At 47.0% G+C, this 72,089-nt stretch overlaps 1 protein-coding gene across 3 annotated transcripts; it reads left to right on the top strand.

The window, feature by feature from the left end:
* The first annotated feature begins 32,101 nt into the window (after positions 1-32,101).
* LOC142583246 (uncharacterized) lies at positions 32,102-68,332 on the top strand. Of its 3 annotated transcripts, none has more exons than XM_075693637.1 (9): positions 32,103-32,615; positions 34,911-34,994; positions 36,755-37,287; positions 40,082-40,394; positions 43,812-43,885; positions 44,644-44,738; positions 49,272-49,537; positions 57,871-58,010; positions 68,107-68,332. In XM_075693637.1, exons 1-9 carry the CDS (start codon positions 32,501-32,503, stop codon positions 68,269-68,271), a joined length of 1,785 nt encoding a protein of 594 aa, XP_075549752.1. In that variant the 5' UTR covers positions 32,103-32,500; the 3' UTR covers positions 68,272-68,332. The 3 variants fall into 3 exon arrangements, with proteins under 3 accessions (XP_075549753.1, XP_075549752.1, XP_075549751.1); XM_075693636.1 differs by having other exon boundaries at positions 40,052-40,394; XM_075693638.1 differs by lacking the exon at positions 34,911-34,994 and having other exon boundaries at positions 32,102-32,615; positions 40,052-40,394.
* Positions 68,333-72,089: the final 3,757 nt, after the last annotated feature.

Genomic DNA, 72,089 nt, shown 5'->3' with positions numbered 1-72,089 from the left:
TGCTTAACATCCTACTCAGCTCCATTCCTTATCATAAAAATGTAAGCACGTACGTTTACGTTGATGATAAGCGTTTTTTGCATCAGCAAGTGATATTCAGTCACTGTACGAATGCTTACAGGAATACTTATGTCAGCTAGAAGCATGGCTGGACAGTATTCGCTTGTCCCTTAATGTAAATAAGAATGCCGTTCTTGTCTTACCCCTACAAGACCCAGTTACTATATCCCTTTCATGCCGTCATTCCACTATCCCACAAGTGGAAAAGGTCAAGTACCTTGGAATTATTTATGATGGAAATCTTGATTGGCGTCAGCATATTGAATATATAACTTCAAAAGCTTCTCGTGCAATGGGGATATTACTAAGGATAAGCAATTATCGATGGGGCATGCGCAGAGACACACTCATAATGATTTACCTCATGTATATCCGACCTATACTGGAGTTCGGCTGTGTGTTATTCTCTGGCGCCGCGGCTTACAAGCTACGCCGACTAGTTCTGCTGGAACGGGACGCGCTTCGCTTATGTCTGGGGCTATCAAAGTTTGTAGCCAACGCTGTACTCTACAAGGAATCACGATTACCTTCCCTTGAAATGAGACTTAAAAGACTTACCGTTCAAACATTTATAAGGCTCTATGAATCCCCACTAAGGAGATCCCAGCCCATCTTTATCAAACAACGAGTCCAATTTTTTGGAGCCAGATGGCCACGGTTTCACACGCCACAAGTCATTGTATCGCAATCGTTATTGAATCCGTTAGACGTAAATGTAAATGATATAATCACGGAAAACAGCATCTCAAATTCACTAGTTATTACTTATGATGACCTATACCCAAATAATGCAAAGCAGCTTCCCTCGCATATTCTTAACGGCTTACTCCAGGATCATTTGAATGAATTCCACACTAACGTAATTATAGCAACGGATGCTTCGCAGAGTGAAGAAAAGGCAGGAGTTGGAATTTTTTCATCATCATTGGACTGGTCTTTTTCTAGTCGGCTTCCTGACTTCCCTCCAATATACCTAGAGGAATTCCTAGCTGTTGTCCTAGCTTTACGAAACTACAATATTCCAGGACAACCGCGGTAATAATCACAGATTCTTTGTCGCTGTGCACCTCACTTACTGCTTCCGGCGAGTCACACATATTGAAAACTTTGTACTCACTGGCTCCAAGTCATTTGAGAAGTTTACGATTAATATGGGTACCTGGGCACAAAGGCATATTTATGAATGAGGTGGCAGACAGCTTGGCCAAGGCTTCTATCAGCGGCCCAGTGCTTACCCTTCTTCCAACGATGGGTTTTATCACGTCCGCCTGGTTCAGAAGATGCATCCTTTTAACATTACAATCAAACCTTAAATAATCCTTGGAACTGCACCACTTACAATTCCCTTGGAGCAGGAAGTTTTGCAAAACAAGACAAACGGAAGTCACATTAACGAGACTACGTTGTCGAGTCCCATCTCTAAATTTTTACGTGCACCGATCTGGTCTGGCAATATCCCCATTGTGCCATTTTTGCAACGCATTAGAGACGATTGAGCACTACTTACTGGAATGCCGGCGTTTCTCCTCCGTGAGCAAAATGACATTAGAAATTACAGTGCGACAGCTTGGCCTGCCATTGAACACTCCGGTGCTACTGTCTTTCGGAGCGTCTGTGCTTGGGCACTCTCACAGGAATGTGTGCTTCGCCTTAGAAAGATTTATTATTGAATCAAACCGATTTCATTGATGACCGTAGTATTCTTTTCATTCCTCCTCTATTGCCTCATTTATATATTATAGCTAATTATTTTTTCCTCTTCATAGCATGACAGTCTACTGAACCATTTCGATTTTTCCTCGCCTAAATTCATGTAACAAAATTATAGATTTTTACCTCCATTTTCTGAACACATAAGCAAAGTCTGCCCGACTCTTAGCCAATCCCCGCGAGTGGTTAAGCGCTAAACTCATCAAAGACATCATCATCATCATCATCATCACCTTGTTTCGGTGCTCGATCGGTTGTGCTACCACTCGCCGCTCTATGGTTCTAGTCGCGAACGCTTTCTGTTCAATGTGCTTCGCGACATTTGGTGGAATGTGCTGGACTTTTTGTAATCCTGGAACTCCAAAGCCGGACGATCCTTGTCACATTTCCCATGCCTGAGGAGACTGGTCCTATCGAACCACCTCAGGCACCACCTCCGGTCGTCGGTCCTGGTGCGCCACGCCAACGGGATCCTCCCATATTCAATGGCACTGACGATCTTGACGTAGAGGACTGGCGGTCATCGTACAACCGAGTGAGTGCCCACAACAAATGGACTGAAGCTGACAAGCTTGGTTACGTACCATTCTACCTTACCGGGGTCACCCATCTTTGGTTCTGAAACCATGAGGCTGACTTTTCCACTTGGACAGCATTCCAAAGGGCACTTGAAGAAGTCTTCCGTCGCCCTGCTGTGCGCAAACTTCTGGCTGAACAACAGCTTCGGTGTCGTGCCCAACAAAAGGGCGAAACTTTTACCAGCTACGTTGAAGATGTAGTTGCCATTTGCCGGCGTATCAACCCAGATATCACCGAAGATGACAAGATCAAGCACATCTTGAAAGGCATAGAAGATGAGGCCTTCAAAATGCTCTTGGCGAAAAATCCTCAGACGGTCAACGACCTCATAACGCTTTGCCAGTGCTATGAAGAGCTACGACAACAGCGCGCCAAGCTCTGGCTCCTGACGTCGCGCTTTCAGCTCTGAGTGAGGGTGTCAATGCTACTCCTTGCAGTTCAGCAATCTTCTACCAAATCAAGCAATTTTTACGAGACGAAGTGGCACGCCAACTCTGTCTTCTGCCTGTCAGTCCAGCGTACAAGTGGCCCTTGTCTCCCGATCTCCGTCAGGTGATACAAGAACAAGTCGCTGACGCCGTACCACTTGCTCATCAACCGCCTCTTACGCCTATTCCACTTACGTACGCTGCCGTTGCCGCGAATCCAAAGCCTCCGTCTGCAGCTATTCTATCTAGACTTATCAGCGTCTTTCCCTCACCTCCGCAAGCAGCTGCAGCATATGTACCTACAAGAAGCTATCGCTGAGCCAGTTGGAGACATGCTCCAGCGCGGCGTCATATAACCTTCGCACAGTCCCTGCGCTTCTCCTGTAGTGCTGGTCAAAAAGAAAGATGGCACAATTCGCTTTTCTGTGGAGTACCGGCGACCCAATAGAATCACCCACGAGGACATTTATCCACTACTCCGTATTCGCGACGCGCTAGAGGCCTCCAAGGCACCGAATTCTTCTCATCTTTACACTTACGATCCGGGTACTGGCAAGTTCCAGTGGCTGAGTCAGACCGTCCAAAAACAGCCTTCATCACACCTGACGATTTATTTGAATTCAGTGATGTCATTTAGCCTGTGTAACGCGCCTGCCACATTTGAAAGAATGATGGACAACATCTTGCGCGGGCTCAAATGGCAGATATTCCTGTGTTATCTAGACAATATCGTTATCCTTTCACCGGACTTTCCTTTCCACTTCGACTTGAACGCGTCCTCAAGTGCATCGGCGATGCTGGCCTGCAGCTTAACTTAAAGAAGTGCTGCTTCGCTTCCCGGCACCTGGTCATCCTCGACGATTTCGTGTTGAAAGAAGGTGTACTCCCTGATGCGCCGGAACTACAAGTTGTTGCCCAGTTTCCGCGACCAACAACCTTGAAATAACTGCGCAGCTTCATTGGGTTAGCGTCATACTTCCGCCGCTTCATCCGCAATTTCGCCATCATAATAGCACCTTTAACGCAGCTTCTTCGGTATGGCCACAACCTTTCGACCTGGTCATCGGACTGCGATGCCGCATTCACAAAGCTTCGTCGTCTCTTGACGTCACCACCAATCCTGCGCCATTTCGACCCAAGCGCTCCCACTGAAACGCACACGGATGCCAGTGGCGTCGGCCTTGGTGGCGTTCTCGCTCAGAGAAAGGCTGGCTTCGATGAGTACGTTGTCGCGTTCGCCAGTCGTGCGCTTACTAAACCTGAATCGAACTATTCTGCAACAGAAAAATAATGCATAGCTAAATTCCGTCCGTATCTCTATGGCCGTCCACTTGACGTGTTAACTGGTCACCGTTCGCTGTGCAGGCTGTCGTTCTTAAAAGAACCAACCGGTCGTCTTGCTCGATGGGCCCTTCGACTGCGGGAGTATGAAATTCCAGTGCTGTACCGAGTGCCTTGTCTCGTTCGCCACTAACAGATGAGGTTAGCTCCCCGAAGGCCTCATTGTCCAAGTCTTCCCTTGCTGCCACAGACATTCTCCTTGAGCAGAAAAAAGACCCCTGGTCCATGCTGAGTTTCTTGTTCACCCCATCGACACCCACTACCAATCACGCATTACGTCACCAAGCACATCACTTCTCCATTCGCAACGGGCTCTTGTACCGTCGTCATTTCCTCACGGACGGCCGCAAATGGTTGCTTGTCATCCCTCGGCATTTGCGTTCGGATATTTGCGCAGCGTTCCACGATGACCCCCAGTGCGCGCATGCAGATGTACTAAAGATATACGCGCGTCTACGCCTTCGTTACTACTGGCGGGGGAGCATCGCTTTATCCATCATTATGTCCGCTCCTGTCTCGATTGCCAACGCCGCAAAGATCCCACTCGCCGTTGAACCGCTCCATTGTAGCCTTTGCCTTGCCCAGCACGTGCTTTTGCTTGAGTAGGCATCGACATTCATGGACCTCTGCCAACCACACCAGACGGAAATCGCTGGGTAATCGTGGCCATAGACCATCTTACGCCCTATGCGGAAACTTGCTCTTTGTCCATGCATCGCTTCTGCACGTGACGTCACCTGGTTTCTGCTGGGCTACATCATCCCATCACCACGGAGCTCCCAGGGAATTACTCAGGGATAGAGGCCGCGTCTTCTTCTCCGACGTCATCGAGACTCTCCTCAAAGAATGCCGCATGTAATAAGACATGTAATGAGGAGGGAAGATAACCGATGGTCATTAAAGGTTACGGAATGAATTCCAAGGGAAGGGAAGCGTAGCAGGGGGCGGCAGAAAATTAGGTGGACGGATGAGATTAGGAAGTTTGCAGGGACGACGTGGCCACAATTAGTACATGACCGGGGTAATTGGAGACGTATGGGAGAGCCCTTTGCCCTGCAGTGGGCGTAACCAGGCTGATGATGATGATGATGATGATTATTATTATTATTATGATGATGATGATGATGATGATGATGATGATGATGATGATGATGATGATGATGATGATGATGATGATGATGATGATGATGATGATGATGTCAATGATCACAGAATAGTTCTTTCGGATCAGGGTGCAGAGTGATGTAAAACGGTACGTGAAATCACGTGATGTATGCCAAAAGACGGTGGCTAAGGGACGTGCAAGAAAGGACAGGGGGTGGACGATAAAGCCAACCAAATGCGAGATAGGGTACAAGGTCATGAAATTTTGGGGGCACAAATTGGGAATGGAATAAGTCGAGCCCAAGGAGGATACCCTAGACAAGAACAAGCAGTGGGCAGGCTAAGACAAAGAAGCAAGTACAATCGTTTTTTGGGACTTACAGGAATTAATAGAGAATTTATCCCAAAGTACGCTGAAGCAAACTCCCGAAAAGAGGATCCATTTCTTATGTAAGAGGAATGCGGCGCAGAAAGGAAGATGAGGACGATGTGCAAGTATCGGTCTGAACGGCACGAGCCCTCGAGGCGCGTCACCCGAACTGTGGTCGAGGAAGAAGCGGCGCCGAGCTGGCATTATGGACGTGGCTCTGGGCCAAGAAGGTTGTAGCGTCAGCATCGCACTGGCAACGGGAGCCACGGAGGTTCGGTCAAGTCCATGACAGAGGCGGTCCAGCGTGTGGCCGTCGACCTCGCCAACGTTCGAGTGAGGCTCCTTCGACCCGCTGCAGCCCCTCACGGCAGTGCCGGACTCTCCAGGGAGGATCCCCCTTCAGAGGCAGACTAGCATGTACGATACTCCCCGGGGCGTCTCGTTGTCACTCGAAGAAGATGTAGCGACGGAACCCAAAGTTAGGCCTAACCGGTGAGGCAGGGGTGCCACGTCACCGACAGAGTTCGGGACACCGGTGTCAGAGACGGACATTACGACTGGCCAACACCAAGGCAGCAACATTTACGCAGTCGGCGAGAACACCGCCTATGATGGAGATTCGACACGCGTCAGACTCGGAAGAAACGTGCGACGACAAAAGTCTGTAAGAAAACGCTCGTTTCTGATAGATCGTCGCCCGAGCCCCTCAGGGCGACGATCGGCTCAGCCGCGTCTGTAGCGTGTGCCCGTAGCGGAAGCTCGTTCAGTCTCGTCTGGGAGCGAAACAGAGCGCAGCCAGGAGAAGGCCCAGAGTACAAGGAAGGCGTTTATTAGACGACCACCTTGGCGTTTACGATAACTGTTACACCCATATCGGCGCGGGGCCCGTGAGCCGAAGCTCCCGCAAGTCAAGGGTGACACTCAGTATCATAAAACGCGGTAACACGCCGTTATACGGGAGGATGGCACCCAACGACCGTGCTACGAGGGCCACATTCCTTCAGCTCGCAGTAGCCTCCGAGGGCGACTCCGCGCAGAGCGACCGCGCAAGTCAAGTGAGTCGCGCCTCTTTGACGTAGCCTCCAGAACAGGAGCAGCGAATAGGTACGCAACCGCCTCGGGTCTAGGACCTTCGGCAAGACCGGCCAACCCAAGGGCTGACCGAGAGAATCGGAAGTCTGTACACACCGTTCCGCTGTCCGACAGCTTCTCCCCGCGTTGCCGCTCCTCGGTCAGCTTGAGCTGCCAGGAGAGAGGGAACGCGGGTTTCCACCCAAACACACCAATCGGGTGAGCCCCTGGACCGTTCGGGGCCGACAGCAGCAAGTTTCTTACGGTCCCGCTGCTGTTCGGCGCCCTCGGAGGAATGAGAGAGAGGGAAAACGGTAGACCGCGCGCGCGAAGTTCGAAAGCGGCCACGCGGCGATGCGGCTCCTATGTCCAAAACGTGCTGCCCTATGGCGCCACAACGAAATGGACAACGCAGTCCCCACAAGTTTCACTTTGAGTCAACTGAGTTTTGAGTTCTTGAGTTTTTATTGTAATTAAAATATGTTTGCTCTGCTGCTCTGCGTCTCCCAACCCCATCTTTATTAACATCCGCACGCCCCGAGATCGCTGACAGACGACAACGGATAATGCCTTGCACCGCACTTTTGGATTGAAGATGGATTGCCTTCGCAGTGTTCTTCCATGACAGACTGAAATTTAGTCCGCTCAACTCTTTGCATCGTATCCTGTATCTTAGAAGGAGACAATCCTCTAATCATAACGTACGTTGGGATATGGTCGCTTCCGTGCGGCTCTATCGCCGCAAACCACCCAGCACGTCTGACAAGGCTTCGTGAGACAAAACCAAGACAGCCGCTGTATGTGGAGCTACGTAGAAACCTAGGGTTTTCATCATTCATCAGCCGAAGTTCATTACGGGAGGCGAAAGATATCAGAGTTTTGCCACTCAAGTTGATCTTCGAACTTCCACAGAATCTATTATGGGCGTTGAAATCTCGAATATTCACCCACGGATCGGGAGTTGAGGACAGGATGTCTCGTAGTCTTTTGGGACCAAATCGACTTGGCAGAGGTAGGTAGGTGCCAACATTAGTCAAGGTAAAACACTTTTTTTTTGCTGTTCGGCATATATATTAATTATCGTCATTAGGTGGCACAGGTTGATGAATGTGAGTGAGCTCATGGCGAATAAACATCATCATCATCATCAGCCGGGTTACGCCCACTGCAGGGCAAAGGCCTCTCCCATACTTCTCGAACAACCCCGGTCATGTACTATTTGTGGCCATGTCGTCCCTGCAAACTTCTTAATCTCATCCGCCCACCTAGCTTTCTGCCGCCCCCTGCTACGCTTCCCTTCCCTTGGAATCCACTCCGTAACCCTTAATGACCATCGGTTAACTTCCCTCCTCATTACATGTCCTGCCCATGCCCCCACTTCTTTTTCTTGATTTCAACTAAGATGTCATTAACTCGCGTTTGTTCCCTAACCCAATCTGTTCTTTTCTTATCCTTTAACGTTACACCTATCATTCTTCTTTCCATAGCTCGTTGCGTCGTCCTCAATTTGGGTAGAACCCTTTTCGTAAGCCCCCAGGTTTCTGCCCCGTAGGTGAGTACTGGTAAGACACAGCTGATATACACTTTTCTCTTGAGGGATAATGGCAACCTGCTGTTCATGATCTGAGAATGCCTGCCAAACGCACCCCAGCCAATTCTTATTCTTCTGATTATTTCCGTCTCATGATCCGGATCTGCCGTCACTACCTGCCCTAAGTAGATGTATTCCCTTACCACTTCCAGTGCCTCGCTACCTATTGTAAATTGCTGTTCCCTTCCGAGACTGTTAAACATTACTTTAGTAATGTTTGACAGTCTCGGAACCAAAACCTTACTGTTGTCGACTCATATCTAGAAAGCCTGATCGTGTTCGATAAATTCGGCTCTCAAATGATGATAATGGGAAACATTGGCATAAACGAAGCGACGGAACTCCGAAATTGTCGCTCCGAGTCCGTGGGCATTCCACTGAAAAATAGCTGCTTTTCGGTCCTCATCCCTGAAATATAGTGGCTGAGAAACCATGATCTACTCAAGGGTTGCCCGCACCGGACTCAGAGCGTCCAGTACTTGAAGCGCACTTTTGGCAGACGGTGTGTGCATGTTGTTTAGCAACACGCGAATGGCATTCATTAAAGGCCTATGAAGAGCTACAACTTGCTCATCAGTTTTCCGCGACTCCTCGGATGCAGCACCTTGCTGTACTAGGGGCGGCTTCTGCTGTGACTCTTCTACCGGTCGTGCACGCGCAAGTAGTGGCCATTCCTTTGTAGAGAGAGTTCTGGCAGTTTTGTCCCTTCGAAAATCGGTGCTTAGCATGCTGGAAACTTCCGCTGATGGTGCTGCTTGACGAGTCGACTTTTCTTGGAAAGCTGATATTTTACGCCGTGAGGACCTTCGATGGTGACGTCCTCTTCGCCGGACTTTCTCAGCGGCCTCTTTTTGGGTAGAGATGTCTCTCACCATTTGTTTGAAAATGGAGATCTCTTTCTTGATCTGGGGACAGTCTTTAGAAGAGACGCAGTGATCACCTTGACAGTTAGCACACTTCAACGTGGTTGCGCTGCAGTCGTCTTCCTAGTGGGGTTTGGCGCAACTGCGGAAATCCGGCAACCTTCACATGGGCAATCTTCTGAAAGTTGAAGCATTGTATTGGTCTTGGAATAAATAGTCGAACCTGGTGGCGAAAGTGGCCAACCTACATGTTGGAGGGAAGACAGTCACCTTTGAACGTTATCCTCGCACAACGTGTGTTACCGAGGCGAGCAACGTTCACAATGACGTTGTGTTCACTTGATAGTTTTATCAGAACTGGGAGGTCTGCATTAGGTATCTTATTGTCAATGTCATAGATGACTGCTGCTATTGTGGCACCATTCGCTACACGATGGATCGAACCTTGATGTTACCCAGCTGCGTTACATGTCGTAGTGTGTTCAGTGGGCTTCGGTTCATCTCATCGATCGCCAGGATGTTTCTCCTAGTGTTTATCCTGACATCCTTGATCTCGTTTGGCACGCTGTTTTCTAGATACACGGAAAGTGTTTGCCAGTGGAGGACGCGTAGGTTGCCAGTAGCGTTATGTGGCACTAGCAAGATGGAGTGAGGTGATCGTTGAGGCGCAATTTTCACGATGGTCGCACTTTACGCCGAAGATGCCTTCATAATTCTTCATTCGGCCTTTAGGTACCGGACAGGTCAAAAAGCTGTCTTCCGAGGACTCGTCACCTGATGCGGAGTACTGCTCCGAGTCCTCGCTGTCGCTTGATGTATTTTCTCGCTTCCTCGAAGCGATGTCCGCGGGTGGACGGGAACTGGGAGGGTCCCCGGGCTGTTTTGCATCCATCACCTCAATTTAGGGGGCGCTTGACCCCACAAGTGCAGTGAGAAGTCCATAAAATCACAGACGGTCGAGACGTGTTCCACAGGAAAAGCACTTCGTCTTCCTTCTCCAGCGCAATGTAGAAATTCATAGTGCAGTATGAGCTAGCTGCAAGTACAGTGTCACTCGCAAATATGCACGGCATGAATCGCGCACCACACCTAATTGTCACTCGCAAAAAATGAGTCGTAACAGTATTTCCGGCAGGGGAGGAAGGTCCCGACAGGCAGGAGTCAGCAGCTACTGTCCAGAGAAATGGCCATTTTAGCTGTGATATTCTGTCTTATGCGATGGATCCATCGCTCGCAGTAGGTCGATTCCTGGGGGTGCCGAGCTGGAGCCATCTAACCGAGGTTGTATAACTCGTGAATCGGGTGCTTCTCCATTTGGTCCAGGCCTGGTAATGTTGGATTTACAAGTTGAACTCCTGGCTCCATGTTTTTTTTTTCGTCATGCAGTCACCCCGGCACGGTGCTGGATCCACAACCACTAAGCAAGTGAGCACAAGGCCACTCCCCCTTAAAACACATCATGCTTTTTCACACACACACAAAAGTAATCGTTGCTGCTTCCCAGTCTCTTCGCTTGCCCTTGCCCCTCCCCCCCCTCCGCCGTTCAACCCTTCACAACATTAAAAACAGCCATTCCCTAAAGGTTCAAGGAAGTGATAGAAAGAAATACGACAACAATCAACTGCCTAAACACGCGAAACTTAAAAAAAACGTCATGAAAAACAATATTCGAACAGAAAAACCATGCCGAGTGGCCAGTACCAATTGAGGCTATCAAGCATCCAGGACAAAGATTCACTCACTGATGCTAATCACTACTTCCAGTACCCAATTTTATCCCTAAAATTTCCACGGGCATTGTACTGTACTGAGACCAAACGGACAATGGTTAGGAGAGGACATATATCACTTCAACCATTATAAATTGAAACTCGCGACAACCCACGCACTTCCTACTGTTCCTCCTACTGTTCCTAAGTACCTTATAGCTACCCCTATCAAAAATCAGAACAAAAATGTCTTCTATTCCAAACACACCGTAATATATGTTAATAAGGTCGACCGATTCGTTACAGGGAGATTCGATTGACTTTTGTTTAACCTCGTAGCCTCGTAGTCGGGACGAGGATTCCGTTAACAAGTTGTACATCATTTCGGCCATCGGCCATTTACCAAGTACGTTCCGCGTTAGCGTCTCCAAACTCTCGATAGTCCGAACCAAGGCAATGGCACCGTCTATGAGAGCCCGAGTTTCCTTTCCCGGCGAATCCGGCACGCTCTCTTTCTTAACTACGCTCTATTCAGAAGACCTCCCTTGACTACTCTCGCCTGCATTGCCACCGGAGATGCGTCCCTCTCGCCTGGCTTCACGTGCCGTGTACCATATGCGATGCAATATTGATTTTACTATTCATTTCTTTGAAATCTTGTGCGGCCCCTGTGTGGGGTTTCCGAAGGCCAGCGCTTCTTGTCTTTGTGCCTCGGAGCTTTGCGTTTAACCGCCGCTGTGAGAGATGTTGACGGTTCTGCCAGAGTCGAGCATTTTTCCTTTCGTCTGCTTCTTCCCCGTGCCTTCGAAACTATCGCATTTCTTCTTGGCAAACTTATTGGAAAAAACGTATGGGGTATTTGAGCGAGGCATCCTGCGATGCAGCTGCCTACATTTCCAAGGTGCCAAACGGGCCCTGCATGCATATCTGCACCACTGAAGACAGGTGCACCGATTACATAGACGTACTTACCGAAGAGGGAGAAAACCCTTGCCCCCTATTGTCAGAAGTAACGGGACAAACGATGTGGTATTTGCCCCTTCCCCCACCGCCCCCTCACTTTAAAAGTGGGCGCTTTTGGCTGGCAGCTGGATGTTCCAATAAAACAACTGCTTAGGCAAAATTTTATTTGTTAATGCATTAGGCACGTAAGTATTGCTTTCCTTTATCACGTAGTGATAATTTTTTTGCACTAAAAAGAGCAGCGCCCGACAGATCTTTGAACCATTCGTAAGGTTCACTTTTCATGAAATGTTTCATATGTATGCTTAGAAGCTGCTGAGGATCTCATTTTATTCTCTCGTGGCTTCTCTTAAAACAGCACCATAAACTTCCGTCCTTTACTCGCATCATTCTACAAAAGAGGCCTCAGCTGTAGGCAGCCCTTACCTTCGGTGACCGCACTTGCTTGCTCGCTGCCTTTGGTTTCATTTGCTTTGCTTTCCTGCCTAATGTTGCGTTTCGCCTGCGACACGTGGTTTTGCCGGCGCGACTGCGGCGGGGCGGCAGACATTTTGGCCCGATCGTCGTCGCCGCAACACTCATCGCCAGGTGTTTCCAGGCGCGTCTGCGGCGATGCGACCGCCTAGGGATCCTCCTCGCATTCCAGTCATTGTGCCCGAAACAGGCGATGCCAAAGCAGGGATCTCATTCCAGTTATTGGGCCCGAAACAGGCGATGCCAAAGCAGGGATCTCGTTCCAGTCATTGTGCCCGAAACAGGCGATGCCAAAGCAGGGATCTCATTCCAGTTATTGGGCCCGAAACAGGCGATGCCAAAGCAGGGATCTCGTTCCAGTCATTGTGTCCGACCGGCAGCGCCACGACAGGGTGCTACGAGATCGTGCGCAGCGCCACGACGGGGTGCTACGAGATCGTGCGCAGCGCCACGACAGGGTGCTACGAGATCGTGCGCAGCGCCTCGACATGGTGCTACGGCATCGCTACGACAGTGTGCGTCACCATTAGCCCATTGTACATTCACGTGCTCGTCTTTTGAGGGGTTCCTTCTTGCCCTCAACTGCGAGAGTATAAAAACAGCTGCCCCCGGACGCCAAAAGGAGGGCTCCGATTTCTTCTGTTGAGTGAAGTGCTCTCCCGTCTCTCTACTACGGTCAAACCTGACCGCCAACTCTTTGCGATGTTAAAATAAACAAGTTGTTTCGTTGTTACCAGTCGACTCATGCTTTGCCGGGACCTTCGGATGCTTCCAGTTGTACCCCAGGCCGCCAGGCCAACGCTACCCTTGGGGCTTGCGACCCAGGTACAACCACGGGCGTCAGCGCCGAGTTCCCAACAGATCGTACAAGCAGTAAGATCCAAACATCTGGTGGCAGCGGTGGGATCGCCTACGACTTCAAACAACGGTCTGCCAGCGGCGAGATCGCGACAACGGAGGCCAGCAGCGAAGAGATGCAGTTGACTGTATGCTGAGCAGCTCAACGACGATCCGGGAGCAGTGCAACGAGCACTGTGTGACGACTGGTTGCCTGCAGCGGAACGACTGCGCGGAATTCCTGCCTGCGAGGTTTGGTGAGTGCGGGACTTTCTTCTTCTGAGCTTTGCCAGGCTTTTTGTTAGTGTCAGAAACAGAGCTGGTAATTGTGGTTGTCGTTGCTGCCGGGTTAGTTTGCGGCAAGACAATAGTAAGCAGTAGAGAAAGCAGCATTCAGAGCAGCCATGGATTTGAAGTCGTTGCGCAAACCGAAATTGTTGGAGCTTGCAAGAGAGTTGGGTCTGGATGTCTCGGACAAACTCAGAAAACCAGAACTGCTAAAGGCTATTCTTGAGTTAGAGGCTGAGGATGACGAGCTGTCGGAATGCCTTGAGACTATTGAAGAGAGGGAGACTGCAAAAGAAAAAGAAGAGCGTGAACGTAAAGAACAGAAAGAGCGAGAGCAACAAGAGCGTGACCGTCAACACGCTTTGGAAATGAAGCGTCTTGAGGTAGAAATGGAACGCGCTCGTAATGGAAGTCAGGCACACGGTGCAGGAGAACGAGTATTGTTCAAAATGACTGACCTGATGCGGCCGTTTAAGCTTGGAGAGGACATTGGTTTGTTCCTGGTTAACTTTGAGCGAACGTGCGAGAAGCAGGGGTTCTCTCGGGAAACGTGGCCACAGCGCTTGCTCACTTTGTTACCCGGCGAGGCGGCCGACGTAGTCGCTCGCTTGGATAGAGAGGAAGCAGAGGATTTCGACAAAGTGAAATCGAGTCTGCTAAAAAAGTACCGGCTGTCTGCGGAGGCGTTCCGTCGGAAGTTTCGGGAAAATGAGAAAGGCAAAAGTGAGTCATATACAGAGTTTGCGTATAGGCTTATGTCGAACATGCAGGAGTGGCTCAAAGAAGAGAAAGCGTTTGGTGACCACGATAAAGTTCTGCAGTGTTTCGGGCTAGAACAGTTTTATAGTCGGTTACCGGAGAACGTGCGATACTGGGTCTTGGATAGGCCAGACGTTTGTACGGTGGCTAAAGCCGCTGAGCTAGCCGAGGAGTTTGTGACGCGTCGGGCTCGCGGAGCTAAGGACGGTCAAAAGGGTGAATTTGGCTCGAAGTTTGAGAGGCCGAAGTTCACGCCCATGAGATTAAAGGGGGACACGCGTAGTGCGGATGCGAGCGAAAGCAGTCCGACCAAACGTAAAGAGACGGCGGCAGCCAAACGCAGAAAGCGGTTCGAGATGAGGCGAGCGCGCTTGTGTTATACGTGCCAGAAGCCGGGTCACTTTTCGGCGCAGTGTCCGGAAACAACACCAAAAGTTGTGTTTTTTTCAATAGGCAGCACTGACGAGAACATGAAGCTTCTCGAGCCTTACATGCGAGACCTCCTCGTGAACGGGAAAGAGTGCCGAGTGCTTCGCGATTCCGCAGCTACGATGGATGTAGTTCACCCATCTTACGTAGAACCCCATATGTTCACGGGCGAGTGCGCGTGGATCAAGCAAGCCGTGGAAGCTCATAGCGTGTGTCTGCCAGTAGCAAAAGTGCTTATTGAAGGACCTTTCGGAGCGCTTGAGACAGAGGCGGCAGTGTCATCTATGCTGCCACCCCAGTACCCGTACCTATTTTCAAACAGGTCCGATCACCTCCTGCGCGAGAAGGGGCTTTTGTTTGGTGAAGCTAGTGTTCAGGCCTTAACCAGATCGAAGGTTCGGGAGCTCGCTGCAAAGGCGGTAGTTGCGGGGCCGACGTTATCAAACAACGAAAAAGGGTCAGAGGCGCAGCAAGCTGATATTCCGAGCACGCCCGAACTGAATAAACTTGAGTCTGTAACGTTAAAGGCGCCAGATACTGGAGAGGAAATGCCCGACACGGGAAAGTTAGAAGAGCTATCTACTGATTTGCTCATCGCGCCTACGTCAGACGGACTTGATAGGTTGCTAAAAGTCAGCCGGTCGGCTTTGATAGCCGAGCAAAAAAAGGATGGCAGCCTGGAAAACGTGCGCTGCAATGTCAAAGAAGGTATCGCCAGGAAAACTGCGCGTTTTGTGGAAAGAGGTGGAGTCCTGTACCGGAAGTATCTAGACCGCCGAGGAGTGGAGTTCGATCAGCTGGTCGTGCCTCAATGCTATCGTCAGGATCTGTTGCGCTTGTCACATGGGGGTTCGTGGTCCGGACACCTAGGAGTTAAGAAAACTAAGGACCGTCTCTTGCAAGAGTACTATTGGCCAGGGTGTTTTCGGGACGCAGACCATTTCGTGAGGACATGTGACACTTGTCAGCGGGTGGGCAAACCAGGGGACAAATCGAGGGCGCCGTTGAAATTGGTACCTATCATTACGGAGCCTTTTAGACGGCTCGTTATTGATACTGTGGGACCTCTGCCGGTAACAGCCACGGGGTACAGACACATTTTGACTGTGATCTGCCCAGCGACAAAGTTCCCTGAAGCAGTGCCGCTTAAAGAACTCAGCTCAGTTGAGATAGTTAATGCACTACTGTCCATATTTGCGCGAGTTGGTTTTCCTGCGGAAATCCAATCAGATCAGGGCACAGTGTTTACTAGCGCTTTGACGACAACTTTTCTCGAAAGGTGTGGGGTAAAGCTGTTACACAGCTCAGTGTACCACCCACAGTCGAATTCCGTTGAGAAGCTCCACTCCGTCATGAAGCGCGTGTTGAGAGCGTTGTGTTTTGAACATCGAACTGACTGGGAGCTGTGTCTGCCTGGGGTGATGTTTGCTTTAAGGACCGCGCCGCATGCGGCTACGGGGTTTTCGCCAGCTGAACTGGTGTACGGTCGCTCGCTTCGATCTCCGCTTCGCATGCTTCGAGAATCGTGGGAAGGTAGGGGCGACGACCCAGTCGTGGTGGAGTACGTACTTAAGCTCCTCGAACGCTTAAGAAGGGCACAGGAGTTGTCAGGTGAAGCAATGGCAAAGGCCCAGCAGAGGGCCAAGGTTTATTATGATCGGACAGCCAGGGCCCGTCGTTTTGAGGTTGGCGATGAGGTCATGATATTGCGCACATCGCTAAACAACAAACTAGACGTGCAGTGGGAGGGCCCAGCACGAATTGTTCAGAAACTGTCGGACGTTAACTACGTGGTAAGTCTGCCAGGAAAGCGGAAAGCACAGCAAGTTTACCACTGTAATCTGCTCAAACCTTATAGACAAAGGGAAGCAGTGGTGTGCATGATGGTAAACGTTCCTGAAGAGCTTCCGATCGAGCTTCCGGGACTAGGCTCAGTGACGAACAGGGAAGACACCGGTCAAGTCATTAGTGACCTTATCAGTAAAGCACCGCTGTCGCCCGAGCAGAAAACCGAACTACACCAGCTATTACAAGAGTTTCAAGGTCTGTTCTCTGAGAGGCCTGGTAGGACTTCTGTACTTACTCATGATATAGAACTTACCTCCACAGAGCCAGTACGATCCAAGGCGTATCGGGTGTCACCCCGCCAGAGCGATATTATGGAGGCTGAGGTAAAGAAAATGCTACAGCTCGGTGTTATTGAGGCAGGTGAGAGTGACTATACCTCCCCTTTGATTTTAGTTGAGGTACCGGGCAAGGAACCTCGTCCTTGCGTCGACTACCGCAGGCTTAATTCCATCACTAAGGATCAAATTTATCCGATCCCTAACATCGAGGAGCGCCTTGAGAAAGTTAGTAGCGCTCAGTTTATTTCCACCCTAGATCTTGTCAGGGGTTATTGGCAGGTTCCACTTACAGAAGAGGCTAGTAGGTATGCGGCGTTCATTTCACCAATGGGAACATTCCGTCCTAAAGTGTTGAGTTTTGGTTTGAAGAACGCGCCATACTGTTTTTCAAGTCTCATGGATAAAGTGTTGCGGGGACAGCAAGAATTCGCTTTACCGTATCTAGACGACGTAGCGATATTCTCCGCATCCTGGTCTGAGCATATGGCACACTTGCGGGCAGTGCTAACCCGCCTGCGCGAAGCGGGCTTGACAGTCAAGGCTCCTAAGTGCCAGTTAGCACAGGCCGAGGTTGTCTACCTCGGTCACGTGATTGGTCAGGGTCGTCGCCGCCCCTCTGAAATAAAAGTGGCCGCTGTGCGAGACTTTCCGCAACCGCGCACAAAGACCGATATTCGGTCGTTCTTGGGTGTCGCCGGCTACTATCAGAGGTACATCCCTAGGTACTCTGATATCGCGGCTCCCCTGACGGATGCTCTAAGAAAGACAGAGCCTCAAACAGTCGTCTGGGACGAGACAAAGGAAAGAGCTTTTAGCGCCCTAAAGAGTGCCCTAACAAGCCAGCCTGTGCTACGATCGCCAGACTATACAAAAGGGTTCATTGTTCAGTGCGATGCTAGTGAGCGAGGCATGGGCGTTGTACTGTGCCAACGGGAAAATGGAGAAGTAGAACACCCCGTCCTGTATGCTAGTCGTAAGCTGACCAGTCGTGAGCAGGCGTATAGCGCCACCGAGAAAGAGTGTGCGTGTCTCGTGTGGGCCGTTCAGAAATTGTCATGCTATCTAGCCGGCTCGAGGTTTATCATTGAGACGGATCACTGCCCTCTCCAATGGCTGCAGACCATCTCTCCCAAAAATGGCCGCCTCCTGCGCTGGAGCCTCGCTTTACAACAATATTCCTTTGAGGTGCGTTACAAAAAGGGGAGTCTCAACGGTAACGCCGATGGCTTAAGTCGAAGCCCCTAACGTAGGAATCAGCCTCAAAATTGTTTGTTACTGATGTTTTTCTTCCTGAGGCAGGATTTTTTTTAACATATTGCTTTTGTTTAGTGTTTCAAAGTGATGATATGCTTTCTAGTGCAATTTTTCAATTTGTGGACGCGTTCTGAGTGATGCTAGACTACTGTAAGGAACTAGGCAGTGGTATAAAAAGGGGAAAGAGCCTGGCAGGGCTTAGTGAGGGTTGTGCCGTGCTTGCTGACTGAGCGGTTGAGTTTTCAGCGTAGTTCTAACGCTTGCCGGGAACGAGAACAAAAATGTGAACTCTCCCGAAGTCACTTTGCAGTGTCCCGTGCGAACCTGAACGAGAGAACGAGGCCTTCTCTGTGCGCTGCGCTCAAGAAACGTCAAGGGACGCCCGACTTCGGTTATGAGCATCATCGAGCGACATCCCTCCGGACAGCGGATGCAGTCCCCCGTCCATCGGGATCTCCTTCCCCCGGCGGGGCGGTCTGTTGCGTTTCGCCTGCGACACGTGGTTTTGCCGGCGCGACTGCGGCGGGGCGGCAGACATTTTGGCCCGATCGTCGTCGCCGCAACACTCATCGCCAGGTGTTTCCAGGCGCGTCTGCGGCGATGCGACCGCCTAGGGATCCTCCTCGCATTCCAGTCATTGTGCCCGAAACAGGCGATGCCAAAGCAGGGATCTCATTCCAGTTATTGGGCCCGAAACAGGCGATGCCAAAGCAGGGATCTCGTTCCAGTCATTGTGCCCGAAACAGGCGATGCCAAAGCAGGGATCTCATTCCAGTTATTGGGCCCGAAACAGGCGATGCCAAAGCAGGGATCTCGTTCCAGTCATTGTGTCCGACCGGCAGCGCCACGACAGGGTGCTACGAGATCGTGCGCAGCGCCACGACGGGGTGCTACGAGATCGTGCGCAGCGCCACGACAGGGTGCTACGAGATCGTGCGCAGCGCCTCGACATGGTGCTACGGCATCGCTACGACAGTGTGCGTCACCATTAGCCCATTGTACATTCACGTGCTCGTCTTTTGAGGGGTTCCTTCTTGCCCTCAACTGCGAGAGTATAAAAACAGCTGCCCCCGGACGCCAAAAGGAGGGCTCCGATTTCTTCTGTTGAGTGAAGTGCTCTCCCGTCTCTCTACTACGGTCAAACCTGACCGCCAACTCTTTGCGATGTTAAAATAAACAAGTTGTTTCGTTGTTACCAGTCGACTCATGCTTTGCCGGGACCTTCGGATGCTTCCAGTTGTACCCCAGGCCGCCAGGCCAACGCTACCCTTGGGGCTTGCGACCCAGGTACAACCACGGGCGTCAGCGCCGAGTTCCCAACAGATCGTACAAGCAGTAAGATCCAAACACTAATAATGAAGTAGACATGCTTCCATGAGCTCAATGTGGAACCATGAGCAGTTCTTTTCCCCAATTTTCAGATGAATAAGCGGTCCTGAGGCGGCTTTCATGCGAAATTCTTGTGGTATCGCTTATTTTTTTTCTCTAGTCGCTGCCTGCGAGGGATATTCATGCGATCATGTCTAAATACAGAACGTAGTGATTAATAAAGTGTCGCAATTGTTTAACATAAGGACATGGCTGGTGATCGACCATCGCATCTCGAGTCGGTAAAGGAATTACACAGCTCCCGTTGTAGGCTCGAAGCTAGCACCATATTCACGTCTTAAAGAGGGAAAAGAGAAAAAAAAATGGTGGCGATCCCGTAATCGAGAGTAGATGTAAGCATGAAATGGCTACCGCCAAAACAGATTGGTTGGAGTAATTACGGCGATTACTTTCAACCACCTGCGTTGCATCGGACGCTGTCGCCCTGGTTACGCAGCGTGACGCAATCTCTCGAAGGACACGGCGCAAAACCTGCGCTGCGGAGCTTACGGACCGCTGGCGTTGACAGGAGCTCAGGAAACCCTGGTTCAGCGCTAAAAGATGATAATCAGGGGTATGGCGCACTGTATCTGTCTTTCGAAAGTCGCTATTCGCGCTTTCCAGATACGCTAGCGCCGCCGCGCGGATTTTTTCGGAAGCCGGGAGCAGGTGATGGATTTCCCGCTGACGCGGTTTCTGCAGCTGTCTTGTCGTTTTGGTACTCTTCGATACGCAAAAAAATAAGAAAGAACAGTCGACGAGCAATGAGCAACCGCATGTGCAGTGTGCTACACTGCACAAATCGTGCAATATTGGGGAAAGTAAGCCTGCACCACTTTCCAAAAGAGAAAAAAAAAAACGGAGGAAGTTGTGGGCGATCAAGATTCGCATCGGGAAGCAAGTGAGGGAAGAAATGGTCGTATGAAGCGAGCATTTCAACAAAAGCGAGTTCTTTTGGGGCCACCTTGGTGAGTGTAATTGACTGTTGCCCAATGATTTCATGTTATTTTTGTGGCGAGCTGATTGTGAATCTTTGCCTTAAAGACGAGTTGAAGCCCTTACGAAAGCGGCTGAAGAGAAACGCCGTGCCTTCGCAAAGGAACCCGCTGTGATCTCACGAAGCAAGAGCGAGGCCTAGGGTTGGCCGAAGAAAGCCCTCCACAGATTCCCAAAGTAAATTTAAGTACGCAAGTGTCACCGTTTATTAAATTTTCGGCCTGCACTCGCGCTGTTTCGGCAAATGCTCAGCGACGGTGCCTAACGCTGCGGCGCGGGCATTGCAAACTAGAGAACGTGTTCCGCAAATATTCTTAGTCGTTTTGTGCGAGAATGAAACAAGCGGTCTATGTGCAAGGAGTTCGCTGCTTTCTTTCTTTTTTGCCGTAGTGAAAGGTGCGTACCGATCAGAGGTTGAGAGCACGCGTTTCTGATTTCGTATTTTTGTTTGGTCTTAAAGGATCTCTTCTACAACAGTGTTGCAGGAAGCAAGGGCCAGGATGACGCACCTGAAGCAGTCATTGATGAAGAGTGCGCATGCGAGCTTTCCTACAGCACACGAAAACGCTAATTGTGCTGGAAACGGGGCGCGCTGGAACACCTCATCGTGTCGTTCATATATTGCAAATCGGCATTACTGAAATGTCTCTGTGTTATATGGCATCTTTAACAACCATTCCGCTACTAAGCCGGTACATGGAGCCGTGTATCTAGTCGTGAATGCACACAACGTTTATTTGACCCCTTTCAGTGACAAATTATGAACGACTGTCGGTACGTATCTGAAGCATACGTAACTTTATGCCAGTCTGCTTGATACTGCACTGAAAGCAAATCAATATGGCAGACTGACTCCTTGTGTATTTTATGATGAGTCATCACAACTACAGAGTAACTAAATATTTCACTATTGTAAAGTCATTCATGCTACGTTTCTTCAGAAAAAGGATAGCATCACCCGCTCGAATTTCATGCACACGTTATTTATGGGCCGCAAGCAATTCAAGAAAGAAGAAAAAGCTACATCGAGGTTGCTACCGACATGCCTCACGTCAAACGTCGCGTAAAACACGGAATTGCCTTCAGCAAAGCGGGACTCTGTAACAATGCATATCAATCAGCAGTAAAATGGAAATAACTTAGGTTAGCAGAATGTTCAATTTATCCTAAGCTTAATATTTGTGCTCTATTTCTAGTTACCACTGCGCAGAAAGGGCAAAAATATGTTGCGTCTATAAATGTGGACGCCGTGATTGAAGGCATTATGCAGTGGCAGGGGGGTCGGCGCGTTCTTTACATCCGAGCGCCACCGATTAACTGCTTGGTGTCAATTCTTGTGCGTCACGTATAGATTATAAAACGTAAGGAGAAATAGTGACCTTTAGGGCGCTGGTTACATTGCAGACTTGAACTTTTACAGCCTATATGCGGCGGGCCTCTCACGGTGCATGTCCGCAGGCAAAGTGACTAGATCTGGACCGCCATGCTTGTCGTCTCCCGTATTCCACACCATATTATATGGCCAGCGTTAAACGTAGCCACTTCCTCTACAACGCATCTATGCATTTACTTAGCAAGGTCAAGGATCGCGCTTATAGATACAGAGGCCCGTAGGCCGACTGCTTTTGGTGATGCCCACGCTTTCGTATCGCCTCCATCACCTCTATTCCCGCCATATTGAAACGTTCTACGCGCCACCTATAGGCGCTGGGAAGTGCGAATTGGAAACGAGAAACAAAGCTTCAGCGTTCTAGAAGTTACAGCTTCAGTGATAATGTGAACAAACATTAGGAATAACTCAAAAGCAATATTATGTCTAACTTCTTCGGGCAGTAACTAGGGTACGTAATGGGATTCTGTACAAAGCGTTGGAGGCCAGAGACTGTATTTATGAAGTTTTGACTTGTTGCCCCGATAATCTCATTTTGTTCTGACAACTATCCCCACGTAACCGCTCTGCCTTGCGGTTCAGGGTCACTTGAAGTTTGCCGACAATGGAGGCTGAAAACATTTCTTGCTAAAAAATAGCTGCTGTGAACTAAAACTATTGTAATATGAAACGGGCTCCGTCGATAACTGCATCAACGCCAGAATTCAAAATGGTAACTGACGTTCGCGCCGTTCATATCGTACGTTATTTTCAGCAAAGTACGAACCCGTCCATCATATGACAATCACTTACCAATCATATGACTCAACTGAAATAAAGCGGTGTTGTTGCTGTCGTTCCTACAAACACGATCCGTAGTTCTACACTCGAAAACTCTAATAACTTCAGAAACATTCCACGAGAAAAGTCCTAGACCTCAAAACCGACCATCGTCGATTTTCTTGAAAAAAATATTCGGCTGGATAGCTATTGTGTGAATAAGGCCTCAGGAAAGCATTTTCCTCAAAAAAAGAAATTTCATCATGTGAACGCTCTTTGAAGTTTCCGCGAAGAAACAACAGTTGGTTGGAGGTAATTTTTTATTCAAGTCTTAAATTAGGTACAATAGCGAATTTTATTTTAGAGCATTCTATAGGCGCCCTTCTTATATATGTCGTCATAACTGAATGCATTTTAGGATTTTCCGCATTTGTTTGGCTCACAAAAAAAAACTTGCATTTTCAGAAACATTTTGCATATACTGCGTTAAGTTCTCAGCTACAAAAATGCTTTGCCCTTTTTGCCTGTTGCAACAGTGTATGCTAAATATAACTTGAATTTAAGGAATATACTGTTTTATGAAAAATACCTCTAATGTTGGCAAAATTACATTTTTCCCGAGATTCAGTCCAAATTTAAGTACTAAGGCTCTCCACATAAACATGTCAGGTAGCTCAATATGGGCACTGACCTTGTGAGCTGTTGGAAATTTTTATTCGAGTACATTTTGTTTGATGTGAAATAAATGCTCAGTGTAGACAACGAATATCACCAGTAGACATTGTTTATGCGAGTAAAATTTGTTTCAAGCGAGTAAAAAGAAACGTTCGAAGTAGACAACCAATATCACCAGTAGACACTGTTTTATTCGAGTAAATTTTCTTTGAAGCGAGCAGAAAACATGTTCTATTTACACAACCAATAGGAGCAGTAGACATTACCGAACTCAGACTTCACTGCACAATGCCTACGTGTGACCAGATAGTTTTCCGGCTCACATATGCAATCCCGCTCTTTGCCGGATGAACATTGGCTGTATCGGCTATATCGCTTGAGATCAGTCAACAAATCGTAAATGGTCTATTTTCGTCTGTTAATCACTTCTCATTTTTGTGGCTATGGGCTGTCAGGTTGGCAAACGCAGCATCCAGGTTGGAGTTTTGCAGTGGCAGTTAACTGCCAACTTTGTTTCCTGCTCAGCACGGAGGCAGGAGAATTGCTTGCTTACTTCTTTTCTGCTGTTTAATACTACAACAAGGACGGCTGCTGACCGGGCCGCACACTAGTCATTGTGCCTAGTCATTGTGGCGTGATTGGCAATTAACTCGCTGACAATGAGGCAAGATCGGCCTTCTCTTCCTCTGATGAAGTACGCATTGCCTACTCGCGACCCGACACCAACTCTATGATCAAGGCACTCATGCAGGCCCTTACAGATGCACACAGAGCCTACGATGGCAACATTCACAGACGCCTATGTATTATCGACCCAAACGGCAAATTCTGTTTGCCCTCGAAGGTTACACGGAGCAAAACGTCATTGCTACACAGGATTCGGCTGGGCGTTGCTTGCACCTGTCGCTACGCGCACCTCATCGGCCAGTCGAACAGCCCTGATTGTGAACACTACCAGACGCCTGAAGTGCTGGAACGCATACTGTGCGATTGCCCAGCATATATGCCAGAGCTATGGACGTTGGAAAGTTCCCTAACCAGCGTTGGCAGGCAACAACTGTCGGAGGCCGCTACCTTCGGCCCACGGCCTGACACTGCAACTTCAATGCGAGCAACTAAAGCGCTGTTCAAGTTTGTGCTGGACACCAAACTATACGAGCGGCTCTAGCAGGGCAACTGTGTCATATACATAAGGACTCAATACTTCTCTTATTATCATCACCCATCCCAGTACTTTTCACTCCCCTTCCCTTTTCCCAATAGCAGACTAGAGCGCACTAGCTCCAGTTGACCTCTCCATCTTTCCTGTCAATAAATTCTATCTTCTTGAACTACTTCAGTGCATGAGGTGATGGCAAGAAGAGTTGCAACGGTCATTTGCATGAAATGGTGGAACAGTCGCGTTCCTCTCAAAGCGGTTGTCAGGCTGAATCTCAAACCGAGCTTTGTTCTTTTTCTTTCTATTTTGGAATTTTGTGCACCAAATACTGTAATTCCCTTTATAATACTTTTGGCCCAGCCAAACAGATCCTCTGGTGTTTGAATTTGGCCGTGATGCAGCCGCTTCAAGCTTACTCTTGCTGCCAGACGTTTCAGTGTGCCGCTGACACCATCGTATGCGCTTTTGCCGTGTGAAGTGGCGAAGAAATTTCGTTCTGCCGATAGGCTGTGGTAGCAAAGATTCAAAACGTTGTTGTTGTTGTTAAATTATGATGAAGTTTCATCAGAGAAATAGTGAACTGTTTATTTACTTCAGGTAGGTCTTGTTTGGCTACCTTAAGCACTGCACTCTTCAATGGGGGTACTGAGACTGTATCGTGCTCCAAATAGTCTGAAACAACAGTGGAAAATCGCGCAGAGACCTGTCCAGAGTTGCTTTGGGCCTTGAAAAATAGACAACTACGTGGTGTATTGTGGCTTCAGTGTTAACCCAGTGGTACAGCTGTGGTGTGCCATGAAGTGTACAACTAATTTTCCACGAAATCTAACACCATGATGGCCACGTGCTGGCATTGGTTAAATTTGTATTCTGGAAAGTAACGAGCTTGATACTTACTGCTGAAATGGGGATCTTAATTCCACATATCTGTGAACTTCTCGGAAAATTCTTCTGGTGTGAAAACAATGGTTTCAAGTCTACAGCGGACCTCACTTATCCATTGCTGTACATGTATGTTGTCTCTGCACTCGATCACATGGGCACGACGTTGCTGGAGAATGTACTAGATCAGCGTGATTTATGGCAGGGCAGGATGCTCATTCGCTGAAAATGCAATCTTGGTTACCAAGTCGACATACAGATGTAGCCAAGAGCTCTTCGGTTGTCCCCTTGGGCCACTAGAATAAATCGTTATTCTAAAATTCTGATAACGCGTGCACTGTGGCACTACCATCACCATCAGTCAAAACGACGAACGTTGAAAAGCCACACTTCAAAGCGAAAGTGTGCTTTCATTCTTCACTCATTTTCTTCAGGTTCATCAATAATAGACGCCTTTGTTGGCCCTTCAATGTGTCCTTTGTCCCTGCTAGGCAATAAGATACTGAGTTATCCCCATAGAATGTTGTGATCGATAACTTCACTTCTTCACTAACTAGGTGATCACACCTTCTTCGCCGCATAGAATCCCACTTGGAGCCTGGACTTTCATTGCGTTGCGAAGTCGTTCCGATGCACCAACAATGTAAATAACTTTTTAAGAGACCGAGATAGGGTGATTAAGGCTGGGCACTGTATTTTTTTCTCTGCTTTGTTCCTGGGAAGCCTTTCTCTTTCTTTTCAGGTCTTGCATTAAGCAGACATAATCTTTCAGGAGTAGTTCAGCGCCCTCGTGTTTGTCGCGGATAAATGGCTGGCACAGTTCCAGGCACGTAGCCGTTATTCCCTTTACTTTTTTCTCGCAATGTTTCCGTTTTTTTTTTCTTGCGTATAACTGTCGCCCGTGCTGCAGTTGTTGACGCGATTGCGTTAAGTGCCTCGTGTCGCAGAAAGACCGCTGTCGGTGTCCGGCGTCCTGCGCCAGACGTCGCTCCGACAAAGTGTTGAAAACCACACATTCCCAACCATGCAGTCCCTCCATGTGACGCAAGAAAATTACTGAACTAATTGAATTTCTCAAAGTAAAATATGTAGAAAAATGAAATACGACTGACGTACAACCTACAAATACGATAGCATCGGATTGTAATTTGAATACACGAGAAAACATAATTCTGTTAGGCGGAAACTCAAAGACAAACTCCTTTTAACCTGTTATTGTTTTCCAGCTGCCGTTTGAGGTCTATCTTTGTAGGAGCGGCGCGGCCCCCTCGGTGCCTCGCGCGCCATAAAAAAAGATAATAATAACCACAAAGCTCGCCTTCACACATAGCGTTCGTCGTCAGCGTTCCCGGTGAACAATACGGTTACTTAAGTTGCAGTTGCCGAGAAGCGTGAGAAGCACTCAGGAATGCTATCGCGTTCCACTCTTAGAGCCGAAGCCTAAGCGTCCTCCAAATTATCTCCTTTTTACCCTGTTCCCAACACTTCTTCCAAGGCCCCCCTTACTATTACAGTATTACTAGCTTCAGGCTCATTTTCACTATACCTCCGGACAGAGCGCCGAGATCTTGTTCCGACAGCACCAAATTTGTGATATTTTGAGTACTGTATAATTAGCGCTTGCAGGCTTCCCAAATTCGTTTTCCTGGAACTAGACTGAAGGTAGGGTGACCATCAACAACTGCTAGTGTGATGACCATCTACCCTCGGCAGTGTTTTTCTTGTCTGGGAAATAGGTTCGAACCACACCGTGGCCCGAGCCAAAGCTTCCACTTAACCTCCCTGCCTTTCCTCTTCATCTCTCTCTCTAAATTGAGCTTGCGCGGCGGGGCGCTTCGTTGAACGTTGAACTGAACGCATCTTCCACCCACGTAATACAAATTAAGTTCGTGTAGCAGGGAAGAAAGGACTTCCTGTCGAGAAGTGTATATTTGGGCGTGACAGCTGTTGCACGGCGATTGGGATCGTCCCTTTCGACCCACAACAAATGCCCAAGAGTTGGTCTCGGGGAGGCGGAAGAATGCGCCCTTGTTCAAGCACCGTGTAATGCAGCGGCCACGTGAAGCTATGCTGACGTCAATCTCACTTGGACAGCCAATGCGATTTGGCTTGAAGTCGTCACCGCGAAGCAAAAGAGATGACCTCCTCACTGGAAAAGACGCTGTTACGGCTGCCACCAGTAGTTACAAGGACGGGGTTTCGGTGACCTTCAACATCGTTTCCTTGGAGCTCGAACCAGGCTGACCATCGGAGACGACTCGGCAGGGAAGGCGAGGTGATGTAAAAGCAATAAAAGAAGTTTAATACATCATTACGGGTGAGCAGTGTGCTCCAAGACAAAAAAATACAGAAACGTTCGGTTGCATGCTCCTGCACGTAAGGGCAGAGAGGTCTCCACGTGGCGTCTCGCTGGCCTTCTTATACCCTCCACCATCCAGGCAACCTTGCTCTCTCTTGCTTCCTGGTAGAGGGCCTTGTCAGCCCATGTCGGGACAACCCACACAGAGGAACACGGAGAGAACCCACACTTTGGCGTAGACAGGTTGAACATAGGTCCCGTCCCGTCAACCCACCCAGACGGAACACGGAGAGAAACAGCTCTTTTGGCGTAGAAAGTTCGAACGTAGATCGTGTTATGACCGGCCTGTCAAGTGTGAGAAACATTCAGGCATGCGTTTCCATGACGAGATAATTGCCCTCTTCCCGAAAAGAGCGTCATCCTTTCACGCCCTGAGCAGACACAAAGGGACGGACGAAAAGAAGACCCGAAGGGCAGGAGATCGTCGACTGCAGAAACTTGAAGGCACATATACTTCCACACGCTCTCCAAGTTTTCCAAGACATCTACTACCACAAGACCGCAAGGGCTTACTTAAGGCCGTCTTGTTCCCCGTGTTAGGCATGTTATGATCGACCTGTCAAGTGTGAGCAACGTTAAAGCGGGCGTTCCCATGTCAACATAATTGACCTCTAACCCCGAAAAAGCGTCACCTCTTTATGTCTTGAGCAGGCATGAAGGCAAGGACGAAGACAAGAAAACCCGAAGGGCAGAAGCAGAAAGGCTGAACGTAGGTCACGTCCTGGTCAACCCAGACAAAGGAACACGGAGAGAAACCACTCTTTGGAGTAAAAAGGTTGAACGTAGGGCAAAAGAGACCCGGATTTGCACTGGTGCATAATCCTGTCGCACATGCCCGACGGACAAGTCTTTTCGTGTTGACGAGCGCGACGATAAGGCACGTGATGTCTCCAGAGTTTGGCATCCATTCCATTCATTGCTGCACAATGTGAACCGCAACAGCAACGACTTGGCCTACTATCTTGATGGTCAATCCAAAGAGAGTATCGGATGCTACGTGACCACCGGCTGATCAAAGCAAATACAGCACCTCTTTCCGCCAGGAATCCTACTCGCCCGAGGTGGCGTGACTGCATCCATAGATTCATCGATGTTACTTGAAGAGCCCGTCTTGTATTTTTTATTCCATCTTCTCAATTCAGTCCTTCGCCATGTAGGAAATAAATCGTTGAACCTTATACAACGCAAATTCGTCATCTTTCCCCGGTCGTTTTATCTCCTGACGCCCAGGGCCCGTCCAGCTAGGACCACTATCACTGAAGTAATAACGGACGGCAAGCCACGATGACCAAAAATCCGGCGTCGGGACATCGCTTATATTGACACGTGTACTTATCTTTATCGGGCGACCACGTTTCGCCGCTTAACAAATGTAATCGCACAGCGAGGGACGCGCCTGCATGTATCCGACGTTTCTGGAAAGTTAGCGATGCTTCTACCCGGCTGTCTGTTGTCGCCGAACCTTGTGTTATCTGATTCCATCGCGTAACGCGAATGGTGTAGAACATTGTGGAAGGCACGTGGGTCCGAACGATTAGTCTGGAACATTCGACGACTGCTCTATAAAAGCCGACGCGCTTGACCCGCTGATCAGTTTTTCCGACGATCGCCGACCGTGTTCGCCGCTATCGTTGTGCTATAAGTGTAGCCTGTTTTTGTGGGCACAGGTTCGCCCAATAAAAGCTAGTTTTGTATTCCACCGTATTGCTTCTTTCTTCACCGTCACTACCACGTGACAATATGCTCTTCACCCTATGAGGATGGTGAGCTACGCGTGTAAACGCTGCCAAGGAAAGCACTTTTGCCTGGCACAGACAAATGTCCTCGTCGAAGCGCTGCCTCTATCATGAGGCGTCGCTTGTCCGCTCACTGTTTGTCGCAGTAGTACCATAGATGACTGAATCTCTAAAAGAATATCGAGAAAACATGAGAAGAAACTAAGCACCGCTCAGCCGACGATTCAGAATAAAATGATAGGCACGATGTTAAGAGACAGATTGAGCTCGGGAATTCCTGTCTAAATATATGGGAAAGGAGAAGTAATTTCTCTCGGTAATTACTGCACGAAATTTGATGAGGCTTGTTGCAGCTAAAGGAAGAAAAGGTTAAAATATAGGGACTATTGGAAGTGAATTTTCTATTTAGGTCCTTAATTTTTTTAACAAAAATAAACAAAATCATAAATTTTCAGAAAACGTGATTAACAAGTTTACAGTTCTTACTCAGCAATGAAAAACGATATCACAAATATGTAAATTTCACCTAATAACACATCTAAATTGGACAAATTTGATATATTATACATGGCTCTCAAATGCATCACTAATATGTGAGTGGCAGCTTTGCAAAAAGTTTGTAAGCATTGTACTAAATTCATCTAATATATAAATTAGTTTATCAAATTTGTCCTTTTTGGATGCTCTGGTAGATGCAATTCACAAAACAGCGGCATCTGTTTTTGATGCAGAAGAACAAATTTATAAACTTCGGGCTTCCATTTTTTTAAACACACAATTACACAAAAATCCTCGTAATAAATTTCAGGCCATAAATCAAAAATCCGCTTTTAATAATTTACCTTTTTCTCTCAAATGCCGAAAACTTCAATAAAATCGGCGCACGGGTTATCTCAGGAAAGCATTTTCGCGTTTTACATGTATTTCAATAGGCGGCGTCGGAGTTGTGCCGAGCTCGAGCTTTCTCTTAATAGACTGCAATACGAATTACCGTGCGGAAAAAGTGTAGAGTGAGAAGCGTGACATTATCGTTAAGTTCAAGAGGAAGGAATGGAGCTGAAGGAAGATCACTGCTACTCTATTGGAGTAAGGGACGCGCTGCCATTAAAGTGATGCTATTTGAGGATTTGTCGAAATAAAACGGCGTCGACGGACGACAAACCGGGGAATATAGTATAGAGAACCCTGGGAGAGGTTTCCGCTCCAGCACTGAATTTAAAGATACACTGCTGATGATACGAAATTAGTACCACTAAGTATGGCACCAGGAAAGAAAGTCCCACATATAGTGGTACCGTGGAAAACATTGAAGTGACCACAGGGTTGGAGAGACCGCTTCTCTGAGCGCTCTAGAACGCGAACTGACTCGACCGAACGCCGCAGCGGTCACGTGTGTGTTCGAACCAGTACAAAATTGCGACAAGCCGCGCAGTCCAAGGACACGTGTTACACGTGTCAGCAGCAGGCCCATAGTTTATTTCCTGCTACTAGCGGCAGATGTCGTAGACCAATGCCGACTTACGAAGGCCAGCACCTCCATGCACGAGGATGCTAATTATAGCTGTTTACATCTAGAGACAGACTTCCAGAAAGTACAAACAACTGTTTGCTATTAGACACCCAGAATCAAAGCAAGTTTTTTTTTCCTCACGTGACCTCTTCCTTCAATGCTAGTGGCAGTGTTCAGGAACCTAATTTTGAAAAAAGTAAGCAACCAATTGCTGCGCGAATTCAAAGACAATATGCTTCGACTGAAGTTCAGAAGCATACCACGCGTTTTGAAGTTGTGTTTGGTCGCACTGTATTCGAGCTATCTGCAATAATCGCTAGGTCTGCAAGACTTCCTGACTATAAATAAACAGCAGCTATTTACCTAATGATGTAAAGGCAGCTTCGCAACATTGCCCATACGGAAGGGAAGAACGTACCGGCAAAATAATCAATCCTACATAATTACCATCCGCCACTTCAGCATAATTACATTGGAGTTTCTTTACTCATGAGTGATGTCACATCTATAGTATCTCAAACAAATGATGATACAACGTCGAACTCATATTTTAGCCGCTCGCTTGCTAATTTCAATCAGCGGCCGTTCGGACTAATATATCTAAGGTCATGCAAGTGGCTGATGTGGCAGCCAGCTCACTGACCACCGCTGATATGTGAAGTAGCATTCTCAAACTGGTTTCGTACGAGGCTCTCAGTGAAACAGCGAAGGGCCGGCCCGAATATAGTGCAGTACTGCCAGAAAATCGCACAGATCCTTCCTTTCTTTGCCGCCACTCGTCAAGCAAAGCCTTCCAAGGAGAATGTAAAAATGGCGAAATGCTTCGCCTTTTTAACTCTGGCTGTCGAATCTCTGCACAGTATACCCAGTCCTTGTGCGCGTTCCGGCCCCTTTCCGCCCCGGCACGAAATACTTCCGGCCTTATCCCATCTCTGGGTTCCGTTCCGGGGCAAACCACTCGACACGGAAACGGTGCCCATTAAAACCGCGAGCCTATCGCACTCGAAGGCGCACCCCAGTCCTCCTCTTTGCTAGAAGAGTGTAAGTCCGTGACGTACGTACTTCTGCTCGAACTTGCATTACGCTCTTAGCTCGCACCCAGCCGCACACGCTGAGGGAAAAAAGAAAAAAAAAAGAAGGAAGAGAGGAAACGAGATAAACATTTCACAATCGAGCGGTGAGCGCGTGCACGGGGCAATTTCCCAGCATCACGAGCCTGTCCGTGCGAGGTGAGAGAGAGAGAGGATCGCCGAGACACAAACAAGCACGAAACGATAAAAAAGGGGCGCCTCGAGCAACGGAGAAGCACCAGCAGCAGCAAGCAGCGGCAGGCAGGCAGCACAGGAAGAGGTCGCCGGCGGAGGAAATCGCGCTCCGAGCAAAGCCTACGCACACGCACACCAACGCACAGACAAGGCGAGAGAGCGCCACGGCGAGGGATATCCTTCGGCGACCTTGGCAAGAAGGCACCCCCACCGAGCACCCGTGGTGCTCGCCGACTTGACCGGTCGGCCGCGCGAGTCCGTTGGGAGTACAGGTCGCACAAGTGCCGCCGCCGGGACATCGCCGAAGAAGATGCCGCGAAGTTTGGAGGAGGACCGCTCGGTCGGCGTCGTCGCGTCCGCAACGAGGTGACGGCCGCCGTCGGAGAGACGAGAGGTCGCCCGCCGCAGAGTTGGGAACTAGCGTGGAAGACAGAAAGCGCTTGTGATGACCCGCGCGGCTTGCCTGGCCGCCTTCGCGCTGTGGGGACTCGTTGTGTGTGGACCATGTGTCGCGGGATACGTGTGGAACCAATCGGACAACGAGCCGATTTACACGCAAGGTAGGGAGCGATGATGAAGCTCTGCTGCCTTCTTGATTCGCGGTTTTTCTCACCGTCTTAATTAATTCTATGACGTCTTATCTTGTTTGAAATGTCTGCATTACGGCTGAAATTATTTTCCTTTTCTGACCTTCCGAAGGACCCGTTGGTCCTTTGTTTGTCTTTATTTGTTCCACCTATGTGGCCGGGGACACAAGCACGCGCCCTAAATAAAATTCAAAGCTTATAATTTGGTCTTCTGATAACGCACCAATGCCGTTTGCTTTCTTATTCACTGACCGCTTTTCATCCTTGGCTGACGCAGTGTACTGGCGTTTCCAGATGACTAGGGGGCATCGGTGTGAAACTGAAGTGTGTCATAGCGTGGGGTTCGCCTTATGCGAAGAGTGACCGTGTACTCGTCTATCAGCGAATTGACAGGTTTTTCAAGAGAAATGAAAGCACTCACGAGGACGTCATGGACTTTTGGTGACGCGCACCACGAATATTACTACATACTCGCGTTTAGTGGATGCCGTGGCGTTTCTTCTTTTGCTGGTGAGCTAGCTCCTTTGAGTAAAAGGAATACTTTTGAGGTGGAACATACTGCATCGATAGCGAGCTGATTTTCATGACCCGATTTAGGACCTAAGTAATCGTCTAGTGTTGAGGTACTGATGTCATCTTGTACATGTATACTCATCACATTAATAAAGTCAAATAATTTTTACCGATCTAAATAGACATCACTATCAAATCTAAATCAATAGGTCTGAGCAGCTTTTCTTCCCATCGCGCAGCCACGACATGAAGGTTATGTTTTACAACGAAGCTGTTGGCCTCTAGTCGCTCAGGATTTTTCGGATTTCTAGTGTCGGCGTGCGCGGTGCTCCCTCAAAAATGTGGGCCCATCCTGGAGACAGTGCAAAGACGTGAGAAGCGCACAGTGGGCTGCTTCTCCAAGAGGCCTCACATGACGTCATCAGGTGACGTCATCACTTGATAAATACGTGATCGTGTGACGTTAGATTTCAAGGGATGACGTCATCATATCATGCCACCAGGCGATATCATCACGTTACGATGTTGTTATTCTAGTATATTCGAATTACATGCAATTCATGCTATCGTGTCTGGAGCTTTTGTGCAAGACGCACTTCACGAATTCTCTGACTCAGTTTACCTTGAAAAATAAATTTGTTCAATACGGCGCTTGCGCTTGGCGGAGGGCCTAGAGGAATGACCATGTATGTTGCACTTCCACACACGAGCGTGCGCGCGCGACGTACGTCGCCAGTGGCCGTGGTGCCGGTCTAACGTCGGCAACAGTTTCGCTGTACATCCAGTTTCACAGGGTGAAATGGAAGCGGAGTTTTTATTGCGAAAGCTAGCCAATTACTAAAGATGCGTCTCCTTCTATTGCGATTACTGAAACATTCTACCACAGCCACTCATGTTATGGTGTTACTACCGTCACCGCTACCAATACCACGCACAACGCCCGATATCGTTATTAAGAACTTCCTAATGCTGATACTGTTTTTCTGCGTGCGTTTTGCGGTGATGTGTCCCTTAACTTTTTTTTTCATTCGTTTAAATGCATTTGTTTGATTCCGTAAATTATCCGAACCTGCGTGTAGGCATGTGCAGCTGTTTTTACCCTCCATCTTTTGAGTCGGCAGTAGGTGTCATACTCTGGTTTCATCGATGTAAGCGTGCATAAGTTTAACACTATTAATATATTCCACCACTAAATTTGGTATCATTTTTAATGAAATTGGTATGAGTTTCAGAAACGCGACTTGTGCAATAAAATTAAATAATTTAAAGCCGGTTGACAAAATGCGAAAGACAACACCATACGGAACCAAGAACATACTCCATTATCAGTTAAATATTTGTCTTTTTCACACCGCTAATACAAAGTGCGCGCATTTTATGGCACAACGCTGTGACTGCATAAAAACGAGATATCGAAATCAGTCCAGCAAACTTTGGCATAGCTGGACGTTGTTCTCAGAAGCATCTGACAAAGACCTCACAACGCGCACTGAAAGAATAGTGTCAGCACTGTGACTTAAACCGACAGGTTTCGATCCGAATGTAGAGCATCTCGTTTCCTCCAGTTTGATACTCCTGCCGTTGCAAAAAGCAGGCACCAAATGTTCATCGAACATGAGGAGTAAAACGGTTTAAGTTTCAATCGAACAGTCGCGTCTTTATAAAGTCAGAATGACAAATTCGTCTAATCGGTCGTGTCATTTTTTTTTCTTCACGAACTTCCCCTCCTGCCGCCGCTCCTTCAACGACGCCTAGAGCGAGATGGCACAACACAAGATGACCCGAAGCATCTGGAGCACCGAGTCGACATTGTTTCCAGCTGGCCCAAGCCTTTGGAAGGTGCGTAACAAATTACTCCTCTGTGCCTTGACTTAAGCTGCTACATGCGGCCTACTTCGACCGCCCAATTTGCTTCACTCACCAGGCACGCTGTCTCTGACGCGGATGTGCGACAGGCGACAGCCGCTGTCACGGACAGTAAGCGGTCGCATCCACGAAAACCGAAGTGGTGGCAAGTGCATTCCTCAATCCTCTTGACGGTTGGGTTCAGGCGCGGCAAACTTCAGTCCGACGCTTCTTAGATTTGCGAGCTGCGGACGGGGTGGAGGAGCCTCGACGCGGCTAATGACATAAGATAAGGTCGAGCGACCTGGCGACTAGGGAGTGCCATGCAATCTAATGGACGGATGCCCTAAAATTGTTGAAGTGAAAAAATACTCAGTGGCCAGCGCTCCTTAAAAGCACCGTTCTGTCCACTGTATACGACGCACGAAACTTATGTCGCTTCCCTGCTCACCGCATCCCATCACTGCCTCCTCGCCGTGTCTTCTTAGAGCGCTGGAGTGTAGAGCCTCTGCATCCATTTTCTGAAGTCACCTGCACTAAACAGGTTTCTTGTGGGCAGCTGGAGCGTGGCTGGATAACTGCTGTATGACAAATCTAAGATTCAGAAATAACGTTTCCAACGACCAGCTCCACTATTAGAGAAACTTGGCGCGGTCCCAATATAGCTAGTTGGCGCGCGTTAATCGCATGCGCAGTTTCACCAACACGCTTGACGCATAGGGAATGTCGCCGAGTATTCTAATTGTATCCGCATCATTCCTGCCTCTACGTTTATTGCACATAATGTAAGCATACGTGCGTGTCGCGCGAGGCCTACTTACATCACCTTCTGCGAAGTACGTGCTCTCACTCTTTCATATTTCGAAACTCATTCTTTCATAACGCGAAAGGAGGCCTACCTCCTTTCGCGATGGTCTTTTTTTTTTTGTAGGGCTAAGGTGAAAACCGTAGCAGTGGCTAGGGTATGCGTGGAAACATTTAACAAACAAGAAGAGGACGACGGAGGACACGAGACACGCGGCGCACCATCTTGGAGCAAGCCAGCCACCAAGCGAGTCGGACGCTTCTTAGTTTTATCGAACGTTGTTCCTCCTGCTAAGGCGTCGATCTCCCTTCGGTATGTTTGTATGTGTTTCAATAGCAGCAGTAGCAAAAGACCGACACAAAACAGACAACGACGAAGATGGGTTGAACGAGACAACTACTAGCGGACAAGCGACGCAGGCGCAACCTACGCACACGTCACCTCCGGTACTGCCGCGGCTTTCGACCTTCATTGCCAATCACGTCTTGTCGCTCCATTTACAAGCCCGTATTGAAATATTTGGTGGGTATGAAACACAGTTTGTCGGTGGGATGTTTGTCCACCTGCCTTTCGCCCGTCATGCAGTGCTTCTCAAATATTGAGCCGCTTTTCTTGAACGCTAAGGCAAGTGGAGAGAAACATACGCCTCGAAGTAGGATTAAGAAAGAAGCGTGTTATGTTTGCAGCTGAAACCATGCAGCTTTTGCAACGCTGTATAAGCCTATCGCAGTTCCTTTTAAAACTGTTAAGTTGTAGTTGCTTCTTCGAAACGAAGCGGAACGGATTCTTTCATTCAACTAAAGAAACAAAACAACGGACGGCCTCACAAGTCTAGATCCACATTAAAGTTCGTTCCGTCAGACTTCCCCATATGATAATGTTCACCACAAAAAAGGTACTTTAATGGTTCGGCTAAGACTGAGTTGAATCTCTTCTTCCTCCTGTTCAGATCGGACCTCGACGTCCCTGGACTTACCGGATCCGTCAAACTACGCGCGCCCTCCGAGCCGCCCTGCCGACCCCCATCGCCACCGGCACGCTCCGGTCAGCGACAGCAGCGCCATTTCCAGGTTCATCAACAAGCTGCAGCGGTCCCTCGAGCGTTCGACGCAGTTCGGAAGCCGCGCCGACTACCACGCCTGCCTGACGCCCAGCGGAAGCAAGGGTTGCTGCACTCCCGTTAGGCTGTGCGTGCTGCCCGTGTTCCTAGACAGTCTGGACATGTTCCTCAAGTACACGTGCGCTATAGACAATGACCACATCGGCGTGTGCTGCCCCGCGGAGTTCGTGGCGAACACGAACATACCTCGGCGACCGGACGGCACCTTCGTCATTTCCACCGTCCTGAGCCCCAGCCCTTCGCGACCGACTAAAAGAACGACGACGCACGTCGGCTCGACGGGAGGCTCGCGGCCCGTGGATCCTGTGTTGCACGAGGAACCGGGTTATCCGGACACTTCGGACCGCGGCGGTACCGACCATGTGAGTTTTGTGACGAGTCACTACTACTCGATGTAGCATTTCGTCGCCACTTCTCCTTATTTCTCTTCGCGACTTTCCCGAACCCTTGATCGCCCCTGTGAAAAGGCATCCCAGAGGCACGCGCCACCCATTCCCGTCTAAACTCTTCCTTATCGTTAATGCCGCTGTAGCTTTGGTTTCGCTAGTGCTTTAAGTATTCCTTGAGGGAGTGGCCATTTTGCCACAAAGAACGCAATATGGCTGAAAATAAAAAAAGAAATAGGCCAGCAAGAGTTTGTGAACCGTATCCTTTTATTCTACACAAAGAGATTCTTGTCGAGGGGAATGAGTGGCGAAGCGCGTTGGTGTCAAAACGAATCATTAAAATTTGCCTGTCGTGCCTGTCAGTCGAAAGCACATTGAATACCAAATTTTGAAAAGTGCTATGGGTTCCACAGCCAACCGGCAGACACAGGAAAGGCCGTATAAATGTAGTCGGAACAATGGGTTTGTGTTCAACGAAGAATAATAGGAAATTTCACAAAGGTACGGCAGTTATTTATTTTTCTACAAAATAGGAGGGGGGGGGGGCGCAGGTTTTATTGAAGTACTGAATGCAGGACGAGTTGGTATTCAAAACTGAAAAAAAAATCGCTTGATAAACAAGAGATGAGAAAACGACTGCTCACTAGCAACTGGGATTTATTGCAGAAACATGAATATCTAGCATAGCTCAAACACATGTAAAAATCTTAAAGATTAGCAGTCAAGTACTCAGTATCTAACTTATGCGGCACCACCATAGAAAGCCACACAACGCACATGTCACTTGACTTGGGAATAAAGAAAGTTTCTGTACTCTACCACGATGTCCAATCTTTTTGTCTCCACAACACCTTCATATCAGACGGCCAAAAGTTGCATTCTTGTTTTCTTGATGAGCAGCTCCTCGTTTACACGAAAATTATGCATGAACCCACCGTTCCATCTGCCGGATTCAGGACGTTCCCGAAGCTTTTATTTTTATTTTTTTTTTTTCAGAGCGCATGAGAAGGCAAGAACAAAGCCAAATCACACATTAAAACTGAAGTAAACAGACATTTTCTTAGTGTCTCAGTGACAAAATCAAAGTAAATCAAGCGACAGTCATCATAGAACAGTTTTTTTCAGCGCTTCCAGAGACATTGAAAACACAGCAGCAGCTACGCTAACGCAATGAGCACACAATAAAAATACAGTATCTGGAAGACTTTTCTCGCTATTTGAAAGAACTCACGCAACATTGACCTCGCACTAGTCGAACCCGCTTCTTTATTAATTCCAAAGCAACTAATCTTTTGTGCAGTAGGCACCTCATTGAATTACAATAATGTAGCTGGAGCGAGAGAAACGAATAAATCTACTGTTCTTGAGTGGGTATCGCGACACCATGTGCTTTAAACGCAAAATTTTTTGTTATGAAAACATTCATTCCGAACTTAGCAACGGAGATGAGCAACGTTCTTCTTGTGGCGCAATTTGTACGATGCAAGTCGCCAACCGTTACGAACACAATGTGGATTGAACGAAGAAATTCAATCTTTGACAGCTACAGAATCCTTCGTGAACCGATATTCGTCAGAAACGAGATCAATAGCTTTTGGAGGCCAGCAGCATCGTTCAGCAGTACTAAGATAGTATTATACGCATGAAAGCACGATGGTTTGTCGACGCATTTGCGTACGGACAAACGGTATTGTTCGAAAGTAACGTTCTGTGCCTCTTTTGTTGTTTGCAACTTCTAATATTTGTTCCGGTCAGAGTTTTAACCATTACCGGCAGTTTCGAGGCAATGTCACGGTGAATTTCTATGATGGTCTGGACAGTTGATGGGAACTTGATTTAAGCACCATCTGACTTCCTAACAATTTATAACATTTCATAACAATTCAGGGCGCTGTGTGTATAAGTTTTTTTTAAACTATTGATGTTCCGTGCGCCCAGACATGAATTTATGCTCCAATGCCTGTAGTTTTGTGTTTATTTTAGAAGTGGACGAATATCAACTTTTTCTAATATGAATAGAATACGACTAGTAAGTCTCTAATATTGAATAGAATATCGAATAGTAAGACACAGACGAATCAACTTACGTCACAAATATTTTTTTTCAGTGTACTTAGGCACAACGACTATACTGAATAGCACAAGAGGGATAACTGTCACAAAGAATCAATTTTAAACCTACGATCGTTAATTGTCATAAAAAACTCATGAATTACCTTTCAAAATTTTTAGAGCCTGGTTGTAAATGAACTACCTAATAATGAATGGCTACTGTATGATTAGCTAAGAATAGTTGTTCTGTAATATTCGTTTAGTATATGAAACTTCAAATATTCGCCCACATGTAGTTTATCTTGCGCATGACATGAATATTACCTGTAATTCTCCACTGCGACGGTTTCCATTATGAAGTGAAGGAAAAACGAACTTTCAATCCAGCCAGATTATCCGCATGCACATTCTCTGAATTGGCCTGCGACGAGTGTCCAGTTTCGCCACCCTTGCTTAATGAAGCAATCTATTTGTCAAAAGAATAAAAACTAGGAAAACAAAAAAAGGCCTAGAAACTGCTTGCGCACTTTCTATTAATTGAATACTTAGGTCGAAAGATGGGAACATTGCAAGCGGATCAATTCAGTGCATCGTAGCAATAGAAGGCGCTTGCGAACCTGTGTGTGCATTTTTATTCTCGGCTACACGGGCACACAAAATCTCTTGTTCTTCTGACGTTAAAATACAGCTGCATCAAACAATTTTCTTGCGGCGAAAGAGGCACGTGGCAGCAACACCAAACAACGGTGGCAGGCCGAGCAGCAATCCCGGTGCCAAGCCGAGCGACTATCCCAGTTCCAAGCCGGGCGACTACCCCGACAGCAAGCCAAGTGGCTACCCCGTCAGCAGGCCGAGCGACTACCCCGACAACAAGCCGAACAGCCGTCCCAGTAACAAACCGCAGGACGGCACCAACACTAACAGGGCCACAACGAGGCGTCCTGCCGGAAGGCCCGGCACGGACCCGCATTCTCCCATGAAGAGGAACGCGACAAAGCCGGAGCCACCAGAGCTACAGGAAATGCGACCGTGTGAGTGTCGTCGAGTACCGAGCAATCTTACTTACCGTATTCACTCCAACACAAGGCGGCACCGAATGTAAGCTGAAGCGCGAAAATCTAAAGGTACTGTGGGAGCCGGCGCGAAGAGGCAGCCGCCGTAGACACGGTTTATTTAGGCCGGCCAACTCAGATGAAGTGCTAGCGTGTTGTTGTTGTTGTTGTTGTGGCCTGTGATGCGTGTGGCTCCTACCCACGATGGGGGATTGGCCAAGAGATGGGTGGATTATTCGAAATTATTATGAAGCATAAATTTCCTAATAGTTATTGAAATAGCATTGAATAGCGCATAATTGCCTGTTAAATAACATCAGGAAGGTAATATTGAATTGGTAATAATTAACTTAAAAGTAAAAACAAAAATAAAGGAAATTAGCAGGGCATTCGTTTAGATTCCATAAGGAATGTTCGGACAGCGAAGCATGCATCCGTGTGGCTAGCGTGTTCTACTCTCGCACAACAGGTACGTGAGCACTCTTCTTCTTCTTCGCCAGCTCTGGGGCGATAGTCGTGCCGCTACAGTTCACTAAATGAAAACAAAGATTCTAACCGAGCAGACCAGACTGACAGCAAAATAAAAACGATTTGCATTCTTACTCAATGGTAGTTCCAAATGACATGACGTTATATAGTCCAAAATGACACGAAAAGCTCATACGACCAACTTAAAATGCTCACTGTCCAAACGCAAGCTCAGTCGCTGTCTCCATAAACATCGGGTTATTTCTTGCCACTTAGTTTTTTTCAAACAAGGTGCCGCTACCCATTGCGTACATTGCCCTTAAAGTGCGCCACTTTTTTAGAAGGTCGCGAGATCAACTTAGGCCCACATACCCTTGGCAGACATCCACGCGCCCACCATCCAACTCGCCACAAGTCTTTATCGGTCCGCACTTGGCCCCACGCGGTACTGGTAAGGATTGCATTCGCTTTCCTAACCGCTCTTATCGTACTGTGATGTAGGTGGAGTTCTTGAACAGATGGCTGACAGCTGTATGACAACGTGCAATTTCGTTCTAGAATCCACGAAGCACACAAATGATTTTTAATACGGCCACAGAATTTGGTCTATGACATTTTATAGAAGTCTCTACCTTTAGTCGAATTAATACCGTAAAAATAACTAACCGAACTTAACGTCTGAATTAACACTTGAGCGCGTGGGGTGTAACTATCAATGGTTTCGGAATAGTTCCTACCACGCGAAGGGGGAGATTCTGTAATGTAGATTGATATTGAAGTACAATGCGCCTTCCGCTTCCATGAGAGTGCAACAGAGATTCGAACCTACCGCCTCAGGTAGAGCAGCGCAGTACCACGAACACTTAACCACCACGATTATGCAAAGCTTGCGCAAGGACTGTTGCCATCAGAATGTGACGCTGACTGATCGCAGTAAGACATGTTTTACGGCCCCAAGTGGACGAACACATCAAATACTATGTTGATTAATTTGCAGCTATAAAATTGAAACAAACAAGCAAATAAACTAAACACAAATACACCCTTGTTCAAAATTGTTGTTGTCACGGTTTTTTTATGGACTACATGCACATATGGAGGATTTCAAATCTGCCGCCGCTTTTTCTTGCTTTCCGTGCCAGTACCTCTGGCATGAGGGTTTTATTACGGCATCTTCTGTAGGTTCTCCTTAGTGAAAGAATTTAATTAGAAACGTATCCTGCCGCAGCCTCCTGATGGAAACGCGATTAAGATATATTCAGACAACGTTACACATAGAGTGGCAATGTCAGAAACAGAAGCCACTAACATAGCGTTGCGCAAATATTTACGTACAATTAGAATGGCAGAAAGACAAAGATGCTTATTTTGATTTAATCTGGAGATGTTATTCTGACTTAGAGCCTTTCATTCTACTTAGGCGAAAACTATAGTGCACAGGGTAATCACACAAGCATACAAAACAACGCATACTCTGACGGATGCCACACCTACACGCTCAACTTATTCACAAAGCCTAAGAAAGGCCTGCAGATATTAAGACTACCGATAAGAACCGTTGCTCCAAGATCGAATCGAGCTGCAGGCATAAAGCAACCGTCGTATACTGTCTCTCAGATAAGTATGGCAGCAGTCATATGGTACATTTTGCATGTCCCTGGAAACGTTACGCACTCAGCGCATAGAGAAGTCCATTTACTGAATCGCGCGCTTATAGTAGTCCTTGTTGGCCACGCTTGGTCTAATGCGATGAGAGCATGCCTGTTCTTCTATATTGGGGCCTCGCGGCAGAGCAAATGCTATACTGATCAGTTTTATAACAATGTTTCTACTGAAAGCTTGTCTCAAACAAGAGCTTGCTAATTTGTTGATGTAGTAATGAGGGTGAGTGGGGTGATGAGCTGCGTCGAATCATTGTCCGCACTCTTCTGTTCAGTGACGGTGAGTGCTGTTAGAACAGTCGTTTTGGTGTAACCGAAAAAATGCTAAGCTATTAGCTTTTCTGTACTCACTATATGAATACTAAACCTCAAAATTTACACATTGATATGAGCGAGGTATTCATTTCTGTGTTGTGATCAGCGCATTTTTATGCCTGAACTACAACTGTGTGTTTGTGCCAAACATTTAGTCGCCTTTATATACTACCCCACTTCCTGCTTTTGCACCTTGCTTGCTTTGCACATCTAGTGAACTACTTCTTTTAACAGAAGGCCCCACTGTGTCCATTGACAAAGACCGTATTTTCTGATGCACTCTTTGCTTGTGAGCTGTCCGTTTCATATAACTGGACTTCGGAGGAGCAATTCACCATTTGTCATTCATAATGTTGCATTTTTGTAACTTTCCTTGCTTTGTTTATATATTTTACTCTGGTCCCATGTATGCTGTACGATCCCGAAATAACTAAGCCAATAAACGAGTTAACCGATATGGTGAACTCCACTAATCTAAAATGGCAGCACGGCAGACTACGCACAGAAATATAACTTGCGCTGTGGAGAAGAACAATCTGTGAAATGGTTTTTTCCCGAATGAGTCAGAGCGAAAAAAAACCCGCAGGGAGAATAACCGACGCAAGCGTTCTTTCAACGAAATAGAATGGCCAGGAAGCGCAAGGGGTGAAAGAATAAAAAAAAGCCCATACAGCATTTGCCGGAACACGCACCACGTAAACAAAGCGCGTCTTTATGATGTAAAACACAACAGACGCATTAGTGGCGGCACTGCTACATTTTCTGGTTTCGAAACAGATACTTCATTTTAAGCGCACATTCAAGTATTGCTCCATCAACGTCTTAGCCGCACTCAAATGCACAGTTATGTTCGCGTCGAAGTAACATTCTCTTTTGTTTATTCAGCGAAGAAAAGCTTAACATAATCGATTTTGCTCAATATCATGACAGCAATTTACTGTGTCGTTTTCAGCATGCGGAATTCCTGTATTTCACAAGAGAATCATCGGTGGGAACGAAGCCAACCCCAACAAATGGGCGTGGATGGTAAGTACGACAAAGAAATTTGGAATTCGCTTGAAGAAGGTGCAGCACGTTGGACAGCGATAGCAATTGAAATATTTGAAATCCGCGCTATGTATCACTTCATTTCGCGACTTCAGCACAACAGGTGTGCAGTGTCACCCATGCCGTCGCGTCAGCCATAGTCTCAGGTACAATGCAAATTTGGAAGAGTGCAATTAAGCCGCTTTCGCGGTCGATAAAGAGCGAATGCAATAGATAAGGCATAAATTTAATCAGAATAAACCGCCTTGTGAGTCGAACCTTATAAGCAAGGGAAGATACACGAGTTCAACGGCGGCAACTGTCTATCGACTGATTCATTCTTTCCTTCATTAATCTGTTCCTTGATTTATTCATTGATTGACAGCGTTTATTGTTACGAAGCAGCAAGTTCGCTATGAGATACGACGTAGATGCTGTTGAATATTTGCGACCTCCGTGCGGCTCCTTAAGATGTCCCTAAAGTGCAGCACACGACCGTTTTCGGCTTCCACCTGCATCGGAATGTGCCCGCCGCCGTCGGGAATCGCACCCGCGACCACGTGATCAGCAGCAGAACAGCCTTTATCACTGAGCCGCAGCGGATTGCCAAGTGCGCCTCTTATTCGAACGGCCGATTATGGGAGATTCGAAGAAAGGGAATTAAGCTGTCTAGATTTCGTAGAACCTTTACAACCTTAACATATTAAATTCATTGTCTCATGAAATAAGCTATGTTTCGATGTTATACGCTGCCACAGGCTGCCCTACTGAGAAGAGAAACAGGTCAGCACTACTGCGGTGGAGCCCTCATCAGCAACAGATACGTCATCACGGCTGCCCACTGCACAGATGGGTAAGTTGCCGGAACTTAGTGTGAAGCTACAGTTCTAAACAGTGTCGGGATCACCGACCTGCTTCTCATATCTTACCGGAAATGTGAATCAGCAGCAACCGCCACGTAACGGCGCCTTGTTGGCTGGTGGTTGCAAGGTGGTCACGTGGTGGTCAGCGCACATCTGAACAAGTGCTGCAAGTCAACGCCGAAAAGGATCAGCAGGCCAACTGCTTCGGGCCACCGCGGCGATCACGTGTGCATGCGGTGCGCGTCACCGCCGGGACCAAAGTTCATTGGCCACCGGACAGTGACGTTTGCAGGGAGCCTGCACAGTTTGTTTATCAGTGTAGAGTTCATATAATGGTGTGCTCAATGTATTGTAATCTGTTAAGTGCGTTTAATATATAAGTGTCTGCTCACGTCAACCCCCGATGCCTCTTTCGGGTGGGGACTATCACGGACTCTGCAAAGAAGTCAAGGCGTTTCAACATGCAATTGCGTGAAAGGGCGGAAACTACGCACAAAGTTTTATACTGCGGCTACTAGTTCCAAAATATAAGCGTGCACCATTAGCGTGGACATGAGAATAAAGGCCATTTCAAGATTCATCTAAAATTTGTTCTTTCAGTTTCATGTGTCGTTGTTCCTTCTGACAAAAACTTTCTTTAATCTAGATTGTCGTCGCGGATTAGATGTATGGCAATGGTCATTATTTTTTCAGCTCGAAGCCTCATCGTACAGCTCTTTTCAACCAACAAGATATTGGTAATTAAAAAAAATTCCAGACGATGAACTTTACTATCTAAATAGCGACACACGTCTTATAGAGTAGGTTATTTATGAGCTACATAAATCTTAATAAATATTCGAACGTTAACATAGACGTCTAACGACGGAAGCGTGTGGTTTATGTGTAGAAAATTAATACAGAATGCAGCACAGACACAAAGAACACAGAGAATCCCCCTTTAGTGCGAGGATAAGGTTTTGCAGTTTCGTAATTGACATTGCCGCAAAGCAATTACTTCTAGCACTGTTCAGTGAGCACACAGACGATTCATTTAGTGCTGACGTTTTAGTGCTGTATCCACGTGGCAAAGGCGTGGCATGCCCGTGTCATCACAACAGAAGCTCGCATAACATCCGCCGTTCTTTCATGACGATTCAGCGCGTGGTAAATATCACGCTCGAATTATTTAAGCTGCGGTAGCCGAGAGCGTTGTAAGCTTTCCTCGCACGTGGTAATGGTTTGGGACGTGTTTCATAATAACGCTCGCACCTGCGGCTCTGGGAAACACACCCTTTCTCACTACATTAACGTTATTCACTCTTTTCTTATCGATAACGAACTCAAACTGGCCACAGGCGTCGTTCATCATTCAAGCCTGCGGCAGCGGTGGAACGGTAGAACCAACGTACGTGGTGGGCAGACTACTGGAGCCCGCTGCTTAACATGGCGTTCCTTGCGTGCCTGGCATGAAAAGAAGCCGTACCGTGATGCGCTTCATATCCGGATGTCTAGCCGACCTGACGCCATTTCGTGACGTTGGCCTTCGTGCAGTCCAGAGTAACACCGGGGAGGGATTGCATATTCAGTTGCCGGCGCGGTGGAAACGGGCTTCAACCCATTTGTTTGCCTCTGGAAGAATGTCAACACGTTCTCCGGCCCTGACCGGCCTTGAAAGGAACACGTATGCGGAAAGCGAGCGAAAAAGGCTTTGGGAGCGAAAAGTAGAAGCTAACAAAAGCAGGAAAATAACGACGCGCAGCCTATTACGCTATTATGAGTGGAAAGGAAACGTTGAGGGTGTCATCGGCAGCCACACAAGGGAGACCCTTCTGATACCGTGTGCGTAGCAGAACACGAGTTGTCCTCGCTGTGAAGGCGTCACTTGGTCTTTCGAGGCGTCATTCGATGAGCAAGACCGACAAAAGTAGGGGATGCACTCTCGAGCTGGTGCTTTAATAACGCCTTCGAAAAGCGTATGTTTACAAGTATGAAGAGGTACTAGGAGTGCCGTACGCTGTATTGTCTGAAGTTTTCCGAATGGTGAATCACAGATGTAATCGACAAAAACACGGATTGCTTTTGTAGTTAGCCATGAGCAGAGAACTGAGCGTTATATTCGTATATTCCAACATTCGCATTCCCAAGTGGCAAGTACAAGGCATGACGAGGTCGCATCTTTTTTTGTGTGTGTGTGTCCATTGACCGGCATTAAAGTGACGCGAGCAGGGGGGGGGGGAGGGGAGGTGAGGGGGCGATGTTCGATTAGTTCGCATGAAAGAAGAATGAGTAAAAGAACAACAAAGAACAACGCACACAGCCATTTGTTTTCTTCGACGAAATGCTGGGAGAGTTGGCGCAAATTCTTTCGACAATTTCGCTGCTGCGAATGGATTAAATTGGCTCGATAAGTCTACCAACGCCGTTTTAATGACTGAAACACTGAAGCAAGGTTAAGGCCAAGCTGTCGCTGTCATCTACTCGAGGCCTACATTGAAAGGGAGCGGTAGATTGGCACTCGCCTCCGCATTCGCACCCTCACCACGACAATCCCCGACACGAATGGCAGGTGCCTGAATGTCCAGAAATGGCGAAACACGCTTACACTGAATTTCGGTGTTTTAAATGCCAAAATCATGATTTGATTATAAGGCACGCCGTGGTGAGGTGACTCTTGATTAATTTTTACCACCAGGGAATATTTAACTCGCCCGCAATGCGCGGGACACGGGCTTTTTTGCATTTCGCCCCCACAGAAACGCGGCTGCCGCGGCCGGGATCTTGTGCTTAGCAGCCCAACACCATAGCCACTAAGCCACCACGGAGGATAAACGCCCTTAAGTTAGAGATGTCCTGCGAATAATACCCGAAATGTCGTTACGCCAGAACTGTTCGAAATAGGTGACGCCAGCTGATCGTGATGTTGACCGTAGTATTAGCGAAGGCCTAAGGCCAACCGCAACCAACGCTTACGGATCAGAAAAGGGATCGAATCAGCAATGCTTTCCTTTCGTCAGTTCTCTTTACAGTTGGCCATCACCTTTGCTTCTAATATTTGAAGCATCAGAGCTTGGTGAAATTTGCTCTTACAAATATTTCTAGCGCTAGAGCTATTTGCGAATACGGGCCCACTTTTCTTATAAAAGGAGCATCAACGTTTATATACGCTTGGCACTTTCCCCACAGCTTTCCTAAAGATCAGGGGGAATCTCTTCACGTGTCTTCGAATTTACGTGATAGTCTTTCCTATTTAGGAGGTCAGGAATCGAGTTCCCAATGCTTTTCGTTCGTAAGTGCCCTGAACCATTTGCCGGCCGCCTTCGCTAACTTTATATCCAAAATGTAGTAAGTTGTTTGTGGACACGTGACACTGATAGACAATTGCAAAAAATTTCTGCATGTTGCAGAGTGAATGGTTGAAAATGGTACGCGATCCGCTATCGATAACTAAGTAAGCCCTCGATTGCGTTGAAACTGGAATCTTTGACACAATTCACAAGCCCTACGTGTTCACACAGTGGTGTCTGCATTATACGATACCGAAATCTCACTTTCTGCTCAGCAGCCTAAATTTACTTACAAGGAAGAAGTATATTTGCAGTTTCACTTGTCTTTTTGTGCCGGCAACATCTTGTGTTCCCCAACGGACAAGTTAAAGCCCGCAACGAAACTTGAGGACTCCTTATAGCATTTTTAAGAGAGACTGGTTTGATGGATGTGTAGTGAAACAACCCAGTGGTATTGTGAGAGACGCTCGGACAGAGAAATTGCAGATCTTGATCGCATGGCTATACCCGCCTGTTGCAACCAATTCACCACCGCCACCATCTTCACATCAACTCGACGTGTAGTATTAGCATATCTTCAACTATAGGCCTCCGTCGTCGCCTTTCTAAATCTGAAAACAGCCACGGTAAAAATTTTTTGAGGTTGCGTGTGCCTTTGTGTGCGGGTGTAAGTGCGCTATTATACGGGCACATTAGACTGCAGTCATATTGAGCGCATTGCAAGGAATATTGCGAAGAATTTCGATTCTCAAGCTCGTGTAAAAAAAGAACATTGATGATTTATTCATGTCCGGGATTTATTTTCACAGTTTCAACTGTACTGTAAAATTAAACCTACTAAGAGATGGCTGCTACAACATTGCTGACAATGTAATCTTGTCAACCGTGCCTAATGTAGGTGAACCTTTACCAACATCTAGTGGTAGCCACGTTTGTTAGAATAGTTCATGCATGTTGTGAGATGCATATGGCGCCAGCCAAATTATAACAGAAAACACCTCGTTCGATGGCTTGGTCCTCAGTAGAATGATTCCAGTAGTCGTTAAACCAGTAATGCAAATCCTAAATGCGATGAGCATCCAAGTTATATTTGAAAGCGTACCTATGCCGCAGGGCAAGCTCTTCGAAGGGTAAAGTGGAAGGACTAGTTATACTAAGCGTTCTGTCGTTCACGGGTAACTTGTGCAATGCCGTCTATCTGCGCCTATACTTCTCGTAAAATTGCTAATTAAAAGCACATTTTATCTTTTCTTGCAGGCTCAAAGCCGCCAACATAACCGTCAGGCTAGGTGCCCACAACATGCAGGAACCATCGGTGAACGTGAAAGATGTTGAGGTGTCCCGCATTCGAGCACACCCCAGCTTCCAAAAGGACACGTTCATGAACGACATTGCAGTACTACGGCTCAAGCGTACCGTCACGTTCAACGAGTACATCCGGCCTGTCTGCCTACCTGAGCGTACCGACCAAAACTACTTTGCAAAGACAGGCATTGTCACCGGCTGGGGAACGCAGACTTTTGGTGAGCACGGTTTCTGGAAAAGACAAGGAGAATGTGTGGGTGTAGATAAGGATGACCACATGCGATAATTTTCTTTTCTCTTAATTTTACTTGCGACAGCAAGTTTTACCTGGTGCTTCTACAGGCTCATCGTGACTCTTGTGCGCGTCATATGGGACTCTGAGATGTTCAATCAATCAAGCATTACTTCGGATAGCCTGCCATATTGAGTGTTTTCACTGGTACGTGTATATTGTCTGAAGTTTCTTGGCGACAGAAGTGTAATTGCGCCGAAGGCAAAATAGATCACAACAGAAACGTGCACCCTACCCCCCCCCCCCCCCCCGAAGAGAAGCTTTCGATAGCGTGCATTGAAATTAGAGTGTACTAGAATACCCCTTGTAGTAAAGCGTACTCTAATTGAAATTTTGGAGACAACAGCCATCATTCAACGAGTGCATGATAGATGGCGCCACAATACCTCGCCACGCCGTACAAAGGCACCTATGCGCACTATAAGCACAATTTCTGCTTCGCGCTGTCGAAGGGGCGATTTAAAATCAAGAGTACTAGCTCTGTTCAGTGGCACTGTGGGCACAAAAGCTGGACTCGTTATCGCGAGTACTTTCACTCGTAGCTTTATGCACGGAGCCTGTAGAGTTTTATCGGCGAATTGGTTTGCAGTTAAGTGTGCAGCAGACTTTGTGTATCGTAATATTACGGATACCATGTCACGGTCCGACATGGTGTCGCCTAACCTGACCGCTTCAGGCAAAACTAACAGCTAGTTTTACCCATTTTCCCCCTCCGCGAGAAGTGAATGTTGTAGATTTTTATTACTTTCGTCTCCTTTCGGCAGCAATGTTCTAGCGTTGTCTTCGCGGTCTTTCGAGATCGGTTCGCGATATCGAAGAACATCAAAGGCTTGTCATGTCATTGACTTGGGTTGGCGTGCCTTCAAGCAGCACACGCCAGCATACGCTCTCCTTCTTCCTTGGCAGCTCGCGCCTTTAATCGACTGAAAAATTGTTTGACGTTGTTAGGAATGGCCGTACGGGGTGACAACGTGCCAGCTATTTCAGCCCGCTGCACGTGTTCCACTCCAACCGGACGGGGCGCACTTCAGAGAACTGCGAATAACCGGCAGCCACGTCGTGCGGGGTCAGTTCAGGGGAGTTCTCGAGGGGAGGTAATTGGCGGAACCTCCCCATGAGCTTTTCGAGACACCAGTCAATGTGCTATACGGCCGCGCCACCCGAGACGGAGCAGAGTTCTTCGAAGCCCCTCTGACGTCGGCTCCGGACCTTTAAACCAGTGTGTGCAACACGTGTACGTGAGCCCGCCTCCTCCTAAAGGGCGGGTCATCTACGGTGACGTCGAACGGTGACGTCGAACGATGACTGGACGAACGTTTCCGTCCGCTTGGAATCAAAGGGGGACCAAGTGCTTATAAGCAGCGATTGCCGGCTGCTAGAGAGTGCTCGTTGTCGTGCTAGAAATGTACTAGTGAGCTGCGTGCTCGTTGTCATGCTCGAAATGTACTCGTGAGCTGTGTGCGCGTAAGCTGTTTGCTGTATGTTAGTCTTGCGGGCTCTATATGGGAGTCACGCTAGACTGTCGATGTATGTCTTGCCTAAGATGTAAATAATGTAAATAAATCCTGTTCACCGAGTTCCTCTCTACGACCGTCAACTCCTTCAAATGGTGGCAGCGGCAAAATCATACGACGAATCTAATAACGTACACCAAAGCACGAACACGTAGTTTTATTAAATGAAGTGACGGCAAATAAGCGCAGTCAGAAATGCATGTCCATCGTACTGGTTCTTTCTTCAAAGTGGATAGCGAGTACACTACAATCACTTGCACCACAGGCACGTTTAGGTCTACAGTCGTGTTTAATACGGACTATAATATGCTCCTTGCGCATGAGGGAACCCCAGCACTCTACGACGGCCCCGACAAACTAAACATTAGTGGAAAAAATTACTCACGTGACATTGGTAATGCGAATAGCAGTAGAGCAATGTTGTGAGAGATTATATTCCTGAAGTCGTATTTGTTTATCACGTGTAGTGGTAACTATCAGACCTCCGTAGATTCGGCTATATGCCAAATACCCCGATATCGTCCCACTTTACTATGGCATTCGCTTGCCAAGGTGATCCATAAGCATGGAGGCATGAAGACGACTGTGTGACGCTGACGCAGTAATGATGGAATGGAGAACAGGAATTGATATCGGTCGAATGACAAAGGCGTATGATTACAACAGCTTGACGACAAAGGGATGTGGGTATTTAAACTATGACGATGGTGTAACGACGATAACATGACGACGTCATGAGGACAATGAGATGACGACTGTATGATGACGATGGAGTTGCGATGATGATATGACGACAACCCAAAGAAGAAGCGGGAATGAAGACGACAGCACGACCAAAGCGGCATGATGACGATGGTATGACGGCGATAGCATCTGTGTGACGATGACCCGACGACGACGGCATAACAACGGTGACATCACCACAATTACATGGCTACAGCATGAGTACAGTAGAATGACGCACAAGGAATGATGTTGATAGATCGACGGAGGTGGTACGACGACGACGAAATGAGCGCAACGGGATGACGATGCTGAAATGAGGAGGATGGTTCCACGCCAACGTGACGATGATGGCATGACGACAAGGGTATGAGAGAATCGTGTGTGTAAGTTAGACTGATAACAATGAGACGACAGTATGACAATGAATGCATGACGACGATGCAGTGACGGCGATGGCATGACAAGGACATGAGGGCAATCGGATTGCGACGAGTGTTTGATGAAAATGGCGTGACGATGACTGTATCACGAAACCTCTATGACGACGACGGCACGACGAGAGTTGGATGATGAAGCTTCAGTGGCGATTACGGCACGACCACGACGGCATTATGACGATGGTTCGACAAGGACGGTGGCATGACAAGGACGGTGGCATTATGACGATGGCATGACAAGGACGGCATAATAACGAGTCAACGACGAAAGTATAATTACTACAGAATAAAGAAAAATATTGATGCTGATAGAGCGAGGAAGCCGGTAGGACGACGAAGGTGTTACTGAAGTAACGGCAATTATAAAACGACAGAGTGACGACGACGGCATGACGACCACTGCGTGACGACAATTACGTGAAGAACACGGGATGATGAAAGTCTGATAAGAAAACTGGAATGTTGACGACGCAACGACCACGACAGCACCACGATCCTGAACAGTGGTCCAAGCTATGAGACAACTTGGACCACTGGGTTGAAGTAGGAGTGACGGCGGAAGCATGACGAGAGTGAGATCACGAAGCTGAAATCAAGGCGATTGAACGACCACGACGACATCACTATGGCAGTGTGTAAACAAATGCATGACGACTGTATGACGAGGATGGGGCGACGACTACGGCATGATGAGTGTCAGATGAAAAAGCTGGAATGATGACAATGCAGCGTCCACGAAGGCATCGCGACCACGCTTGTTATGGGCTTGTAAATGGGCCCAAATAAAATGAAATGATATACTTAGTGACCTATATTAGAAAACATAGGCCACTGAGTCGAGATGGAGAGTAGGACAGCGACAGCATGACGAGAGTAAGATATCACGAAAATGGAATAAGGACAATGGAAAGACCGCGATGCATTACTACCAGGAGCACATACCTAGTGTCCCAAGCATGTAGACAGCTTGGGTCACTGGGTAGGTGTAAAAGCATGGATGGATGGATGGATGGATGGATGGATGGATGGATGGATGGATGGATGGATGGATGGATGGACTGACGGACGGACGGACAGACGGAAGGGCTATAAACGGCTGAACTAGAGAAAAAACACCTTTCGCATTGTTAAGGTTACCGCCAGTTGTTACGGAGGCGGTGTTTTGGCGACTTTCAAAAGCGTTTGCTTGGAGTTCGAACCAGGGTGACCATCAAAGAGGGTTTGGAATGGAAGGCAAGGTGATGTAAACAATAACAAATTTGATATATCATTAGGAGTGAGCAGTGCGCTCCAAGAGAAGAAAAATAGAGAAACAAAAAAAAAGGACAGAGAAGATCTGTCTCCACGTGATGGCGTGCTGGTTTTCTTACACCCTCCACCATTCGGTTAACCTCATCCTTTCTTTCTTGCTGGCATAGCGGGCCTTATCAGGACACGTCGGGTCAACCTACACAGCCCATACATATCACACGGGGTCAACCCATACAGGAGAAACCACTCCCTGACGTAGAGGGCGTGAAGTAGGTCACGTCGGGTCAATCCACACAGAGGAATACGGGGAGAAACCACTCCCTGCCGTAGAGGGAGCGAATGTACGAGAAAGCACAATAGTATTTGCACTGGCACACAATCTCGTCGCACACACCCGGCGGAGAAGTCTTTTCATGTTGACGAGCATCATAATTGGGCACGTCGTGTCTCAGGCATTTGGCATCCCTTCCATTCATTGCCGCACAGCGCGAGCTTTAACAGCATTAATGAACACTGCTCAAATTACTGGCATCTATTAAACCAATTTTTCTTTTGTCGGCACCGCCTTATGGCCTTGCAGTCACTCAAACCACTGGCAGCGTGTTGAGTAGGATGGGTTGTTACCGCGCTTATTGCGTAGACTGAGGCTATTGCCAACCAGGGGGTTTACTTGCACACCTCGTTCTATTTCATTGTATCTACAGGGCATCTCCGAAACGGTATGCCAGTTAGTCGATTAAAAAGTTATTGATCACATCGGTACGACATATTAGGATGTTTCAAAATCTTCCTTCGTCGATACATCGCTTCCAGCGAGATTTCGAGGCATCGAAACCGTCACGGTATAGGTCTCCTCAGGAATGGCCTTTGAGCCTTGGTGCAAGGCTCTCTGACTTTGTCAATTGTCCCGAAATTATGTTCTCTCGCGGGAGTTTTCAAGAACGGAAACAAAAAGATGTCTGGGGAAGCCATGTCAGTATATAAGGGTGGCTGGGGAACCGTTGGCCGCTTTGAATCGGCCAGGAAGCATGCTCACGAGGAAAGCGGTGTGGGCTAGCGCGTTGTCATGGTGAAGTTTCCAATCTCCCGCGATGTCAGGCAGGGCGCGATGAAGCTTTCGTTTGAGTCTCTTGAGCACTTAAACGTAGAATTCAGCATTGAGGGTTGTGCCACGTGGGTTAAACTAATGGTGGACGAGCCCCCTGATGTCAAAGAACAGAATGAGCATGGTCTTGAGCTTCGACTTTTTCCTTGTGGCCTTCTTGGGGCGAGGGGCGCCGAGTTGTGCTACTCGGCCTTTCGAGTTTTTGTTTCGGTGTCTTATTCAAAAACTCAAAGCTCATCACCTAGCTGTGATGAAATTGCCTAAGAAGTAAAGGTCCCTTTCACGCAAGACCCAAAGTTCCTTCTACGTTTCAACTCGCTGCAATTTTTGATCATCCGTTAACATTTCGGACACAGTCTTCGCGCACACTTTTCGCATGTGCAAATGGTTCCTGAAAATATCGAGAACGGTACTTTTTTGAAATATTTACTGTCTGTGTCACTAAACGGACATTTAAACGGCGGTCTGAGCTCAACATATCTCGCACACGTGTCACATTTTCGTCGGTGATGGTCGTTGATGGCAGTCCAACGCGGGCTTCATCGCTGGCCGCTTCACGACCTTCTAGAAAGTCCTTGTGCCGCCGGTAGAATTGACGTTCCGACAAATAGTTATTACCAAAGGTCGTCTTTATCATAGGGAAGGTTTCCACTGCGGACTTGCTGAGTTTCACAGAAAACTTAATGTCAATCCTTTGTTCCAACAAGCGCCGCATTACGGCTTGCATGGGAAATGAAAACGAGTTTCACGGAAAAAGCCTCTCCTCACTCTCCCGACGGTTGCAGACGACCGAGCGACCACGTGTGCGTGAGCAAACTTCCCCCTCCCGCAATCCCAACCGGTCCTAGCACGCTGCGACATATATTCGCTTCACAATATAATCACTGACATTACTCTTCGGACAGACCCTGTATATATAGTACTAAAGAGCCTTAGCTTCTGCACACACCTAGTTTCGTAAAGAACTGAAATAGCCTTATACTCGTGTTTTGCTTGCTTCTCTGTTATGTTTCTTGCATGTGCACAAGTGCCTTACATCAGAGCATATTACTCACTAATTACTAGCTGCAAGTTAGCACTTCAGCCGCTTTACCCACCGCCACAGTACAGTTTCTAGGGCTTTACGCTGTTGATCTCGAAGCCGAGGGTTTGATCCATTCCGCAGCAGCCGTATTTTGGTGAGAGAAGAATGCAAAAATGCTCTTGAACGTTATAAACGCACGTTATAAAGAATACTAGATGCTCAAAATTATTCTGGAGCCTCACAATATGGAGTGCCTCATAATCACATCGTGGTTCTGACACGTAAAACCTCAGAATCTAATTAATTTAATTTCTAGCTACATTGCATTTTTTAACTGTCTATTTCATGGTTGCAACTGCCTCTTCAGTAGTCAGATGTATACCAGCCAGTGAACCTGAACATAAACATGGAATCTCCGACAATCATTCTTTCCCGGGAATCAGTCGACGTGAGCCGTTGTACCTAAAATGTAGCGGCAGTTTATAGTCGATGAAGTTTTTTCTGCCTATATAGCTGTAATGTGTGCTTCATTTTCCCGACCGTAAACTGTATGCGGGAAGCGAATCGGAACAAGGTTTGAAGAACATCTAAGGCTTCGTACCTGCTTAAAGCAGTGTTTGCGAAAGACTCCCATTTCAGGAGCCACTGAAAATGTAAAGTTTCGTGTCGCGCCAGTTTCTTGAATAAGTATTTTCTGCCAACAACAAGAACGACAATTTTTGACATGTCATACTTACGCACACCACTTTTCACCAATGTTTAAGGCCCTCAAACCCGGCTGCATTTTAGTCCTCCTTTGCTAAGCGTATTCAGAACGCCATTAACGCTTCTTCGTTTAAAGGACGTCAATGTGTCTCTTTTAATGTCGCCGACAAGTTCAGTGGGAACAGCCTACCACTCGCCTCCGGTTACGGGTACAATTATTGCAACGAGCTTCGGAATTGTTCCACAGCGTTATATGTTATGGATTCTGTCTTGATTGAAGGAGAAGTGCAGCTTTGGATGCGACTGGTAGTAGCCGCGGCTACGTTCAATGTAGTCAATCAGTTTACTTAAGCCAAGGGCTGCTTGCAATGCTATAGGTAGTACTGTCAGTATTGGGAATACAAAATGGCAATACAAGTATTGGGAATACAAAACAACAAACAGTTTGAGGCGGAGCACATGGCCTCTACAAAGTGACCCACTAGGTCAAGTATTTGCCAGCCAAGATTAACTTCGGGTGGAGAATCTTGTATTATCCCTACAAAGTCTAGGAGAGGGCAGTAAAGTTTCAACGAGGCCTCATCGGTCTTATGTGGCCAGAAGTTAGAAGGGGCATTAAAAGGGCACAGCCGCGTCCTCGTCCTCAGACACAGCCAGGCTTCTCGGATAGGGTTCTCGTCTTCTGCTGCGCTACAATCCTATTAGTTAATAATTTCCGATATCTGTCCACGCTTATGCTTCTGTCGTCGGCGCTGCTGTTATCTTGGTAATTGTCCAAACCAAACCAAACAGTGAGTTGGTCGTTCCTTGTTCTTCTCAACTTCCTAAATATACTCGTCATCGCGTACGTGCACAATATGAGCTTCACCTTAAACTCACATTAATTTCCCGCATCGCACAGTTCACAGATTTTCTCGGCGACCGCACTGATGGGATTCGCCTCTCGTGCGGTTCCATAGCGCAGAATTACACTTGAGTAGCCGAGATCTGAGAGCTGTGCTAGTCTAAACAGAAATACACTAGCAGCAGCATAAACCTCTCTACGTGTTTTCAACTATTGGTTTCTAGGTGGCTTAGGAAGGGCATTGTCGCTGCTCTTCACATAATTTGTGGTAATGCTGGTTTCTTTTTTCTCAGCTACCATGCCATCAACGCGAATTATCCTTGTCAGCTACAGCGCAAATTGCTGGGGAGCAAGTTGACGTTCTAATTCAGTCAGCGAGAAATATTGCCCGCATAAGGGCAATAAGGGCAAGTGTTTTATGCTTTAAAGTAATATCTGTATTCTTCATGGCTCCTTATACTCCCCAAGTATTCGCGATGACTTTAACGTGATGACCGTTCCGGCATATTCATTCTTATAATAGTGGGACGGAATTCTGTCAAGACAAAGATAAATTATTATAAGATTACACACTTAGAGAAACAGTGACGTCTCCAAAATTGTTGATCATGGAAAGTATGCAACGACGTTGAAAGTGCACGCTTGCCGCGCAGGTGGTCCTTACAGCGACGTTCTGCGTGAAGTGAAACTCGTAGTCTGGAACAACACCGAATGCAACGACCGGTTTGCGCAACCAATCACTGAGGTGTTTCTCTGCGCTGGACCTAAGCGACGGGAAGGAGATGCCTGTCAGGTGAGAATAGAACGCAACTTATAGATACAGGACCTTGAACAAGATGAAGGCCTTGGTGTTTCTCGCATCTTCTCAATGACTTTCAATTTTGTTCGAGCAACTGGTGTCGTCCATGCAGTAACTCGCTCCATGAGGCATCAGCGCGTAACTAGAAGAGTGAAAACTTCGGCAAATTTCCCAGCTCCGAAATTTTTTTCTGCGACAGCAGCAGACTCTTGCAGCCGACGCCACCCTCTTGCATGAATGCTCCTCAAATAATGCCGCAATCTTCTAAAAAAATTTCAAGCGTGATGCGCAGAACATCGTCTTGGTCCGCTGCAGTTTTCTGCAAGGAGTGCCCGCGCCGTAATGCTCGCACAAACGCCTCCACTCTCAGAGTCTGCGTGACGCACGAAACATCGCGCGAACTGCCAAGCACGAACGTTGAGCGATTAACTGTGGTTTTAGCGTGTCTGGCATCTAGCTGCACACTGCCACAGAACCGCCAGTTCGTGCCATAAAGGTGGTTTTACTTTTAGTAGCGAAGCTTAGTTTTCTTTCGCCCATAATTGAGAACAAAGCTGATCGTGGTAGTGTGTGGGAGGGCAGGCAACGACGACGGCTGCATGCTGACAATGGCACAAACGAACGCAGGATCGATGGACGTAGCAAACCAAGTTTTGTACTTAGAAGTGCTGTTGCGCTGAAAGATAGGGGGAAGAAAGGAAGCCGAGGGGCCCGATATTTATTAGTCACAATCACTAGAAGCGAAGAAACTACGACACGTTGTTTGTCAGCTCCTTATAAAAGACATGGGAACATATATGTACAACCAATAGCATAGAACGACAGAAAGCTGAGCTAGGTGGAAAGGATTCATTATGCGAAAAAAAGGTGAGGCGTGCAGACAGGGCACAAGGGAAGAGAAGTGGGCAACACGAACGCCGACTATCAATTGGAGGGAGCACTGAGGCGAAAAAAAGAAAGAAGACACAAAACTCACCTCTGAAAGCTCTGGAATGGTACCACCACGTGTCAGTCGGGTATATGTGCCGGTCTACGTGAGAAATAGCTGTTAAGGCACATAATCTCTTCCTTATGCAAAGTAATCAAAGGTTGACTCACGCACGCACTTCCACCATTATAGATGTGCCATGCCTCTACCATAAGACGCGTATCTTCATTCTTGTGCCGGTACAATATCGCGCACTCATCTAACTCTTGCGTGCAGTTAAAATCTTGGCAGTGAAGGGAAAGATTAGAAGGTGACCCACCCGTTAACGACCTTTTATGTTCCATTAGCGCCCCATTGAAATATCGCCCCGTTTGCCCTAAGTAGAACTGGTCACAGCTAAAGGGAACATTATAAACCACACCCATACGACAGTCAGTAAAACTGTTCTTATTATTGTTCTTCACTGGACAAATATCTTTTCTTTTTCTGCCTTTTACTTGCTGCTTTTTCCTCTGCATGGCAGCGCATACCTTACCTAGCTTATTGGGAGCAGTGGAAGCGACATTACATCATATCTACTTGCAACCTTTTTAAGCCAGTGCAATACGGAATGAATGTACGGAATAGCCACTACTCTTTTTTTGCTATTACTGCTTTCTGTAATCACGTCCATCCCCCTCGAAACCGACTACTTTAGGCGTTCAGCCACAGTGGCCTCTGTTACGGTAAGAAAACCTGCTTCTAATAGGCGCCGGATCTGTGCATTAAAACTGGAGCTCATTTCGTGCATGCAGGATCTGGTGAGAAAATACTTAGGACATGACATGTGACGATTCCGTTTTTTACTACTTTGGAATGCTTGGATTGAAAGTTTAACAAAGGCTCAAAAGTTGCCCCTATACTTAGCGATATTTACCTGAGTAAGGTTGACAGCTGCTTAGAGAAAGCCTTAGGTGATTGCGTTATCAAGATATTTCGTTACGTTGATGATTACCTGATTTTCTTCAATAGGTAAGAATTCGATTCCACTGCTGCCTTAGTAAGTGAGCTATTTAAACCTTACGGAGGAGGATTATAGTTTATCAAGGAATTTCCTCAGCGACGCGTGCTTCAATTTCTAGACATTTCCTTGGTCTTCGAACAAAACCACGTTTGTTGGCAGTACTTCCCAAGATTTTCGAAGCCGTTGTTAAACTTTCAATCCAAGCATTCCAAAGTAATAAAAAACGGAATTGCCATGTCATGTCCTAAGTCTTTTCTCACCAGATCCTGCATGCACAAAATGAGCGCCAGTTTTAATGCACAGGTGAGGCGTGCAGACAGGACACAAGGGAAGAGAAGCGGGCAACACGAACGCCGACTATCAATTGAAGGGAGCACTGAGGCGAAAAAGAAAAAGAAGACACAAAACTCACCCCTGAAAGCTCTGGAATGGTACCACCACGTGTCAGTCGGGTACATGTGCCGGTCTACGTGAGAAATAGCTGTTAAGGCACATAATCTCTTCCTTATGTAAAGTAATCGAAGGTTGACTCACGCACGCACTTCCACCATTATAGATGTGCCATGCCTCTACCATAAGACGCGTATCTTCATTCTTGTGCCGGTACAATATCGCGCACTCATCTAACTCTTGCGTGCAGTTAAAATCTTGGCAGTGAAGGGAAAGATTAGAAGGTGACCAACTCTTGCTTGGGCTAGTTGGTTCATGCTTGAAGTAGTAAAGGCAAGGCGCAGAAGACCAGGACTCAGGAAGAAGGACCTGTCGTTTGTGTTCTTCTTCCTGAGTACTGGTCTTCTGCGCCTTGCCTTTACTACTTAATGCACGGGTCCGGCGCCTATTAGAAGCAGGTTTTCCTAGCGTAACAGAGGCCACTGTGGCTGAACGCCTAAAGTAGTCGGTTTCGAGGGGGATGGACGTGATTACAGAAAGCAGCAATAGCCAAAAAAAAAGAGTAGTGGCTATTTCGTACATTCATTCCGTATTGCACTGGCTTAAATAGGTTGCAAGTAGATATGATGTAATGTTGCTTCCACTGCTCCCAATAAGCTAGGTAAGGTATGCGCTGCCATGCAGAGGAAAAAGGAGCAGGTAAAAGGTAGAAAAAGAACAGATATTTGTACAGTGAAGCACAATAAGAACAACAGTTTTACTGACTGTCGTATGGGTGTGGTTTATAAAGTTCCCTTTAGCTGTGGCCAGTTCTACGTATGGCAAACAGGGCGGTGTATCAATCAGAGGCTAACGGAACATAAAAGGTCGTTAACCGGTGGATCGCCTTCTAATCTTTCCCTTCATTGCCAAAATTGTAACTGCACGCCAGAGTTAGATGAATGCGCGATATTGTACAGGGACAAGAATGAAGATACGCGTCTTATGGTAAAGGCATGGCATATCTATAATGGTGGAAGTGCGTGCGTGAGTCAACCTTCGATTACGTTACAAACGGAAGAGATTAAGTGCCTTAACAGCTATCTCTCACCGGCCCATGTACCCGACTGATACATGGTGATACCATTCCAGAGCTTGCGCAGATGAGTTTTGTGTCTTCTTTTCTTTTTTTCGCCTCAGTGCTCACTTCAGTTGATAGTCGGCGTTCGTGTTGTCCACTTCTCTTCTCTTGTGTCCTGTCTGCACGCCTCACCTTTCTTTTCGCATAATGAACCAATAGCGAACCCAGTTTTGTAGTGTGGCCTTTCTGAACAAGTAGTGGCTAAATTGATGCAAAATGTAAACACGGTGTTCGAGGCACGAAAAGTCACAAGGTGACACTCATATTGTTATTCAACGATCGTGCAGACTTGCTTTGTGGTGTATGAAGATTTATTCGGTGCTCGAAATCACTGCGGCCGGGCTGTTCAACTTGTTACGACGATGAAACTTTCTTGGATGGGCTTCAGATAACTGAGAGAAAAACAAAGAAGTGCTTCTTTTCCATGCAGCGCTTATTAGCCCTCCCGCAGAAGCCGCAGGACTGTGCCGTAGGTCGTGGGAAGTGTCGTGGTGAAAAGACGTTGCTCGAAAAGTAGCGCCTGCTGATAATAATAATAATAATAATAATATTTGGGGTTTTACGTGCCAAAACCACTTTTTGATTATGAGGCACGCCGTAGTGGAGGACTCCGGAAATTTTGACCACCTGGGGTTCTTTAACGCGCACCTAAATCTAAGCACACGGGTGTTTTCGCATTTCGCCCCCATCGAAATGCGGCCGCCGTGGCCGGGATTCGATCCCGCGACCTCGTGCTCAGCAGCCCAACACCATAGCCACTGAGCAACCACGGCGGGTGCGCCTGCTGACGCGAATGCGACATTAAAGTCCTCATGAACATCGCAAGTCACGAACATTCCCTCACGGTTGTAAAATTAAAACCACATGTATGCCATATTAGACCTAATCAGTGGTGTAGAAGTTACATAACACGAATAAAATACCCCGGAAAAGCTGGCCACCGTTTCAATACGTGAACTTAAGCCTGGTCTCGCTAGTGAAGCCACGAGGCATGCGATGGTCACAGTTGGGGACAAATGTACGCAGCGATTCATACCAGCGCAAAGCGTCGTTCCTAAAACAGCGCTGTGCACGCCATTGACTTGGGAAACAAGGAACCGCCGCGAGAAAACCCGCCACCTCCAAAGTCATACAGAAATCACCGCAGCATTTCAATTGCAAGAGCGGAAGTTTCAACGCCTGCGACGTCCATTCAGGTCAGAACCAAGAGTTAGGACCACTCTTTACTGTGCTAGTGGGCGGTCGTACAAACCAGAGAGGGATCCATGATCTTCATCTCAGCCTCACACTTCGGTGAGGCGGTCAACGAGCTAAAGGTACAATACGCAAATAAGTTTGTATGCACTGGCAAAGGGTATAGAACTTAAACTTCGAAGGTTTCTGAGGAACCGCTGTGAGTTTGCTTTATAGCCCCATGCATGCTGCTCATCAACTTCTTCTTCTTCTTCTTCTTCTTCTTCTTCTTCTTCTTCTTCTTCTTCTTCTTCTTCTTCTTCTTCTTCTTCATCATCATCATCATCATCATCATCATCATCATCATCATCATCCTATCTTGATGTCCAGAGTAGGACGAAGGCATCTTCCTGCGATCTCCAAGTATCGCTGTCTTGCGCTAGCTGATCCCAATTTGCGCCTGCAAATTTCCTAATTTCATCACCCAACTTAGTTTCCTGCCATCCTCTGCGCTTCCCTTCCCTTGGCATCCGTTCTGCAAATTTAATTGTGCCCCGGTTATCCATCCTACGCATTAAGTGACCTCTACAGCTCCACTTTTCATTTTTTTTTGTCAAGTGCCACTCTTGGAGTGGCGCCTGCCACCGACTAAAGAAAAGTTGCGAGAGCTAGTGGGGCTATACCAGTCCAGCTGCAACCAAATTAGGAAGGACCACTAGACTTCAACAATGACACTCCCTAAGCAGAACAGGAACTGACCTCCCTGGTTTAGAATTCGGCCGCCACTTCTCTCATGAATCCAGCAATTAACCCATGGCACTCAATCCCCGGCAGCTGTACAGCACCTGACCAAGCGGGCAGTCAGAATTGCGACGCGACAAATAGTGCTAAGAGTCTCAGGATCCATATAGGCCACCAGTGGAAACTGAACCTGGCAATGTTTAACACGCGGACCCTCTCGAGGGAGGCTAGCGTACCAGGGCTCTTTGAGGAATTATCAGACATTGCCGAGGATATTATTGGCTTTAGTGAGGTTACAAAAACAGGCGAGGTTTATACAGTGCTGACTAAAGGCCACGTCTTGTGCTATAGAAGTCTTCCAGATAAGAGAAAATATGGGGTAGATTTCGAATACATAAGGAGTTAGCGGGCAATGTTGGTGAATTGTGCAGCATTAGTGACGGGGTAGCAGTCGTCGTAATAAAGTTGAACAGCAGATACAAAATAAAGTTAGTACAAGCCTACGCTCTACCTTCAGTTACAATGGCGAGTAAATAGTAAATGGCAAATCAGTTCTGCGGAATTGCGCAAGACGGAGAAAGGTTCATAAAAGGAATTTTGACATGCACACGGATGTACAGCACGAAGCTACAAAGGGAACCCGCACGGGTTTTTCAGATACGAAACTACGTATCTTCAACTACGCAACTTTTGTTTCTGAGAAACCCATGTACGCTTCCTTTGCAGCCTCGTTTTGTAGGCCAATTTTGCTTTCAGAAATAGAACAGCTTTAGAAACACGTTCAGTCAGCATTGAGGAAGGTGCAAACTCATTATACTGAGACATGGGCGACCTTAGGCAAACGTGGAGAAAAGGCAGACTGGAGATCAAGATATTGGCAACTACGGCATCGATAGGGCAGGGGTTGGTAGAATTCGCGGCAATAAATAGGCTCCAAATAATGAATACCTTCTTCAAGAAGCGCAGTAACAGAAAGTGGACCTGGAATAGCCTTAATGCTGCTCTTGGGTGGTGTAAACGTTTCCTTTCTCAAAAGCACGTATTGTAGAAGTACACAGGGCTCACAAATGAACGATTCTTTGCTACTTCCAGTCTAAACTTCTTAAAGCGAAGCCTTCTTTCCTTCCTCCACCGACTTTCCGGGCGCTGCTGCTGTGGTGTTGCTCGCGCACGCCGCTGGGTTTCTTGCAACGCCACCAGATTGCGCTCGCCTCTGCGCATCGCGGCCGGCGCCATCGCGGCAGCGTTTCACTGTATGTTGGTAAGCAACGCGCTGTGCTTGCTTTCATATGCGAGAAAAATGTAGCTGCTCAGCTGTTCATGTCGCGTGCTGGGCTGTGATAGTGGAAACATTGCAGTCTTCCATAGCCTGAAGAGAGCGCTTTCAGTTGGTGTCTCAACAACGTGCTGGCCACGTATGTAGAAGGGGTACGTAAACACGCGCCAGCAAAATGGCTCCAAAGCGAGCACTCAGCGTCGAGGACATTGAGACCCGAAAAAAGCGTCGCGAAGAATAGGAGCGAGCGTCTTTGCTACGCAGCGAAACGGGGTGCAGACCGCAAGAGTGTGTATACAGCGTATGCATACCATTATAAATACTAATTGCATTACGCACAGCCCCATAATTCAATCAAGGTGTAACACTTCTGCCGCGTTTCGATGTCCTATGTGAGGAAATGATAATGCTCAAACATCTCAGAAATTAGGAACAATGACACACAACAACGCTTCCAGCAAACACGTCTGCCTGTGTGTTCTGTGGACTACGCAGACAAACAGCAGCGCTGCACGCAAGGTGACGTTTAACACCAACTCACCACTCTCGTATTGGACTAAACGCTTAAGAAATTACACATTCGCCGCCAACTTCACCGCTAATTATTGTCAATCAAAGCAAACAGCATGCAAAGCTTCGCTTACATCGATTTCCACCGTGCGTGGGATCCTCAGATCTTTTCTTCCTCCCTTTACTATGTCACATGGGCATGTTTGTCCGACACCCTCTTGCGCAAAACATTGCCGCTCCTTCTGTCGAAGCTATTCGCTCATTCAATGGTTCAGTGCTTCAAGTCGTCAAGTAATTCGGCATCGCCCTGCCATCTGCTTGCTGTCTTTTGTTAACTAAGTTTTGATTGACAAGCGAATTATGGGGACTTCTTCTGTTGTTTTCACACATATTGCTGCTCGTCGTGGCGGTATTTCTGATAAGCGCCGTGCTTTGTATTCTAACATGTATAATCAACTGTGCAATAAGCATTAGGCGCCGTGCGAGGCCCCTGAATGGCACCGTAACTGTGACAGCTTAGCAAACCGGAGCACGCGTTCACGTTCCTCACGAATATGCCAACACTGCCACACCTTTATCACTCCTTTGTCGACCTGCGCTAGGGCTATTATCTCTCAAAATAGTGTCGTGAGTGCCATCGCTCTAAAGCTCGCTTTTAGAGCGCAGCTCTAAAGGGGCTAGTAAAGTGCGACGTTATCAGCGCGGGGGCAAGCGTCGTTAGACGTCGGGCGCGTCGGAGCGCGTTGGCGGATTCCGGTTGCGTTGGCGGCGCCAGTGCATCGAACCGTCACTCAAACTACAGACTCTGTTGTTCTCGCCAACGTGACGTAACGTGTGCGCGCGTTCACGCTACGTCGGACTATATTTAGGCCTTTAGGCGTTCGTTCCTGTGTTGAGTATCGGCGTCAAATGCGAAAACACCCGCGTAGTTAGATTCATGTGCACCTTAAGGAACCCCAGGTGGTCCAAATTCCTGGAGTGCCCCACTACGGCGTGCCTCATAATCAGATCGTTGTCTTGGCGCGTAAAAACCCATTCTTTTTTCTCGGCGTAACCGCGCGAACGCGCTCGTGTAACTGTTTGCGTGTTCGTCGTCGTCATCTTCCACAGCTGGCTCTGATGCTGATCATCATGCCAGCGTTCCCATACTGTCCCTACCCATGCGGAGGTGCTGACGGTACTGGCCAACTGCCATCGGCGTGGTGATTTTGGTCTCAAATTGTTTGTCTCAATACATCGCGAATTGAAAACACGCATCCAGCGGTGCTCAAACTTTACATTAGGGAATATCGTAATCGACGGACTTTTTTTATTTCAGCTTTGGTGTTATTCTACTTAAGAAAGACAAGGTTTTTGTGATGCAAGAAAACTTCTTTTTTGCAGAAGCAGAATACCGAGTGATATCTGCATTTGACAAAGTTTGTGCAATGTTTGTCATAGGTTCATTTTACCACAAAAATGGGGCGCCTTCACAGACGTGTCATATTGCCTGCTGTAAAATTCGTTTTCTTTTCAAGAAAATAATCATTTTAGCTGTGTGTGGCGGAGACCCTGAACATTCTGCAGAAACGTAGGGTAAATATTTTGAAGTATGTCGTGGCAAATGGCGGGGTTGCTGTGGATTCTCGAGAGTGCTGCATGCCTATTGGAAACACAGGAATAGCGTATGTCACTATTTCGGCGCTCGACGTCACTAATTTTCGCAATGCGCTATGGTAACGAAAGCACGAAGTCTTGTTCATGCTACGCTAGAAATTTCCTTGAAGCGCTTGCAATAAAGAAATTAATTGCTATATATAACTACCACACACAACATGGGCCTAAATATTTCAACATGTAATACGTACCAAGCAGTACTTAAATCACAATGCACAATAACAATGGCACGGTCAGTGCATTTTACGCAGTCATCCTAGTGTTCCTTATTTACGGTAATTGTGTCAGAGATAGTGTTTGCTTATAGAAAATTGACGTTGGTCTCAGGATCAGAAGGAATAGTGTGCGTAAACATTGCTGCTAAGATATTTGCATAAACTGGCGATGTTTCTAAGACAAAGAAGCTTTTCTGTGATTAAAATTTAAGCAAACAGGTAATTTTATAGTTTTCGGTATATTTCTTTGTACGAAATAGAATGTGGCATCGAAAATGTGGCTTTTTATTTATTGTGAGATTGTACATCACACGCATAGTGCAATTCCTTTGTAAAAATGCAGAACGATAATAACGGCAGCGCACACAGATGGAATTTCTTAGGGTATATAGCTTTGTTTTACAGAAAGTGCTTCCTTTCATGGCTTTCCTCTCTTAATTGAGATATAACATAGAAGGGCTACTTAGCGTAAGACACTTAGTACACGTGAGTAATATAACCGGTGTAAAAAGTGAAAAGGACGTGATAGTCTGACCGGTAGTGATGTTCTCTAAGCCTAGCATGCAGAAATTATGAAAACTCGATAATAAAGAAAGATTGCCTTGACAGCCGCCATCACAGGGTCATAACTTCTAAGTCATCCTGCAGAACATCAGTTTCGTAATTACGTTCAGGCCAAGGATGTCATTGCCCGCATGAGCAAATTAAATGTATCTGTTTTCATTGATGCTGGTCTCTCCACGCAGTTAGCATTATAGTCGCTGTACACGTCACCCCTACGGTAGGCTAACAGAAACAGTAGCTCACGAATAATTTTAGTAATTCGGCTGCTCACTCTCGTGAGTGCATCTTTCGACACCACTTAGCTCCCAATCGCGTTCACCCTCCAGTCTACACCGACACGATAAGTGAGTTTTCTGTTGCGACTTCCTTCGTTCGTGTACACATTTACCTATAGAACGTGAGTGACCTCACGGTGACTATGCCAGCCTTGACATAAGTTTATGATTGCAGTAATGATTGATTGATGGGCCAGGGAAGTGTCTGCTCTATGTAATCTCAACACCCTCTCTTGCAGGGCGACTCTGGCGGCCCGCTGATGGTGCAATCAAGATCAAAGCAGTGGACCCTAGTAGGCATCGTTTCCTGGGGCATAAAATGCGGAGAGCCAGGAGTCCCTGGGATCTACACTCGTGTATCACACTTCCTCGACTATATTTATGAACATGCCGTCAGTCAATGACCACCAGCCAATGCCATAACAATAAACTCACTTCATTGTCGACATCCCAAATTATATATTTCATTAGAGCATGTTCAGATCTTCTCTTGGCATCATACACACGATTGCACTGATTGGATTCAGAATGAAGTCAATATACGCCTGCGCTAGCACAACAGCGTGGATGTATCAAAGGGTGCAGAAACGTATTCTTAACATAACAAATGTATTTTTAAATGCTAAGATGTACAGGTGAAATAAACCTAATAAACATTGGACAGTAGCAGTAGTACTGTGGATATCAGAGCAGCTATCACTTTCCAACAGCTGTGTAGAATATGAATGGTAGACATCCAAAGACAGCAAGATCAAAGAATAACATGCTTGCTCATTTTCATCGAAATTCAAAGCTATTGCTGATACAATGATGCACGTTTACCAAAGTGATTTCATTCGGAAAGAACTTATCACTTCTGCACTTGAACTTTCCAAGTGGAAGTAAAATTAAGTGCTATGAGAAAATTTATGCAACCTATATCAGTAGATTAAATACATGATCTGTAGGCTTTGATTGGTCCCAAGTAAACGAAAAGCTCATTGTATCTCCACTATTAAAAGAAAACGAAATTTGTGAACTACTTAGAACAACTGTTAAGGAAGCTTTCGCTAATGAAAAAAAGTCACGGACCTGCACGGTACACGCAGCACAGTCGCAGCGTAAGCTGGAGGAGCGACCCTATAGAAGCTCCATTTTCAGCACCACGCACTACAGAGTCTTCGCGGCGAAGTCTCATTTAGAAAAGCATTAAATGACAGCGTACAAGCAGAAATCGCAGCTTGTCACGCAGGCCTCCACCGCGGAACTATAAAGTAAGCTCGTATTACCCTTTTTGTTTCTGCATTTCAACGGAAACGTTTGTCGCCGTCACACTTTCCGACCATTAGCAATCCTGTGTTTAACATACGGACAACCGTAACTAGGCTTAAGCAGTCGGTTATTGCGAAATATTTGGTTAGCTTTGCGTATTCGAATATATTTCGAATGTATATTTCGAATCGAATGTTGTACGCTTACTATTCGTATTCAAAACTTCGGAATATTCGCCCACGCCTACTGAATATGTGTGTTAATACACGCGCCACAGGCAACGGCGCCGGTGGCGGTGCCAGAAGGTAGAGCGTGCCCAGGGGGAAACGCAGTAGAGGAATCCACATGCATACTCGCCCCATACATGACGCGCCTGTGCGTTGGCTAAAACGTGTGTCGCTACATTTCTTTCACTCCTAATCGCTTTACGTCGACGCACATCATGAGGTAGCTACTGCCAGAGTTTCTTTTGTTGCTGTAGTTCAGTGTTCCTCGCTTTTCAGCTTGCAATAGAATAAAGGAAAACTGATCTAGCGCTGCAGTTAGTCCAAGCATCAGTGTTTCAAAATATAGAAAGCTTATATAAAAACCACTTGGATCAATTATTTTGATCTCTGTTACATTGTTTTAGCTTCGTCACAAATCTGTCATGGCGATGATTAGCTGCCAGCTACTAGAGTGTCGGTGACGCTTTAGATATCACTGGTAAGTCATTCAAATTGGAGATCAGCAATAGGCGTTTAAAGTACCGCGGAAAAAAAAAACAGGGGAGAGATTGATACGACCTCATCTGTTACAGGCATAGGCAGCGGTAAAATGTAGACAGAGAAGTTCTGAGGAAGAGAAAAACAGATTAAGGTGGCGCATACAAAAATTCTAGAATGCAAAGCATGGTTAGCGTACCTGATTAAATCAAGCAGGCTAGGTGACTATTTGTGAACGCCCTGTTTCAAAGGGGGCTACCAGTCAGTCATAATCATCATAATCAACAACAACAGAAAAAAAACATTAGGGAGACCCATAGAAGGATGTTAGCAGGAAATGCACCTATAGCATACCTGATTAACTAAGCAGACTAGGTAACTATTTGTTACCACCTTGTATCAATGCCAATAAATCATCATCATCATCATCATAATTAAGTGTTCGCGCTAGGGTAAGTGCCACATTTGCTGCTTCAGAAACAAGTGTCTCGCTTTGCACACAGATTGTCTCTGTCCATCTGTATGAATATGTTCAACAATTTCGTTCGCGATTGCGTTCAGTTGCGCTGATGAGCACACATGATACTTGTGCATTTAGAGGTACACGGGTACGTACTTGGACGAACTGCAGCCGCAGTATTTAGGGGTGACAAGTGCCCGTCGTGAAAAGCTGGGCTTTGAAGTAAATAGTGAGTAGTGCTCGAATGTTGAAAACTTTCTGAAAAAATTACTTAATGTTGTTCGCCTCGGTTCCGCGCTTTAATCGAATAGTAGCTATTTGAAATGTCGAACAGTTATTTGAATAGTGCACATTGTAGCTTTACGTCATCAAACTATGGCGAATCAAAAATGCTAAACTTTCACTGTGATCATATCGCTATAAGGTAGGTAACATTATTTGTTATAGCACGCCTCTGCGCCCAGAGAGGCGGACTTTCTTTGGATAAACTACGATTCATTCACCACACAATTTTCGCTCAGACAAGGCAGTGAACAGTCGATATTAACGGCAACAATTCATGAATGCTTCATCCCCGTGTTGTCTTGAGGCAAAATCCGCGTACCTATCACTACGGTATTATTTGGTATAACAGTAGCCGCGGCGTTCCCAACTATAAAAAAGTCTGCTTTTTCGGTCTATCGTCACCGCAGACAGCGTGTATTCCAGTTTTAGTCTCGATGATACACGCAGGTGCTCCTGGCCCGTGAGACTGCGTTAATAAGCTTAATCCTGTTAATGCACAAGACCTATGTTCTCATGAGTCCTTGGTAAGAGAACAAACTGCTCTTTCATAAATTATTAATGATCCATTTGTGCTTCTAACGAACGGTAATCAATAATGACCAGTACAATAGCAGTAACTAGCTAAAAGTTGTGGTAGCATAAGAATAAGGCTCTTCGATATTTCCGAAAAACAGTGCTTATTGTGCCGAATTTATAAATATTTGGATCGAATTCCTTCCGGCACTTTTTGATTCGCATTTCATTCGGCCTGAAAAGTTATTTACAATTCCCCTACAAGTAACTCAATAAATAATACTCAGCGTTTGCGAGAGCCGTTAATATGGTTTCTTAGACAGTGTGTAAAGATACGACTTAAACTGGCCTTAGAACTGGTTACAATTATATTGTTTAATTAGTGTCAAATATACAACCAAACTATGTATTTTTAGTACGAAAGAGAGTTTTAAAGTGCATTACACTAACGAAATTCCGATAGGATATAAAAAACAAAAATGTGGTATAATTATAAAAATCCATCAATTAATCAAATAATTCAGAAATGTTTATTAACTTGCAGGGAACAACCTCGAGGGTCTCGGTGCTGGCGCACTTGCAAAACAATGCACAGGAAGAACAGTGCACGCCCACGTACACAAATACGCACGCGGGGCCACATAGCAAAAAATGAGTTCGCGAATACAGATTTATGAATACAGAGTTACAAATGTGTACACGAAGAGAATACAAAGCAATAGTGGAGAAACAGAAAATGAGATTACAGAATGACGGAACACACAACAGATAAGAGCTTTAGTTCAGTTATTGAAATTCATCTGCGAATGCTTTCAGGAAAATATTACATTTACGCATGAAGATGTCCAGGCACTCTGAATGGGCGTTATATGTCTGAAGCATAACTGTCGCCTGCACTCTAGATGGAGGGCCACAAAAATCGGAAGGCCGGAAGGCGCACTGTTTCCTTGTGCTTTTCTGCGGAAGGTAAAAGCGCACATCAGAAAGCAAGTGCGCGCAGCAGATTTTT

This window comes from Dermacentor variabilis, chromosome 5 (genome assembly GCF_050947875.1).
Source record: "Dermacentor variabilis isolate Ectoservices chromosome 5, ASM5094787v1, whole genome shotgun sequence".
Taxonomy (NCBI): domain Eukaryota; kingdom Metazoa; phylum Arthropoda; class Arachnida; order Ixodida; family Ixodidae; genus Dermacentor; species Dermacentor variabilis.
The sequence above is the reverse complement of the archived record's forward strand: the minus strand, read 5'-3'. Positions and strand labels throughout refer to the sequence as shown.

Excerpts from the sequence above, each read along its gene's own strand:
- LOC142583246 (XM_075693636.1), top strand. The coding sequence starts at position 32,501 with ATGACCCGCGCGGCTTGCCTGGCCGCCTTCGCGCTGTGGGGACTCGTT. Across the intron at positions 44,739-49,271 it reads GCTGCCCACTGCACAGATGG|GCTCAAAGCCGCCAACATAA; the intron begins GTAAGTTGCCGG and ends CTTTTCTTGCAG. Across the intron at positions 49,538-57,870 it reads CTGGGGAACGCAGACTTTTG|GTGGTCCTTACAGCGACGTT; the intron begins GTGAGCACGGTT and ends CTTGCCGCGCAG.